The sequence below is a fragment of the Mustela nivalis genome (assembly GCF_964662115.1).
Source record: "Mustela nivalis genome assembly, contig: HAP1_SCAFFOLD_1950, whole genome shotgun sequence".
In the NCBI taxonomy this organism is placed as follows: Eukaryota; Metazoa; Chordata; class Mammalia; order Carnivora; family Mustelidae; genus Mustela; species Mustela nivalis.
The window spans coordinates 25,850-87,312 of record NW_028134714.1 but is presented as its reverse complement, the minus strand read 5'-3'; the positions used below and the strand labels follow the sequence as shown (position 1 = coordinate 87,312).

The 61,463-nt window shown below is 44.8% G+C and overlaps 4 protein-coding genes and 2 long non-coding RNA genes across 9 annotated transcripts; 2 read left to right on the top strand and 4 right to left on the bottom strand.

Annotated features, from left to right (window-relative positions):
* Window positions 1-5,538: 5,538 nt before the first annotated feature.
* LOC309858160 (interferon-induced protein with tetratricopeptide repeats 1B-like) lies at window positions 5,539-25,672 on the bottom strand. The gene is made up of 2 exons (XM_082750850.1): window positions 25,458-25,672; window positions 5,539-8,181 (listed from the first exon to the last, which is right to left on the bottom strand). The coding sequence occupies exons 1-2, from the start codon at window positions 25,484-25,486 to the stop codon at window positions 6,762-6,764; spliced, it is 1,449 nt and encodes a 482-aa protein (XP_082606976.1). The 5' UTR covers window positions 25,487-25,672; the 3' UTR covers window positions 5,539-6,761.
* On the bottom strand, window positions 13,209-25,660 carry IFIT3 (interferon induced protein with tetratricopeptide repeats 3). The gene is made up of 2 exons (XM_082750849.1): window positions 25,458-25,660; window positions 13,209-15,134 (listed from the first exon to the last, which is right to left on the bottom strand). Exons 1-2 carry the CDS (start codon window positions 25,484-25,486, stop codon window positions 13,685-13,687), a joined length of 1,479 nt encoding a protein of 492 aa, XP_082606975.1. The 5' UTR covers window positions 25,487-25,660; the 3' UTR covers window positions 13,209-13,684.
* Window positions 25,673-25,775: 103 nt separating the features above from the next.
* LOC309858162 lies at window positions 25,776-36,112 on the top strand. The gene is made up of 2 exons (XR_014308072.1): window positions 25,776-25,878; window positions 33,346-36,112. It is a non-coding gene; the product is annotated as an uncharacterized lncRNA (long non-coding RNA).
* LOC309858161 (interferon-induced protein with tetratricopeptide repeats 2-like) lies at window positions 35,615-43,432 on the bottom strand. 3 transcript variants are annotated; one of them, XM_082750851.1, is made up of 2 exons: window positions 43,170-43,432; window positions 35,615-38,393 (listed from the first exon to the last, which is right to left on the bottom strand). In XM_082750851.1, the coding sequence occupies exons 1-2, from the start codon at window positions 43,172-43,174 to the stop codon at window positions 36,989-36,991; spliced, it is 1,410 nt and encodes a 469-aa protein (XP_082606977.1). In that variant the 5' UTR covers window positions 43,175-43,432; the 3' UTR covers window positions 35,615-36,988. The 3 variants fall into 3 exon arrangements, with proteins under 3 accessions (XP_082606977.1, XP_082606979.1, XP_082606978.1); XM_082750853.1 differs by having other exon boundaries at window positions 35,615-38,749; window positions 43,170-43,367; XM_082750852.1 differs by having other exon boundaries at window positions 35,615-38,509; window positions 43,170-43,367.
* LOC309858163 lies at window positions 39,275-39,767 on the top strand. Its single transcript, XR_014308073.1, has 2 exons — window positions 39,275-39,335; window positions 39,552-39,767. It is a non-coding gene; the product is annotated as an uncharacterized lncRNA (long non-coding RNA).
* A 3,616-nt stretch (window positions 43,433-47,048) lies between the features above and the next one.
* On the bottom strand, window positions 47,049-56,910 carry LOC309858157 (interferon-induced protein with tetratricopeptide repeats 2-like). Of its 2 annotated transcripts, XM_082750848.1 has the most exons (3): window positions 56,768-56,910; window positions 48,798-50,215; window positions 47,049-48,569 (listed from the first exon to the last, which is right to left on the bottom strand). In XM_082750848.1, the coding sequence occupies exons 1-3, from the start codon at window positions 56,770-56,772 to the stop codon at window positions 48,499-48,501; spliced, it is 1,494 nt and encodes a 497-aa protein (XP_082606974.1). In that variant the 5' UTR covers window positions 56,773-56,910; the 3' UTR covers window positions 47,049-48,498. The 2 variants fall into 2 exon arrangements, with proteins under 2 accessions (XP_082606974.1, XP_082606973.1); XM_082750847.1 differs by having other exon boundaries at window positions 48,482-50,215.
* Window positions 56,911-61,463: the final 4,553 nt, after the last annotated feature.

The window sequence follows — 61,463 nt, the reverse complement described above, 5'->3', positions numbered from 1 at the left end:
TTCTTCCCAAAATATTCTGATGGTAACTCAGAGACCAGAAATGTTTGGCCAAGCCTTCCCTCCTGAACATCTTTCCTCAGCTGACCGGCTGATACATCTGGCTAAGGACAAAGCCCAAGATCCACTTCCCTGAGTCTCCCTGTTGCTCAAATGTGGCCACTATCCTTAGGACAACAACTCCTGCATACACCTCTTTTTCTCGTCTGTGGGCCATGCCATACCAGAAATGAGCCTTCCTATGATGGATAAATACCTCTCTTCTCCCATCAGCTTGGAATTTGTTAAGAGGAAGGGCACCTGGGTGGCTCAGTCTATTAAGCGTTTGCTTTTGGCTCAGGTCATGATCCTGGGGTCCTCAGATTGAGCCCTGCATCAAGCTCCCTGCTTAGCTGGGAGTTTGCTTATCCCTCTGCCTTTTCCCCTGACTCAGGCTCATTCACTCTCTCTTTCTCTCATAAATAAATAAAACCTTAAGAAATTATTTTTTGTTAAGAGGACACAGACTTGCTTCCCTGGAAAGCTAAATCTGGGGATGTCGGACCTGTACCATAGCCATTTGGGTAGCAGTGTCAGCCATGTTTTTTCATGTGGCCTGAAAATAATAAAAACAGAAGAAGCTTATTGAGAGAGAAGAACAGGAAGTGGTTGAGATGATAGAATAGAGAACTGAGGTAAGATATGGAAGGTTCTGATGCCTTTCGTCCACAGCTTCGCCATTCAGAGTCAAGGGATAGGGACTGTGTGCAGTATCTTGTGGGGTCTTCATGTGAGTACAGAGTTAAATGAAACAGTCCACAGTGGCTGTGGACCTGGCACTGTACTGAGGGATGTTCCGAGTGGTGTGAAAACGCAGTAACTGCCAGATCTGCCTCACATCCTACAGGAGAGCTTCAGCCCACTGTTGCCCGTCATGGAGATTGGTGACTGGATTCTAGATGGCTGCGTGTGGAAGGAAGGATTAAAGGAGGCAGCCCCATTGTCACTTAGCATCCTAACTATAGAAGGAATCAACTGTAATATATAAAACCCCACTTTTACTGAAATGGTAAGGATTCTGGTGGTTACGTTTGGTTTTAATCTGACAGAAATAAACAAGCCACCGGGTTCAGGAATGAAGGAAATGAGCCAAATATCAAGAGCACTTGGGCAGAAATTAAGATCAAAGTGTTGTGGTTTGACGTAAGAGTGCCCAGCTCACCGCCCATCTAAGCTTCCTCAGAGGCATCCTGAACTAGCCAAAAAGTTCTGCGTAAATAAATACTTCTCAATACCTGAGATGGGTTTATCCACGTGTTCAGACAAATGCTCAGGCCATAAGCAAATGCCAAAAGGAATTAGAAAAGCTCTCCTGTTTTGGGAAACAAGTGTCTTTGGAATTCTTGCAAAGAAAAGCAACTGGGTTTGTAATTTTCATATGCACCGGATAGCATGCAGAGAAGCACACAGAATGTCTGTCATTATTGTGAGTTTGGTAGCTGTCCCAGTTCTAAGAGGCTTTGGCTCAGAATGAACAGATTTTCAGACTCTTGCCCATGAGTGACATTAGAGAGAGTGGAGAGGAAACAGCCAACAAAGGACACACGCATACACGCCTGTGAGTGTGTGTGTGTGTGTGTGTGTGTGTGTCTGTGTGTGTTTACAGCTGAGAAAGAAAACAAGAGCTGGAGAAAACAAAACTTTCAGAAAACGAAATTTCATCACTAGGTGAAGAGTCCATTACCAGGAGTCTCGGACTAGCTCCCTGAGTCCTGAGTGACTGACCAGTTGGGATGAGTCATTTCACCTCCATGAGCCTCAGGCTCCTCTGCTGGTAAACAGGGATTTGGAATAGATGATTGGATCTCAGCCCTCCCTGCACGCTAGAAGCATCTACGGAGTTTTAAGAAGAATGCTAACCAGGGGGGCGCCTGTGTGGCTCAGTGGGTTAAAGCCCCTGCCTTTGCCTCAGGTCATGACCCAAGGGTCCTGGGATCGAGCCACGCATCGGGCTCTCTGCTCCATGGGGAGCCTCCTTCTCTCTCTCTCTCTCTCTCTGCCTGCCCCGCTGCCCACTTGTGATCTCTGCCAAATAAATAAATAAAATCTTAAAAAAAAAAAAAAAAAGAATGCTAACTAGGGTGCCTGGATGGCTCAGTGGCTTAAGTGTCTGTCTTCAGCTCAGGTCATGATCCCAGGGTCCTAGGATCGATTCCTGCATTGGGCTCTCTGATCAATAGGGAACCTGTTTCTCCCTCTGCCCCTCCCCCTCCTTGTGCACTCTCTCTCTCTCTCTCTCTCGCTCACTCTTGCAAAAATAAATTTAAAAATCTTTGGTGGGGGGGGGGGTGGTAAGGAATAATGCTAACTAGGCCCTGTTCCAGGCTAGTTGAGTACATGTCTGAGAATGGGCCCCCACCCCAGTGTCTGTGTTAAATAGAAATCCAGGGGAGATTTTGATGAATATTTGGGCAGGAAGCAGGGCCTAGATGACCCCTGCAATCTACTGTATAACTGGGATTCTCTGAGGGACCTGGGACTCCATCCCAGACCTGCCTCCTGTTCTGTGTGGCCCAGATTCAGTGTCTTCATCACTCTGCCTTATTTCCCCACCTGCACAGTGGACAATTAACTCCACAGTCTTCCTGGTCCACAGGACGGCATGGAAGAAGAATGGAATTTTGAGTGTCTGGACCACTGCATGAAAAGCATGTTCTTGGCTTTTGGGATTATTCCCATGTACTTGCAATCACATATGTGGAGAAGAACTCAAAGACACAGAAATCCTTTGCTGTGAATGGTTTGATGGATTTCACATCTTTGGCTCTTCATGTGTCCTTTCAGTTCACCTTGACCCCCAGTCTGGCCTATTCCAACATTTTCAAGTACTAACTGAATTGTTATCATTGCCTTTTTGACATTTCAGGCTTATTTTGAAATTGTTACAGGCTCACAGGAAGTTGTAGGAAGAGACTTGTATGCCTTTTCCTCCACTCCCCCCACCCCGCCACAATGGCTAATTCCAAATGATTATAGTACAGGGTCAAAACCGGGGAAGTGACATTGGCACTGTGTGTATATATGGTGTATATATACACCATATATATATAATAAATAAATATATATATAATAAATAAATAAAATCGTTTTATATACATATACATATATAACGATTTTATTTATTTATTTATTTATTTATTTATTTGGCACAGAGAGAGATCACAAGTAGGCAGAGAGGAAGGCAGAGAGAGAGGGGGAAGCAGGCTCCCCGCTGAGCAGAGAGCCCAATTTGGGGCTCAATCCTAGGATCCTGAGATCATGACCCGAACCAAAGGCAGAGGCTTAACCCACTGAGCCACCCAGATGCCCCCAACATTGTGTGTATATTTTAAAGATAAAATAGGTCATGAGTTCATCTTACAAATTCAAGTTTTTAAGATTTTTACTTAATCTAATTATGAATTTTTTCTCCTGATCTGGAATGTCTAAGTGATGCTGATGTTCATACAATCTATTCCACAATGCACTACAACAGCCTCAGAGTAAGGAAATCAACAAAACAACCTTCAAAACCACGGCTGGGTAAAGTTTAAGATTTTGTTCTTTTTTTTTTTTTTGCTTTTCTTTTTGTCCATAAGATAGATCCTTCTAAAAATTGTGTCCAATTGCCGAGTACTGAAAACTCACTGGGGGTGGGGGGGATGTGATACTGACCTTTAGTGTGTTGGTTCCAACACCGTGGTGCCCTCAGAAAGTTCTTCGTGGTGGGGAGAACTGTAAGAAGAGTCTGGGGAAACACATCACCTCCCTGAATGCCGCCAACCTGGGGCAGACACCTAGGAAGTTTGTGTGTCCCCCACCGTCACATGGAGTTGGCCTGGCAGAAGCAAGACCCCAGCACTGCGGTGGCTGGGAGAACTGGTGCCCAGTGACAAACAGGGCCTTCCCCGGGGGATCACCCCTGGCCGTCCTGGGGTGCTTGGAAGATAGGCCTGTCTCTGGGAATTCAGATGAGCAGAAAGGGGCCCACACCCTTGCCAAGGGACATAATCGCCTGCACTGGGGAGAAGCTGCATGAGAGGGAATCTGGCATCACTGAGTAGGACACTTTTGAGCAAACCAAGGCCACCATAGCTAATGCAAAGAACTGGAGCAAGGTTGTCCAGGCCTATGAGCCCATGTGGGCTACGGGTACTGGCCAGACTGCCATAGGAAGTACACGGAACGCTCCAGGGCTGGCTTACGTCTCACGTGGCCAATGCCATGGCTCGGAGTGTCGCATTTATCTGTGGAGGTCCCGGGACAGGAGCAAGCTACAAGGAGCTGGCAAGCCAGCCGGCTGTGGGCGGCTTCCTCAAGCCCAAACGGGGGGACAGCATGCATGACAAACTGCACCCCATCTGCTTCCCCACTCTTCCTGCTCGGCCAGAGACAGCGTAGCTCAGAGACCCTCTTACTGTGCACCCCACTGCCCCCCAAAACTGCACATGCTTCTGGATGGTTCACCTGCCCCCTCTCGTGGCCTAATCCAAACCGTACCCCCCTTCTTTATCTTTACCCCTTGCCCTGTAATAGTTGGGACCGGCCTCTCCTTTCTCCGCATGCTGTCATGGTTAGCATGACACAGGGGACCAAGGTGGTTTCTCCTTGGTTGAAAGGGGAGAGGTGGGTCCTCTCAGTCCTCAATCAGAGCAGGAGAGAGAAGCCATCCTCTTCTCCCATCTGGCGCCATGAGGCCGAGGCTGAGAGCCAGGGGTGCGGCTCTGTCCCGGGGTGCCGACGCCTGTGAGTGGTGTGTATCTGCGAAGTTCCACGCGTGGGGAAGAGAAACACCCGGCGTTTCAAACAAATCACTTGGGTTCTTTTCTCTCCATGCACTTTTATCCTCTAGCCTGTGTATGCTTCGGTTCCCGTGCCTCATTTTGGTGTCCCTTTTAGAGAGGGCCTTTTTAAACCTTTCTATCCTAATGGTTTTGTTTTGAGCATCAGCAGACAGAGAAAAGCTGAGAGAACTTTACAGCAAACACCAATACACTCAGCACCTAGATTCTATGGTAATATTTGACTGTATGTGCTCGATTCCATATGTTTTCACCCATCAGGTCTTTGTCTATTAGTTTATCTTTCTTTTTGTTGTGTGGGAAAGCAGTCAGTACCATTAGCTGATAAAACACGTCAGTGTGCATACCGTGATGACTTCAGTCCCATCTTGTTTACAAGAAAAAGAAAGTATTTCTGCTCTAGTAGTTTTTGGCAGGTTAAATATAATAAAACAAAGTTGAAAAGGATGATAATGACGTGTTGTCTGTTCCGTGGATGTCCCCTAAGTGACCACCCCCAACACCAGTCAGTTCCCGCTCTCAGGAAAAAAAACCAACCTTACAGTTCCGTGGCCTGTAGATTATTTAAAAAAGATTCTCGGTAGTGTTTGTATTCCCAAGGCTTCTCCCACGTCTGACCTTCTACTGCTCTAGAGGTTGCTTCTGTGTTTTTCAACTTCCACCCACATAGAGGATATACGTCTTTTTTAAAAAATCTCATCCATAAAATGCACTCAAAGACTTTCTTAGCTTATCAACAGGTTTATTTTACTGAATGTTTTGGGAGAGAATGTTCTGGTTAAGAAACAGGAGATTATATCCTGCCCCACACAGCAGTTAAAACCTTCATGTATTTGTCACGTTTAGCTGGTGACTCGGAAATAGGCTTTTCCCTAATTTGTCTTTCCTGCAGTACACTTTAGTTTTTCGTAGATGTGAGGTCATGTCCAGCTGCATGTCTGGAGCACAGAGATCCTCTGTGACTGCTGGTGCCTGGACAACCGTATACAGCAGGGTTTGAGTTTCTTCTGAGGTTAGAGACTTGGCCTCCTGAGCACGGGGTCTTGGCTGCAGGAGGGCCCTGGGAAAAGGGCCCTATGGGCCGGAACATGGCAGTGACCCCCCTGCAGTCCCTTCTCCTTTTTTCTTTTTCATCTTTGCTCTTTCGCTTTGCCTTCAGATCTGGTAGGTCAGCACCCCTGGCCACGATGAAAAAGAAATCCTTTCTGTTTTTGTTTTCTGTTTTCTATGCTTTTTAACTTCTGAGTGGATGGTCGAATATCTTCCAGATACAGAATGCATACATGCACCAATATGCAAGAGTGTGCCTGTGTGAGCTCTGGAGTCAGCGTGTGTGGAGAGAGATGCGTGAGGCATGTGCACAGGAGCAGCCTCTGCCCTTGGTTCAGGATCACAGTCTCTGGGAATTCACGCCTTGAGTGTGTGAACCAAGCCACGGGAGGGTCTTTGGACGGATGCATGGGTGTCCTGTGTGTGCATGTCTGCAGATACACGGGAGTGCGCACGCAGGTACACCGGCATGTGACCGGTGTGCAGGCCGAGGAGGGACTGAAATCTTCCCTGTTTAAGACTCCTCTGTGCAGGAGACCAGGCAGACTGAGGATGGAAGCCGCTCGTTCCAAATGCAAAGCCAGAAGGAAAAGGGCTCTTGTTGGTCTAGCAGGTCACAGGTGCCCCAAGCAGCATTCATCAGCCTTGGCCAATGAGTACAGGGGTGGGTTACAGAAGAACGGATGCTCCTTTCAAAGGCACATGGACGGAAGGGGAAAGAAGGGGGAGAGGGGGTTAGGGAGGAAGAAAGAGGGGAGTCAGCAGGCAGCTGAGTCTGTGTTCTATCAACTGTTCTGTATTTCAGGATGTTCTAGGTTTCTGAAAGAGGCGATCGGCAAAAATGTTTGTTCTATTTCCTATGAACACATTAAACGGGTAACGGTGACCTCCAGTTCAACTGGCAGCGTTGAGGTCAGCGGCCAGCCTGAGAGCCTTCTCGTAACATTGCAGGGCTTCGCTCACTTCCCCTTTCAATTTGTGGATGAATCCAAGGATGCTCAAACTTTCCACCACACGGACATCCTGACGAACACATCTCTTTGCCAGCTTCTCTAAGGCAGTGAGAATCTTTTCGCTGGTGTAGGAAGCTGTTTTGATTTTGAGACCTTTTAAATAATGGGTGATTGCGTTATCTATAGATCTCTTGTGAAACTCTTGGAACTGGCCGTAGTGGTAATGAATCACTTGCTGAAATTGATCGTTGGTGTTCGCCCTGCACAGCACTTTCTGAAAAGCGTCCTCCGCATCTGCGTATAGGCCTATTTCTGCATACAGATCAGCCAGGTCGATGTAAGCCAACTCAAATGTGGGCTTTATCGCCAAAGCCTTTTGAATTTCACCTACAGCCAAGTGAACCAACCTGCGGACATTTTCTCTGTCCTGTCCTCTGGGCTGCCAGTTGGCAGCTCTCTTGATTGCGATCACCTGTGCTTTGTAGCAAAGCCCTACCTGGTGATGCAGGAAGGCAGAGGACGGGGTGGCCCGCAGAGCCATTTTTAGGAGCCAAAGAGCTTTATCCAGACAGCCTTTTCTTCGGTAAAACTTGGCTGCGTACCGCGAGACGTAGGTCTGTGAGGATGTGTTGCCAAGTGCTTCTTCTATGTACTTTTCTCCTTCGGCTTCTTGGCCTACGTCCTGGAGCTTCAGGGCAAGGAGAGCCTTAACATACGCATCTTCTGGGTTTAGCCTGATGGCCTTTCTTAGGGCCTGCAGACAAAATGCCTCGCTAACCTGTGTTGCTTTGTTAAAGCTGTCTAGGCGGTAGGTGGAGATCGCATACCCAGTGCTGAATTCAGGGTTCTCTGGGTCCACTGCCAGAGCCTTCTCAAAGCAGGCATTGGCCCGTTCATAGTTCTTCCCTCCGCATTTCAGCAAGGCCCACCCCTCCTCGCAGTCCATCTGGGGACACTGCACTCTGTAGCGGGAGGAAGCCCCGAGCTTCTTGCAGACGTCCTCCACCTTGTCCAGGTAAGCCTGGGCTTCCTGCGGCCTGCCCATGCGGTGATGCAGCCAGGCGTAGTTGCCCCACGTGACCAGGCTTCTCACCTCTGACTGGGCAGCCTGTTCCTGCCGGATCAAGGCTTCGGCTTCCTGCAGGCTCCCCAGGGCTTCCTGGTTCTGGCCCTTGAGGTGTTTCACGTAGGCCAGCAGGTTGTGGATCCCCACGTTGTATCTGGTGTCCAGGAAATCAATCTCATCCAAGATCCTGTTTTCTAAATCGGGCAGCTCGGTGGCTTCCACTAGCAACTCCCACGTGAAGTGACATCTCAGCTGAACCAGGCTCTCTTCAAGGAGATTCCCTTCGGATTTGTCACTGAAAACATAGAGGACAATTATTTGCAACTTTAGGAGCGCTCAGTGTAATGGAAACGAAGCCATCACTTTGACTGGTCAAATACCACCCCCACTGTTCTTTCCTTCCCAGTATCTGTTGCCTCTCTGGCTTCTGTATTCATTGACATGAAAACCTGAGGAAATGCTAATTCCTTCATGGTGCCAGCAGGTAGGGTATGTGTTCTCTAGAAGCAACTTAAAAGAGGTTAACTCTGCTAATATCAACATCATTTTAGCCCCACCCTCAACACTACAAAACCCTCTGTCCCTCTACCCCCTCTCAACATTGCGATACATCCCTAAGGCTATCTGAAGAGAAGTGGAGACAGCGTCCCCTTGTGTTGCGCCATTTTTGGACCCTGCTGGAGGGCCTTCATATTTTTGTCTGCATTCAGACATGTTTGTGGAGTGGCCTGGTCGTCGTGATCTGTCCTGGCGTCAGGGTTCCCAGTCTAGTGTTGAGGTCATGCGAAGGTCCTGTGGAAAGACTCGGATTCCTGCTGTGGGTCGCTGTCCAGCAGCACCAGGGCCTGGCTAATGGTGTGGGGTGGCTCCCAGAGGTGGGGGCTCTCTCTTCTTTCTCTTCAAGGAACTTCTACATTGTGGCTTCAGCACACAGAGGGGTGTCCTGACATTTCTTAAGTTGAAGGTTATATAGACAAGAAGGATTACCCAGAAAAAGAATATCGAACAGGAAATGTGTCTATTTCATGCATTCCAGTATAAAGGGTTTTTTTTGTTGTTGTTGTTTTTTGTTTGTTTGTTTTTTTGTTTTTTAGGAAAAGTGTATGCTTCAGAAGGAACATAGTATAAGATCTCTCTCTGGATGAGTTTAAGACATCTTTCTATCTCTCATCCAGGGAGGGACTTGGGCAATTTGCAGTAGACCACATCTGCCCATTCCTAGTTCCTGGAACAATGTAGGCCCTCTTAACATCTTATAAGCACAGGAAATCGTTTCGATCTATGTGTTCCTTCCAAACTCAGCACGTCTCAAGACTGCCCATATATAGAGAATCCCAGTCCCACTCCCTAAGTATGCTCTGATGATAGAAGTAGCAGTAAAGCTCTTTTAGCAAAATGGGAGCATGGAAATGGAGAATGGGAGTACCCAGGGGGCAGAAGGAAGGGAACCAGAGCCAAGAAGGCCCACAGTGGAAGCAGACGTTCACTTAAAGGGAAGAGTGGCTTTCAGCCAAACAATGCTTTATGTGGAGGGGGATATCTGAGTTTGCTCAGGTATGATCTCAGGACCCCATGTCATGTCCGGCTCCGTGCTCAGCAGGGAGTCTGCTTGTCCCTCTGCCCCCACCCCAGGCTTGTGCACACTCTCTCTCAAATAAACAAACCCTTAAGAAAAATGAAGAGAGAGGAAAAATCCATTGACATATATAATTCAAACTATTATTTCTCTTGTTCACCTGGCTCTGATCGGTTGGATTCATGGGCCCAGCCACTGAAAGTGGGTTCGAAGGAGAAAGACATTTGCTCGCCTGCACTATATAAGCTCACTTCCAGCCACCCCTTTGAGTGACATATCCCTGAGCTCCCCCAGGTGTACTGGCGGATGTCCCAGTTAATAAACAGCTGTTTTTCTCTTGCCAGTCTTTCTCTTGTCAGCCTAATTGATAGGGATGATAGGCCAGGAGTGTAGGGGAAAAAGATTTCCTCTCCTCCCTTACACTGTCATAAAACTCAATTCCAACACCATGCTGAGCACGAGAGTCTTTTTAGCATATTGGCAAACCTGAGGGGGGTCGTGGGTCCCCTCACTCCATGCTTGAAGGACCCTCACTCACCAGAACATGGTGAGACTACTGTTTGGGAAAAGGAAGGACGAAGGGGTAGGTACCCGTGGTACCTGGTGGCTGTGCAGTCATTGGAGGCAGACACCAAGGGGAGGGGCTGCAGGAAAGAGCTGACACATCAGGCCTAGACTACGATCCTTAGAAAGGCCCTCCTGCGAGGTTTGCCCTTGGGTGGCATCTGGCAACTTGGATTTTTGGAATGTTCCCACCATTCCCTAACTGGTTAGTTTGGCTTACCATGCCCAAATTGTTCATGCGCAAAATGTGGTTAATGCTGACACCTACTTTCCACCTGGGAGCTGGAATTTTGATATGTGCTAATAAGCAGAGGGTGCTCGTGTGATGGGTCCCCAGTAAAACCCTTAGGCACTGAGGCTCCAACTAGCTTGAGAGGTGTGGTCACATTCAATGCTGGAGGGATTAAGCACATCCTATAGGATTCTACTGGGACAGAACTCTGGGGAATTTGTGCCTGAGTTTCTCTTGCCTTCACTGCCATGTTCTCTTTCCCTGTGCTGAGTTTGTTTTTGTTGTAATAAGTCTAATGCACGAGCAGGATTGTATGTTGAGTCCTGTGAGTCCTTCTACTGAATCACCAGACCCAGAGGTGTGTCTTGGGGACTCCTGATGCCAACTTCCTAGTATTCTCATTGGAAAACACAATGTAGCAGCCTATTAGAGAATGGTAATTCCATCCAGCGGAGCAAACGACAGGGAAGACAGGCCAAGAATTGCTGAGTGTGAGTCTCTCTCCACCTTTCCCAATTTCCTATGAGAATGAACCAAAAATGAACCACAGAGGAAAATCCTAGAGGCCAAGGCTAGTATTTCCTGAGAGCTGAAGAGATCTTTGGAGTCCAGGCCTGACTTTGACAAAATGGGGCTCCCCATGTCAGCTGCTGGTGTTCTGGAGGGGCTGTTCCAGCCCGGCACGGACATAATTCTAAATTTCTCTGCATGTAGCTTGAGGAGCATTACCACTGTCGGGTCCTGTGAATTGGCCGGATCAGGATGAATTTAAAAACCCGAGACTAGATTGCAAAACACGGTGAGAAGGAGGAGGAAGATGGAGAGCCAGAACACTCAGGAATCACACACGGGAGTCAATGTAAGGATGGGGAGTTTGGATTAAGCAGAGAACATGACAGGCAAAGAGTCTAGTAGAAATCTACAAATCGGGGCTCTGAGCTTCCCTTGTAGCAGAGCCTGAAACCTCTCAGCTTGTGCCAGCAGAATCAGGACATAGCATCTCAGAATGCACAGAAATACACGGGAGCAGAGTGCTTTGGTTTCATACAGTTACAGGCTCAAGTGCCAGTCAGACCTCTCCCTAGCTGTGCGGCCTCGGGCAAGTTAGCCAACCTTTCTGAGCCTCCTACCTTCCACACCAGATTTAGATGGTAGCAACGGGCTGAGCACAGATCCTGGAAAGTAGTTCAGAGGCCAGCACGTCAACCCGCACTTGTTTCATTGTTACTATTTTATAGCTTAGGACACTTACTATTTTCTCTTCCCAGCACCCTCCTCTAGGATTCAGGGAAGTGTTGTGGAAGATGTGATCCCTGAGCTGATGATAATGGCAGTGTCATAGTTCTCAGTGGAGACAACGTGTTCCTATATTCTTAAAAATTTTTTTGAGAGCCTTGTTCATTCCAGGCACTATGGGGCTGGGGACCGGCATACAGTTGTGAGCAGAGGACTTAGAGTCTCTGCCTCCCCGGAGCTGGTAAGCTTGAGGGGAGGAGCCCATGGTTTCCCCTGGGGAGACTGACACGCCCCACCCCCACGCTCCTCCAATTGTCTCTTTCGTGGACAGCCCGGGAATCTGCTGGGACATGCTGTGTGGTCACCAGTCGAGCCTGCCCCACAGCCTCGGTGGCAAAATGGTTTGGGTCTCGGAGCTCAAAATCCCCACTGGGTTCCTAGCTGGGTGAGGTTGGGTATGGCCCCAGGTAGTAAGGAAGAGAGGGTGTCAGTGGAAACCAACAGTTTATGTTACTCCCTCTGGGTCTCCAGGGGTAGAGTTGTGCGGGGTCAGGCTCACACACCAGAAAGAGTGGACTGGGGGTGTTCCCTCAGACAATGGAGAGGCATCTTTTCAATAAAGTTGTCCAGCAGCAAAATACATCACAGTTTACATGTGTAGGTCGGGACCAATCAATAGAAATTCCGGGAGCCTCAACACTGTCTAGAAGATGGATGGGACTCAGAGCATAGAAGGACAGCCTGGGTGGAAACCCCTGCTGGGGAAACCACGTTGAGCATGTGTGTTTGCATATGGCGGGCCACTCCACACCACACTGCCCCCCAGTGGTAGCGGTAGCCAGTCCCCACCTTGTCCCTGACCCCATGCTCTTCCACACTCTCAATGTTGGTTTCCATGGCAATAGTCTGTATTTGGGCCCAGCCACTCCTCTGGAACTGGACACAAGAGGCAGTGCTACTCCAGGCCAAGGCTGGCCAGGAGTCAACAGTTCAGTGCTGGGCACCCAGCTGCACCCCCAGCTTTGCGGGAACCAGCAGACAATTCAGGGCTGAGGAGGGGGGGGCACCTCACTGAAGTCTGCTGCTCTTATAGCCAATGTAGCTTATGAAACGCCTTCCCAGAATTCCCCTTCTGCATGAGGAAAGAGTCAAGTTTCTGACCCTCCACTCACAAAGAAGATGGGAATGCCAGGCCCTCTGTCTTGTCTGGGTACTGGCATAGCCAACAGTCTTCCTCTGCACACAGGTAATCAGATGAGACCACGAGGACAGCGTACGAATGCGGGCCTTGGAGTGGTTGAGAAGAGCCCGATGGTTGCTGCATGGAAGATGACACTATGGGCTTCCCAGCTGGGATGTGACTATTTGAATATTTTCATTCACTCAGGAGGGTGAAGATCTTTGGCCTCCTCCAGCCTCGTACTAGTGCCTCTTACACACAGTCAGGGAGGCCACTGCCCACGTATTTCTGGGTGAAGAACCACCCTGTTCAGTAGCAGCAGCTGCTGACTGGGCCCTGGGCTCAGCACCTGGCCTGGAACAGGCTCAAGGGCAGGCCAGCTCCTCCTCAGACCTACCCCGGGCATGATGAAAATAGTACGGTACGACTGTATCATTCATCCACTGTTCCTAGATACTGTCCTGAAGAGAAACTTGGGAAAGGAGTATCACCCTTAGTCACACATGCAAACCACACACTTACTTCAATCCTGAGTTGAAATTAAAAAAAAAAATTTATTATAAAATCACTATCAAGAACACATATTTACTGGAGTATTGTGATCGAGAATGTATATAAACACAGGGCTAAAGCCAAGAGGAAGACAAGGAATATTCTAGGGTTAGTCCAAAGGTGGTCTTTCAGGGGCTCCGGAAGGCGAGATGGCAGTGGGCCAGAGGCCAGGAGAGCCATTGGCAGGCAGCAGCCCGCCGTGAGCCTCGGTGAGGAGGTCAGAGCAGGGAGAGCTGATGAGCAGAGCACGAACTGAGAAATAGCCAGCCCCACGCAGGCCCGAAGCCCTGTGTCCATAGGTCATTTCACTGTTAGGCCCACAGGCTAGAGGAGTGTGTGTGGCTGAGATGGAAATGGGAAGCAGATACGAGGAAGCAACCCTACAAATATACCCTAAAGCCATCCCGGGGCGTCCCGGGTTCCCTGTCTGTGCTCCTGGCCCTCCGCTGCGTTTCAGCTCAGGCTTTCAGGAGCTCTGGGAGTGGGGTTGTGCCCGAGGCCTCACCGCCTTCTTCAAGCTCAGCCAGCGGCAGGAAAAAGCTGCTTATACCTGTGGGGCTGCTCCTTAACAGGTAGCCCAGCTCCTTCTCATAACATTCGGCTGCCTGCAGCAGCTCTCCATTCAGCTTGTGGATTAATCCTTGGAGATACCAAGAATTCGGTGCATTTTGCGGAGGCTGATTTCCAGCCAAGTTCTGTGGTGAGTATTTTGTCTTTCCTTCCTCCGATGATTTTGCACTTGTGGGCAAACCCTCAAAATCATGTTGGGTAGCAGTGTCTTCAGACTTCGCATGATTCCCCTGAAAGTTGTGATAGTGCTGGGGGGGTTGTTGCCTCCAGGTGCCGGGGAGCTCCTTACTGCAGGCTAGCTGATGGTAGTCTTCTGTTTCCAGGAGCTCATCAGAATATGCATACAGCGGATCTACTCCCTTCTCAATAGCTTTAATCACATAGTCAATAGCACACTTCTTTAGTTCTCCAATCTTCTCTCCATTCCTACTAGCTTCGGATTCTCCTGTATTCTGAATTTGTTTGACCTTTGCCCTATAGCAGCACGCAATCTGGTGACAGAGGTAACCATTGTTTGGAATGGATTTCGATGCCTTTAGAAACAGTTCGATAGCTTTGTCTAGATCACCTTTTTTTTGATAAAACGTGGCTGCACTGCGAAGGACATCTGCTTGGCAAGGCATGTCCTCCAGGGTCAGGGCCTCCAGGACCAACCGCTCGCCCTCAGCTTCTTCATTCATCTTCTGCAACTTCAAAGCCAAGAGCACCTTGATATACTGATTGTTGGGATTCAGCTCCAGGGCCTGCTTCAGAGCGTCCACGGAGCACGGCTTCTGTGGTTTATTATCCAGACAGTACGTGGCGATGGCCAGCCCTGAAGAGAATTCCGGGTTGTTGGGCTTCTCCTCCAGAGCTTTCTCAAAACACACCTTGGCCCTCTCGCTGTGCTGTGCTCCACACTTCAGCCATGTCCACCCTTCTTCGCAGTCAAGCTCAGGACACTCCACACTATATGGGTTTGAAAACTTCTCGCAGACTCGTCTCACCTTGTCCACATACATCTGCGCGTCTGCGTGTCTGCCCAGGCGGTAGGAGACCCAGGCGAAGTTGCCCCAGGTGACCAGACTTCGGGTGTCCGCTTGCTCCCGGTGCTCGCGCCGGATCAGCTCCTCCGCCCGCCGCAGGCTCTCCAGCGCCGCCTCGTGGTGACCACGCAGGTGTTTTATGTAGGCCAAGAAGTTGTACATGGTAGCTTTGCACTCAGCGTTTACCGATTCGATCTGGTGACACACTCTATCTTCTAGATCGCCTAACACACCATCTTCCTTAGGTAAGTTCCACGTGAAATGGCATTTCAGCTGTGCAAGGTTTTTCTCCAGAGAATCCTTATTGACCTCACTGTGGAGAAAATAAACACGGTCACTGGGACACGCACCTGCGAGGCAGGGCACCTGGGACGCAGTGACAGCTTGTGTGAGCTCGCCAGGCTGTGAGGTGCCCGAGCTCTCGTTAAACGATAAGTCTGGGTGTGTGACGGTGTCCCCAGGAGAAATGACGGTGTCCCCAGGAGAGATGAGCCGCTGACTGAGTGGGCAGGGAAAGCAGACCGCCCTCCCCCGGTGTGGACGGGCCTCCCGCGTCTGCTGAGGGCCCCAGTTGAACCCAGAGGCAGAGGAAGTGTGAATTCTGTCTGTCTGTCTGTCTGTGTGTGTGAGCTGGACACTGGCCTTCTCCTCTCCCTGGACTGGAGCTTATGTCGTCGGCATTCCTGGTTCTCAGGTGTTCAGACTCGGACTGGAGCCTCTGGCTTTATCCCTCCAGGTCTCAGGCCTTTGGACTCTGACTGGAATCATGCTCCTGCTCTCTCCTGGGTCTGTAGCTTGTGGCCCGTGGACCGTAGTTATGAGCCTCAGCTTCCATATCATGTGAGTCAATTTCTGATCATAAATCTGTCTCTTTTCCATTTTGTGTGTGTGTATATATATTATATATTATATAGTATATATACATTTTATATATAGTATACAATGTATATGTACTATATACACACATATTTTTTAAAGCAGCAGTAGGTGAGGATCTTTATCTTAAGCTTGATTTTACTGGAGAGTAAGAAAAAAAGTAGGTAAAAATAAGTATGCTTAGAAGTTATTGTAGAATGCTAAAAAAGAGGGTTAAAATTCTCAGTGAGGGAAACAAAAAACTATGTCCAATTGTATAAAGGCTTCTCCCTTGCAAGAAATGGGAATAAAGCCGTGAAGATGCAGTTTGGTTCTGCTGTTGACAAATATACAAGGTGACAGAAAAACCAGTTGAGGTCAAATGCTGTGAGTTCACTATTTGTACCTGCCTACTTTCAATCTGATCAAAGTTGACGGCTCCGGGGCAAGGCTGAGCTGGTGGCAGGACAGCCAAGTGTTCTCCATCCCGGAGTCCATCCTGTCTTAACCTTCAAGTAGAACCTGAACTAAAAGCCCTTAGTGAAGCCTGAGCTCTGGAGTGGGCTGACTGAATTTCCTCTATTATGGTGCTCAGAGTTGTCTACTTCTCGGTGAGCGAACACAGGGAAGAACCTGGAACAACTCCCTTTAGCAAATGCCTGCTACATGTCCGCAGCCTTGGTGGGTGGGGCCTGGCATCACCCAGCAACTTCTATGTATGTATATGTATCTCCTACCAGTTCTGTTTCTCTGGTGAGCCCTGTGTACTCCACACCCTACATTTTTCTAGACAGAAGAGGAGGTACCCTCCCTCTTGCTTCCTGGCTTCATCTCCTCTAGCTGTGGTCTATACAAGAATCCATGGAGCAGGTGCCTCCACCCTGTGGGCAGACATGGATGAGAGGACAGGAGCTGGGATCTCTTGTTCTGCTCCACTAGAAGTCAGGCTGAGTCCTCGCATTCTGGGCAAGGTTGATTCAGCCATCCTATGACCCTTTACAGGGCTATGCCTTTGCATCACTTGGTTAGTTTAAAAGGATGCTAAGAGCAATCAAGGTTAGATATCCTGGCCCTCTTTGGCCTACGATCTCCCACATTGGTTTGAAGGAGCCACGTAAAGAATCGAAAGCCCAGGGGTGTTTGCTACCATGCTGTGCGACCAAATCTTTCCCTTCAGCTGCTCCAACTTCTCCCTGTATCACACACACAGATCCCCCGGAGGCTCGGGGTCAGTCTCACTGAGACAAAATCCCTGACACAGGCCAGATCCCCAGACAGAACCAATGTATTTTGAGAAACAAACAAAACTGTTTGTTTGGAAGATACCAAGGGAGATCATTTGCCTTATTCAGTTCAATAAGTTATGGAGTTCTCAAAGCGTGTTCTCATGTCGATATTTGCCTGGGGGCTTAGGTGGGTGTTTTACTGAGTTTGTGTTCCTTCTTTCTACCAGTAGATTCCATGAGCTCAGAAAGAACTTCCAGAAATCATGAAACCCAGTTATTGTCCATAGTTTCAGATTCCACGGAGTAGCACAGTATCAGAAAAAGGTTATGAGCCAAATAGAGTTGCCAACTCACTGGGGGGGAAACGTAACCCCAAAGACACCAACCACCTATGCTTACCAATACTGTATTAAAACAAAGAGGAAGAAAAGAAGCATTTTTATCTTTACTGAAGAAGGAAGAAAGATAAAATCAGAATCAAGGGAAGTCCTTTAGTCAAAATACAATTTTATTCAGTGAGGAGTTGCTGACTTTATTTGCAGTTTCCCATGTGGACCAGCACCAGCCCACACGCATGGCTGCGAGTGCTCTGTTCTAGCTGCTTCTGTCTCTCCAGTAAGTCCTAGCTGAGCCATTGCTGACCCGATGTGGTTGCAGCCAAAATGCTTTATAGTGAGAGACGCAGAGGTGAGGGAATCGAGCCAAGCCCAGGGAAGAGGGGGAGGCTGCTGTCTCTCTAGACAGCCTTTCAGGTGTGGGCCTCTGTTCTTGGCAATCTTTTCCATTCCTTGGGTCCCTGGCTAGAGCCCCGCAATGCCAATGTCTTTTTGTCTCCATTCTAGGGTTTTCCAATCTGGCTTCATCTGGTGATTCTAGCTGCCCTGTGTGAAGGACTACAGATCATAACTCAGGGTAGCAATTATTAGAAAATAAATATTAAGGGCAAGTTACAAAGATGCTCACTGAGCACATATATTTATAACTGTTATGCGATCAAGGAATTGATAAAGTGATAAAGGTATTTCCGTGTTTGGACATTGGTTACCTGTGCTGATTGCCCAGTTAGGACATTTAGAGAGAGGAGGGCAGGCAGCAATTTCAGATCAGTACAATGTATCCATAGATATAGGTGCCCGGAAATAATAGGTTGAACATTCTAAGGATTGGTAGAGAGTGTTCATCCAACTTCTCAGTGAGCCTAGAGAAGGGCAGGAGACTTTGGAGGTCTTTGCCGCAACAAAACCAGGAGCCACTTTGCCAGTTGGATCACACTCTTTCCTTCTTTCTTTCTTTCTTTTTTTTTTTCCCCTGTGGAGGTGATGCAGGCTGACATATCAGTAAACCAGAGAGAGCTTATCAGACTACCTTCTTAAAAAAAGATTTTATTTATTCATTTGAGAAAGGAGATAGAGTGAGCACCAACAGGGGGAGTGGCAGAGGCAGTGGAAGACGCAGGCTCCCCGCTGAGCAGAGAGCCCCATGCGGGGCTTGATCCCAGGACCCTGAGATCATGACCTGAGCTGAAGGCAGATGCTTAACCATCTGAGCCCCCCAGGTGCCCCAACAGACTACATTTTTAAGCACTTATTAATAAAGATTCTCTCTCCAAGATGAAACATATTCCAACTCTGTCATATATAAGCTCTGGGAGATGTCATGAAGTGTAGGACAGGCAGAAAAACTCACTCTACATTCCTGACCCCAGCAGAGGACTGAGAGGATAGAAGGTGTTGGGTTATCCCATCACACCACTCCTTCACAGTGCTTGAGCTGGCCATGCTAGGACATTTATGGTAACAAAGGGCAGTTTATTCAGGAAGATAGCCAACTATGTAAGTGGCTTCATAATTATAAGGTCTGTTGAAAACTGGAACTAAGGTCTGTTGGTTTTTCATAAACCTTCCTCTGTAGGTTTCCAAGTTGATTAGATATTTGATACCTGATAGCCCCCTGAAGTAAGATTTGGAGCAAAGTATATGGGACTGGGAGTCCTGGTATCTTGACAAGAAGAAACATAAAACTTAGAGCTGGCATCCAGGAGATCTGCCTTAAAACACTAATGCCTTGGTAGGTAAATTGCTTCCAAATGTAGTATAATGATTAAAATACAAAGGTTTTAGAAAATAACTATAACTATCATAATTTGTTAATGTAAAGACAAGGTAAAAAAAGATATAAACTGGGACATCGGAAACATAAAATGTGGGGGGAGGGCGGAGTAGAAAGGACTCCTTCAAACTTAAGTTACATCCTTAAAATAATCTGTTGAAAATATAAGATGTTTTATTTAAGCCTCATGGTTACATCAAAGAAAAAACCTGTAGTAAATACACCATGAGGTAGAGAGAAAAGGACACAAGGCTACCACTACTACAGGGAAGCATTAAATCATAGAGGGAGAGAGCAAGGGACTAAAAAGGGAGCAAAGAGATTATAAAACAGGCAGAAGACCATGAACAAAGTGGCCATAGGAAGCCTATAGCCGTCCAAAACTGCTTCACATACAAACGAACTAAATTCTCCAATAGAAAGACATAGAAGGGCTGAATGGATGTAAGAACACGTGCTGCCTGCAGCTTCAAGGACACACATGGACTGAAGTGGGCGGACGCACAAATGCTCCAGGCAAGCCAACAGGAACAGGGGTGGCTCTACTCACACCAGACTAAAGAGACTTCGAGTCAAAGAGGGAAACAAAGTCACGATGTAATGACAAAAAAGTCGATCAGAGAATGGGATGGAATAGTTAAATGTTTATGCACCCAACACATGAGCCCCGAACTATGTGAAGCAAATACTGGTAGACCTGAAGGGGACAGACAGCAGTACGGCAGCAGGGAGGGACTTCTGTGCCCTTTGTCAACAGTGGAGAGATCGTCCAGAAAGAAAATGAAGGAGGAGACATCGGACTTAAACAACACTTTAGATCAGATGAACTCAGATGTTTACAGAACATTCTGGCCAACAGCAGCCAAATACACCGTCCTCTGAAGTGCACATGGGACATTCTCTAGGATAGATCATATGTTAGTCCACAAAGCAAATCTTAAAACTTAAGAAGACTGAAGTCATATCAGGCATCTTATCTTTTTTTTTCCTAAGATTTATTTATTTATTTTAGAGAAAGAGAGAGCATGTATGGGGAAGGGCAGAGGGAGAGGGAGAGAGAGAATCTCGAGCAGACTTCCCACTGAGCACAGAGCCCAATGCAGGGCTCGATCCCACAACCCTGAGATCATGAGCTGAGCCAAAACCAAGAGTCAGATGCTCAAACGACTGAGCCACTCATATGCCCCTACTTATTGCTTTTTTAAAAACCAATACCCAGGGGCACTTGGGTTATTCAGTGGGTTAAGCCTTCGGCTCAGGTCATGATCTCAGGGTCCTGGGATCGAGCCCTACATCCAGCTCTCTGCTCTGCAGGGAGCCTGCTTCCCCCTCCATCCTCTGCCTGCCTCTGCCTACTTGTGATTTGTCTCTGTCTGCAAATAAATAAAATCTTAAAAACAAAACAAAACAAAAACCAATACCCATTTGTCAGCCTTTCTCACTTAGCAGTTTAGCTCATATGTGTTTTAGAAAGTTGCTCTAAATGTTCCTTATATGTTTATGTGTGCAATTTAAATCTGGATATTTAAAGGGGAAAACAAAGCAATTGGGTAGGATGACTGCTGCAGAAACTTGATAAAGAAAACGTCTAAGTTCACGTGAAACAAGGGTAGTTGAATGCCCTCCCTCCCACCCTTCATATACTAGAAACTGTGGGGAGGGGGCAGGCCCTGTGGCCCAGGAAGAGACTCCTCACAGCCTCCAGCTGCAGCCGTGAGGTTTTGCGGAGGAAAGCAGGTGAAACCGGCAGTACTAGTCCTTAGGAAATACCCAGATTTAACCCACTGACACCCCTTGCTTCTCTTTCCCATCTTCCTGCATGGTGACCATCTTTGGCGGGACACACAGACCCCAGTGTAGACGCCACTTCTCTTTCCAAGGCCTAGTCAAAGCCATCACTAGAGTAGAACCTTGAAATGTTCAGAAAGAGACTCTTAACCTCATAATGATAAGAGCAGGAGTTTCCAGGGCATTTCTGAGGCAGCTTGTCACTTGGGAGGCTCTGGTTATAGTCTCGCTGACCACGGGCAGGGACAGGCAGGTATCATGCCCAATTAGTTGGTCAGAACAGGTACCACTTGGGGAGCCCATCACTTTGCAAAGTGAGCCAAGGAGCTCTCCAGAGCCGTTCTGCTCCCCCTCTGATGTGCACAGGGACCAAATCACCCGAGGACCTTGTACAAATGCAGATCTGAAATCGGCAGGGGTGGAGTGCTGCCTTTCTAACAACCTCCAGGGATGTCGGACTCAGACCACACTGTGAGCAGGAGTAGTGAGGCTCCAGGAAGATTTCCCTTTTTGGCAGAGATTTCCAATCACCAGGTTCTTACCCTCAAACACCCCTTCAGTGGGCAAGCCATGCTTTGTATCAACGTCCTTCCTGGGCCACCCACTCCCCACCCACTCTGGGTGTCTTGCACTTGCACATAAGTATGGTGCAAGGAGCATTTCTTGTGTAGGTGAAATAACCGTGGTCCTCTTTAAATACTTTTTTTCCCTGGGCCTGTCTATCTGTCAGGCGGTTAAGGGAGAGGCCAAAGTTTTTCTGGAGCCTGCTGGGTCTTGATTGCCTTTGGCTCGAAGTAACCTCCAGTCCAAAGGGGCGCATTTTGGGCCGGCATTTCTCCCTCCCCTTCGACATATTTACTCAGTTCTTAAAGAGTAGATTTCCAGGGAAGGGCAACCTCGTTATGAGCCAGTGCTATGTCATGCTCAGACTTGGGCCTCAGCACCTTTGCACAGAAGGAAGCACACTTTAGAAATAACCACAACCACCAAGACAAAACTCACGGACTCAGTCTTTTCATACAAGAGACAAAACAGGGGTCAGGACCTCCTGTAACAGATGCAGGGAGGCCCCAGCCCTTTTGACAGACAGGATTTTGCCCGAAGGATCTCCCTCAGGGCTCTCGCAACAACTCCTCCCCCTGCCCACCTGCCCGGTCCAGCTCCCCTGGGAGCACTTTCCCCAGTGTCTTTAAATCAGAACCGGCCACAGACATAAGAATGCTGGAACTGTTAAGGTAGATTTATGACGGAATGGGATCAATGTGAATTTAATCCATAAGCAAACGCCAAATCGGCATCATTCAGGGAAGCTGCTCGCAGGAACAAGATTTGTGAGAAATTCCCAACTTCCTCTCAGAAAAGTTGGGCAGATTTACCTCATGATGGCTATTTCTCTCAGTTCTGAAAAGCTGGGGTCTGGGCTGATTTTATTTTCTGCCCGTGGATGGTGGATCGGAAGCAAATGCTGAAGAGGCTACCTCCCTACCCCCGCATCTCCACCCCTGGGGTAGCTAGCCTTGAGGTCTGTGCTTTTGTCAAATGGGAAAGGACAATGAGCCTGATGTCATACTATTGAGGAGGTCCTCTCCAAGGAGAAGCTGAAATTGAATGTGTCAGAGCTGAGGTCACCTTCTGCTGGGAGCAGGGTTCCACACAAACTGTTTGGGGGGTTGGAAAAGGGCATTCTAGAAACAGGCCCTAGTCCCAGAGCACCTGTTGCAATCTGGGGGTGGGGGTGGGCTTGGGCTCAGGGATCTGCATCTGTACAAGCCTCCTGGGAATTCTGTACCTGCAGAAGCCCCTCCCTGTTCCCCATTTTGAGAAGCACTGTTCCAGAGGGATTTTGGAAAGCAGTTTCCCATGTACTTGTCAGAGAGAATGTATCAACCAACGAGTCAGGCAATCTAGAACAGAGGGAAATGACCGCAAGACACCCAGATTTCTATTCTCTCTCTGATCTGCTCTGGAATATTTCTTAAAATCATGTTACTAAGCCTCATTTCCTTACATTCAAATTATTCCTGAATGAATTTCCTTTTTCCTTCCATCCAAATTATAGGAAACCGTGCCCTGGGGAGGTCCACCTTTCCTTCTCCTAAGGTGTGGCTCCGTGTGGCTTTGAGAGCTGAGTCCTTCTGGCCCTGCCCCTTCTCTCCAACAGGAGCATAATTAATAGCCTGAAGACATTCCACCCTTCCAGCCAGACGCTCAGCACTAATGACCCAGCTCTGACACCTACTCTCTTGGACAAGTAATTCACCCTCTGAGCCTCATTTTGCTCATCTCGAAAATGGGGCTAATAAAAAAATCACAGTTCTTCCTTCCTCGGGGTACTGGGAACATGATATGAACAAGAAAAGGACTTAACAGAGTAGCACTACCGACTGCTGACCGCCATGATCGCCGGCATATGAGTGTCCTAGTTCTAAGTGAATTTTTCATGGGGCAGAGGAGGGCGCCCATCAGCCAGCCCCCAGAAACTAGGGGTTCCCCCCCTTCCCAGCTGCTTTGGCAATTTTAAGCCCTGCCGGTGAGGAGCAGCCCCACCCGGCCCTGTCCATACAGCTTCTGGGAACTAGGTAGCTTGATGTGGGCATCAGTCCAGCAGAGTCCACAGAGCCCCCGGGCCCCCAGGCTTCCTCCGGTCAGGGGCTCTGGACACACCCAAGCACAGGCCTCTGTAAAGCCTCTTGAGCAAACTGGATAACAAGGCACTGGCCAGGGTCATGTTTTCTGATCAGCCCCACTCATAGAGACAGAAAAGCATAACCAAAGGCACTCGGCAGTGACTTTCCTTTACGCAGCCCATCCCCAAGTACAAGCATGCAGAGCCTTTTGGGGGTGGGGTGTTGCTCTTTCTTTCCTCACTCCCTGAGTGGTCACTGGGATCCTCCCTCCCCATGAGTATTTGATGGGAACAGCTTCTTCTCTCAGCTCTTTCTGATGACAGAATTTAAGCATGTCTACATGCATTTAAAAAAAAAAAAGTTTGGGATGCCTGGGTGGCTCAGTTGGTTGGACGACTGCCTTCGGCTCAGGTCATGATCCCGGAATCGCAGGATCGAATCCCACATCGGGCTCCCAGCTCCATGGGGAGTCTGCTTCTCCCTCTGACCTTCTCCTCGCTCATGCTCTCTCTCACTGTCTCTCTCTCTCAAATAAATAAATAAAATCTTAAAAAAAAAAAAAGTTTGCTAAGACTATACTTTACATTCAATAAAATTTGAAGTGTATAGTTTAATGAATTTGGACCAATATATACACCCAAGCAGTCACCACACTTGCTCCTTAGAGACTCAATCCCATCCCCAAAGTTTCCCCAGTGTGCCCTCCTGACCAGGGCCACTGGCCTCCACCACCCTGGGAAGCCACTGACCTGCTTTCCATCACTAGAGATGACATCAGTACTAAAAAAGAGATTAGGTCATTATATTTTGAAGGGAGATTGCTTGCTGCTCCCCAGCTCTCACCACAGAAATGAAAACAAATCCTAAGCTTCTTGTTTTGTTTTTATATAAGATTTCTGGAAAAATGCCCTTCTGTAAGAATTGTTTCTTCCACTTCCCACCTTAGACTGATCATACGTTTCAGGACAAAAGGAGTTGAGTTTGCACTACCAATTCCAGCTATACTAATATCTGCTGAAAAGAAATGCTTCCTTTTAAACGGCAAGAAGGTTTTAACCTCTTAGTCCTTTCAAAGTAAACAATCATCTGCTAAAAACATTGGAGTAGAGATGGCCCTTCTTTTCACTACATCTGTATCTTTGGGGTAAATACCCAGTAGTGCAATTGCAGGGTCATAAGGAATATTTTAGCAGCAATGGCCACGGTTGCCAAACTGTGGAAAGAACCAAAATGCCCTTCAACAGACGAATAGATAAGGAAGATTTGGTACATATCTTCTGATATGATATGATATCTGAAAGATATCTTCTGATATCTTTCTGATGGAGGCATATTATGCCTCCATCAGAAAGGACGAATACCCAACTTTTGTATCAACATGGACGGGACTGGAAGAGATTATGCTGAGTGAAATAAGTCAAGCAGAGAGAGTCAAGTATCATATGGTTTCACTTATTTGTGGAGCATAACAAATAGTATGGTGGACATGGGGAGTTAGAGAGGAGAAGGGAGTTGGGGGAAATTGGAAGGGGAGGTGAACCATGAGAGACTATGGACTCTGAAAAACAATCTGAGGGTTTTGAAGGGGCGGGGGTGGGAGGTTGGGGAAGCCAGGTGGTGGGTATTATAGAGGGAACGGATTGCATGGAGCACTGGGTGTGGTGCAAAAACAATGAATACTGTTATGCTGAAAATAAATAAAAAATTAAAAAATAAAAAATAAAAGTAAACAATCATCAAAAGCTCATAATGAGTAATTCCCTCGAGGTCACACTTTGACTCTTCAGACTGTGCTGCAGTGGGTCTAACAGTCCTGCCAAACCTTTCTGCTGGTCTGGGCTCCCAGCTAGCTAGGGGAGCATTTCGAGAAGTTCCGAGAGCCTGAGTATGTCCACCAGAAAAAAACACAGAAAGAGAAAGTGCATGTTTCATCTGTGAGCAGCCCGACCACACAGACCCTGCCTGCACCGAGAAGCTTGGTTTACAAGCTGGATGCAAGATCAAGGGTGCTGACGCGTTCCTGTCACTGACCTCTTGTCTGCAACCTGCTCCTCTTCCATTCTGAAAAGCAGAGCTCCCAGCTGATTCGTTCTTCCGAAAATTTCAGCGTCTGCCTGAAGTCAATGCTGAAGGAGCTATATAAGGGCTTTGGGGGTGGTGAGGGGTGGTGGCGGTAGTGAGGGGTGGTGGGGGTGGGAGGAACCTCAGCTGATGTTTTCTCCCGGCTTCTGAGCAATGACCTCAGTGACAGGGAGGGGAAATGGAAAGTGAAACTGACTGAGTGCAAGAGGAGGAAAAGAAAACTTAATGTGGAAATCTGGGCTGATTCAGTCAAAGCATGTCGTTTCGAAACATGACCCTGAAACTTACAGTTGGAGAGAATGTGAAAGCACTCCCAGGAGTCTGAGCGTAAATCTAGGGCAAGTCCCAGGAAACGGCTTTTTTCTTGCAGGTGAACACTTTGTTTTATTTACCTTGTTTGAAAACAAACAAACAAAACATTAAATACAATAAAATCATACAGGTACAAGACACAAGAAAAATGTTTTTTAAATAACTTGTTTTTCTATTGAAAATGAAAAGAAAAATTTAGTGAAAAACCTAGAATGAGGAAACACAAAATATAAATCTTACGGTGTTTGTGTGTCACCTTGACTATCCGTAGTATTGAATCCCTAGTATTGAATCATATGCCAACCAAGGTATTACTTTCAAGGCATTTTGTAAACATGACATATTCAATTGACTTTTCTCTCAAAATCAAAAACTTTTTTTTTTTTTTTCCTAGAGAGAGAGATTGAGCACTGGGGTCCACGCCCAGTGCAGAGCCTCACGTGGGGCTCGATCTCACGGCCCCGAGATCATGACCTGAGCCGAAGTCAGGAGTCGACCACTCAGCCGACTGAGCCACCCAGGGACCCCCAAAACTTTTTTTTAGTGTAGTTGACACACAATATTCGTTAGTTTCAGATGTACAACTCTGATTTGACAAATGCACACATTCCGCTATGCTTACAAGTGTGGCTTCCATGTGTCCCATTAACTTGCATGACTGAGTCACTGACCATATTCCTTATGCTCTGCTTTTTATTCGCATGACTTAGGCATTCCGTATGTGGAGGCTGTGTCTCCCTCTCCCCGCCACCTGTTTGGCCCAACCTCCTACCTCCTTCCTTTCTGACAATCTCATCAATTGTTCTCTGTGTTGATAGTCCCGATTCTACTTCTCATTGGTTCATTTTTTAAAGTTTCCACTTATGAGTGAAATCATATGGTATTTGTCTAAGTCTGATGATTTCACTTCACATAATACCTTCTAGGTCCATCCATGTTGTCTCGGGTGGCACGATCTCATCCTTTTTTGTGGCTATGTGATATTCTTCTGTGTGTGTGTGCGTGTGTGTGCGGGTACACATCTTCCTTATCCATTCCTCTAATGATGGACACTCAGGTTGCTTCCATATCTTGGCTATTGTAAATAATGATGCAGTGAACGGGGATGCATTTGTCTTTTTGAATCAGTGTTTTCATTTTCTTTGGGTAAATATCCAGTAGTGGAATTATTAGATCACATACTATCTTACTTTTAATTTTTTGAGGAAATGTCATACTGTTTTCCACAGTGATTGTACCAGTTTACATTCCCACCGGCGGTGCACAAGGGTTCCTTTGTTTCTACATCCTTACCAACACTTGTTATTTCTTGTCATTTTGATTTTAGCCATTCTAACCGGTATTAGGTGATTTCCCATTGTGGTTTTGATTTGCATTTCCCTGACTAGTGGTGTTGAGCATCTTTTCATGTATCTGTCAGCCATCTGTATGTGTTCTTTGGGAAAATGCCTGTTCAGGTCTTCTGACCATTTTTTAATTGGATTGTGTGGTGTTTCAGTATTGAGTTGTGTAAGTTCTTTATATATTTTGGATATGAACCCATTATTAGATATAGCATTTGCAAATATCTTCTCTCATTCAGTAGGTCATCTTTCTGTTTTGTTGATGGTTTCCTTTGCTATGTTAAAAACTCTTAATTTTGATGTAGTCCCAAGAGTTTATTTTTGCTTTTGTCTCCCTTGTATTAGGAGACATATCAAGGAGATGTTGCTGTGGCTGATGTCAGATAAACTACTGCCTTTGCTCTGTTCTAGGGTTTTTATGTTTTCAGATCTCACCTTTAGATCTTTAATCCAATTTCAGTTCATTTTTGTATATAGTAGGTGGTCCAGCTTCACTTTTTTGTAAGTAGCCGTCCAGTTTTCCCAGCACCATTTGTTGAAGAAACTGTCTTTTCCCCATTGTATAATATTCTTGCTTCCTTTGTTATGATTAATTGACCATATAATTGTGGATTTATTTCTGAGGTCTCATTTCTCTTCCATTGGCCTATGTGTCTATTTTTGTGACAGTACCACACTCTTTGGATTACTATAGATTTATAGTAGATCTTGAAATCTGGTATTGTGGTACCTCCAACTTTGTTCTTTCTCAGGATTGTTTTGGGTCTTTGGAGTCTCTTGTGGTTCCCAACAAATTTTAGTAATATTTATTTTAGTTTTGCAAAAGCTGCTGTTTGGTGGGGGGATGCACCTGTGTGGTTCAGTTAGTTAAATGTCTGCCTTCGGCTCTGGTGATCATCCCAGGGGCCTGGGATAGAGCCCAGTGTCAGGCTCCTTGTTTAGTGAGGAGTCTGCTTCTGCGTCTGCCCCTCCCCTGCTCATGTTCTCTCTCCCTCCCTCCCTCCTTCTTTCTCAAATAAATAAATAAAATATATTTTTAAAAGATTTTACTTATTCCTTTAACAGATAGGGATCACAAGTAGGCAGAGAGGCAGGCAGAGAGAGAGAAGGAAGCAGGCTCCCTGCTGAGCAGAGAGCCCAATGCGAGGCTCAATCCGAGAACCCTGAGATCATGACCTGAGCCGAAGGCAGAGGCTTTAACCCACTGAGCCACCCAGGCGCCCCAATAAATAAAATCTTTAAAAAAAAAAAAAAGAAAGAAAAAATGCTGTTGATATTTTGATAGGGCTTGCATTGAATTTGTAGATTGCTTTGGGTAATGTGGACATTTTAACCATGTCAATTTTTCCAATCCAGGAACATGTAATGTCTTTCCATTTGTTGGTGTCATCTTCAATTTCTTTCATCAGTGTTTTATAGTTTTCAGAGTACTGGTCTTTCATATCTTTGGTTAAGTTTATTCCTAGGTATTTTATTCTTTTTGATGCAATTTTAGGTTTTTTTTAAATTTCCCTTTCTGCTACTTTGTTATTTGGGTGTGGAAGCTCCATCCATTTCTGTATTAATTTCATATCCTGCCACTTTACTGAATTTGTAGATTACTTCTAGTAGTTTTTCTGCAGAGTCTTTAGAATTTTCTATGTATTGTATCATGTCATTTGCAAACAATGACAGTTTAACTTCTTCTTAACAACGTGGATGCCTCATTTCTTTTACTTGTCTGATTGCTGTGGCTAGGACTTCCAGTATTATGTTAAGTAAAAGAGGTGAGAGTAGACATCCTTGTCTTGTTCCTGACCTTGGAGGGAAAGCTCTCAGTTTTTCACCATTAAGTATGATGTAAGCAAACTATGGATTTTTCATATATGGCCTTTACTATGTTAAGGTATATTCCTTCCAAACCCACTCTGTTGAGAGTTTTTATCATGAATGGATGTTGAATCTTGCAAATGCTTTTTCTGCATCTGTTGAGATAGTCAGATATTTCTATTCTTCATTTTGTTGATATGGTGTGTGGTGTTAATTGACTTCTGAGTATGAGCCATCCTTGCCTCTCTGGAAAAACTTCCACTGGCTCATGGAAAGTGATCTTTTTAAGGTATTGTTGTAGGCTCTTTGCTAATATTTTGATGAGGATTCTCGCTGCTATGTTCATAAGGTATATTAGCCTACAGTGTTCTTTTTTTTTGTGGTGTCTTTCTCTGGCTTTGGTGTCAGGATAATGCTGGGCTCATAGAATATATTTGGAAGCATTACTTCCTCTTCTATTTTTTTGGAATAGTTTGAGGAGAGTAAGTATTAATTCTTCATTAAATATCTGGTAAATTTCCTTCTGAATCCATCCTGTCCTGGACTTTTACTTATTGGTAGTTTTCTGATTACCAATTCAATTTTGTTACTTATAATTGATCTGTTTAGATTTTCTATTCTTGGTTCAGTTTTGGAAGATTGTATGTTTCTAGGAATTTATCCATTTCTAATAGGTTGTCCAGTTTGTTAGCATATAATTTTTCATAGTGTTCTCTTATAATCTTTTATACTTCTGTGATGTGAGTCATGATGTCCCTCTCATTTTTTATTTTATTTATTTGGGTACTTTCTCTTTTTGATAGGTCTGGCTGAGGGTTTGTCAATTTTGTTTACGTTCTTGAAAAACCAGCTCTTAATTTTATCGATTTTCTCTATTGTCATTTTAGTCTTTGTGTCATTTATTTCCACTCTGATTTTTATTATTTCCTTTCTTCTACTTACTTTGGGTTTTGTTCTTATTTTTCTAGTTCCTTTAGGTGTAAGGTTATATTCTTAATTTGAGTTTTTTCTTGTTTCTTGAGGTAGGCCTATATCTCTACATACTTCCCTCTTGAACTGCTTTTACTATCCCCCAAAGATTATGGACGACTGTGTTTTCATTATCATTTGTCTCCATGTATTTCTTTTATTTCTTCTTTGATTTCTTCGTTGACTCATTTGTTGTTTGGTGTCATATTGTTTAATCTCCATGTGTTTGTGGTTTTCCCAGCTTTTTTCTTGTGATTGATTTCTAGTCTCATACCATTGTGGTTGGAAAAAATGTATGGTATGATTTCAGTCCTCTTAAATTGATCAAGTCTTGTTTAATGCCTTACATATGATTTATTCTGGAGAATGTTCCATGTACACTTGAAAAGAATGTGTCTTCTGTTTTTGGATGGAATATTCTGTATGTATATACCTGGTATGTCCATGTGACATAATATGTCTATCATCCAAAGACATTGTTTCCTTATTGATTTTCTGTCTGGACAATTTATCCTTTGATGTGAGTGGAGTGTTAAAGTCCCCTGATATTATTATATCACCATCAGTTCTCTCTTTATGTCCATTCATATTTGCTTTATGTATTTAGGTGCTCCAATGGGTGTGTAGATATTTACAATTGTTATATCCTTTTGTTGACTTGATCCTTTTATCATTAGGTAATGCCCTTCTTTTTCTTGTTAGGGTCTTTTTTTGTTTGCTTTTGCAGTCATTATTTTGTTTTTTAAAAGATTTTATTTATTTATTTGACAGATAGAGATCATAAGTAGGCAGAGAGGCAGGCAGAGAGAGAAGAGGAAGCAAGCTCCCTGCTGAGCAGAGAGCCTGATGTGGGGCTCGATCCCAGGACCCTGAGATCATGACCTGAGCCAAAGGCAGAGACTTTAACCCACTGAGCCACCCAGGCACCCCTACAGTCTTTATTTTAAAGTTTGTTTTATCTGATATAAGTATTGCTACTTTGCCTTTTTTTTTTTCCCTCCTCCTTCTTCTATTTGCATGGTGAATGTTTTTCCATCCCTTCCCTTTCAGTCTGTGTATGTTTTTAGGTCTGAGGTGAGTCTCTTATAGGTGATATAGGTGAGTCTTATTTTTTTATCCACTCTACCTCCTATGTCTTTGGACAGCATTTAGGCCATTTATATGTAAGTAGTTTCTACACCTAACATAGGGCTTACCCTCATGATCCCAAGGTTAAGAGTCACCCACTGTACTGACTTAGCTAACCAGGTGCCCCTAGGCCATTTACATTTAAGTAATTATTGATAGGTCTGTACTTACTGCCATTTTAAAATTTGTCTTCTGGGTGTTTTTATAAGTTTTCTTTGTTCCTTCTTCTCTTGCTCTTTCTTTGTGGATGATGAGTTTCTATAGTGTAATGATTGGCTCTATTTTTCTTTTTTGTTTGTGTATCTATCATAAGTTTTGTGTTTGTGCTGCAATAAAGTTCACATATAACATCCTAAGTAAATAGCTGTCTATATTAATTTGATGTTCATTTAAGTTCAAATACATTCTGGGAAAAAAAAGAAGAAAAAAGCCTTTTTATCTTTTTCTTCATCACTTTTTCTTCCCTTTTCTATGTTTTATGTATACATCGTCATATTTTACATCTTTTTTTTTTAAGATTTTATTTACTTATTTAACAGAGATCACAAGTAGTCAGAGAGGCAGGCAGAGAGAGAGAGGAGGAAGCAGGCTCCCTGCTGAGCAGAAAGCCCAATGTGGGGCTCAATCCCAGGACCCTGAGATCATGGCCTGAGCTGAAAGCAGAGGATTTAACCCACTGAGCCACCCATGTGCCCCATATTTTACATCTTTTAATCATAATTTTCTTATGTCTAATCACAGTCATTTCCTTTCCACTTAAAGAAGTCTCTTTAACATTTCCTGTTAGGCTGGTTTCCTGCTGATAAATTCCTTTATCTTTTTGTCCAGGGAAACTCTTTATCTCACTTTCAAATCTGAATGATAACCTTGCCGGGTAGAGTATTCTTGGTTATAGGTGCTTCCCTTCAGCACTTTGAATATATCATGCCACTCCCTTCTGACCTGCAAAACTGCTGCTGAAATATCAGCTTATCGCCTTATAGGTTATCCCCTGTAGGTAACTTTTTGTTTCTCTCCAGCTGCTTTTAAGATTCTCTTCTTATCTTTATCCTTTGACATTTTAGGTATTATGGACCTTCTTGGGTTCATCTTGTTTGGAAATCTCTGTGCTTCCTGGACTTGGCTATCTGTTTCCTTCTCTAGGTTAGGAAAGTTTTCTGCTATTATTTCTTCCAAGTGGGTCTTCACACCTCTCTCTCTTATTTCTTCTGGGATCACCATATTGTGAATATTTGTTTACTTGATATTGTCTGAGAGATCTCTTCATTTTTCCTCATTTTTTTAAAATTATTCTTTTGTTTTGCCATGCAGCCTGTGTGCTCTCCATTACCCTGTGTTCTAGATGGCAGATACCTTGTCCTGCATACTCTCATCTATGGCTGATGCTCTGTGGTGTGTTTTATATTTCAGTTCTTGTATTCTTCAGCTCTGACTAGTTCTTTTTAAGATTTTCTATCTTTCTATTGAAGGTCTCACTGAGGTCTTCCATTCTTTTCTCCAACCCAGTGAGCATCTTCACAATAATTAATCTAAATTCTTTATCAGGTGGGATACCTACCTGGCTCAGTCAGTAGACCCTCAATTTCAGGGTCATGAGTTCAAGCCCTATGTTAGAGCTACTGAAAAAAATTTATAAAAAATTCTTTATCAAGCATGTTTCTTATCCCTGTTTTACCTAGTTCTTAACCTGAGTTTTTTTCTTATTGTTGTTGTTGTTCTTTTTTTTTCTTTTTTGGAGCATATTCCTCAGTCTCCCCATTTTGCAGATTAGGAGGAATGGCTACTCCTCCTAAACTTGAAGGCATAGTCTTGTCAATAATGTCCCCTTTGTAGATTGTGTGCTTGGTGGCTTTTGCTGGCTGGCTGGAACTGTGGCTGTATATGCTAGTCATTGTCTTAAAACAACGGCTTTTTAGAAATGTCAGTCAGAGAAAGGCAGATACGATATGATTTCATTCATGTGTGGGATTTAAGATAAACATAGGGGAAGAAAAATAAAAATAAAATAAGATAAAACAGAAAGAGAGGCAAACCACAAGAGACTCTTAACTATGGAGAACAAACTGAGGGTTGCTGGAGGGGAGGAGGATGGGAGTATACTAAAAGGGTGATGGGTATTAAGGAGAGCATGTGTTGGGATGAGTACTGGGTGTTGTTATGTAAGTAATGAATCACTAAATTCCACTCCTGAAACCAATACTACCCTGTATATTAATGAATTTCACACTGAATTTAAATAAAATCTTGGAAGAAAAAAAATAGTGGTTTTTCTACAGAAAGAAAATAATGATAATGATAAGAATAAGAATAAGAGCAGAAGAAGAAAAGAAGAATTGAAAAAAGAAAAAAGCAGAAAAGGGAAAAGAAAAACAATAAATGAGAACAAAACCAAACCAAAAAGAACACAAATTAAAATAAGACAAGACAAATTTTTAAAAAATGAAAAAGTAAGATAAAATACAAATTAAGAAAAAATTTTAATTAAAAACAAAACAAAACAAATATGCCATGGCTTATTTTCTGTCTCCCAGCAATACAGAGGTTGGTAAGGTTACAAGCTCTCTGTGGAAACTGGACCCACCACTTACAGCATCGAGACCCTGTTCCACTTTGGGCTTTTAAGATGGAGGAGGAGAGAGCAACCCCACAGTTCTTTGGCTTTTATAAACTTTGGCATTTTTTCTGTGTCTCAGTGAGACCAGAGCTGGGGTGGGCTTGTGGACCCTGGGCTTGTTGAGGTTAGGAACTCCCTGTGACAGCTGGACCTGCCTGTGATGGTGTCCAGACTCTGCCTTAAGGTGGAGTGAGAGGGTAAACCGTAAACTGTATAACAGTTGCCCCTCTACCCCAGAGTGTTCTCCCACCTCCTCTGCTCCTGGGCCATCTCGCCTTGTCTCTTCCATATGTTAGCTTCTCTTTTAAACCATAGCCTTTTTCTGTGCCCCAGGACAGAGGGATGTGTTCTCTGTCCCTCAGTCCCTCTTTCCCCGTGGCCGCTGACAGCATGGGGGTGGGGGTCTGGGGTTCCCTTCCTTCCAATGTCTCTTGCTCTTCTCTTGTCATTCTCTCTGCCTTTGGTTGTTCAGTAGCTCTTCAGTCAGCCCTCAGTACTTCAGGGGAACTTGTTCTATTGGTAGGTGTAATTTGATATATATTCTGGGGGAGAAAGTGAGTTCAGGGTCTTCCTGCTTTGCGTCTTGGGCCTGACTCCCAAGAGCTCCTAAGAACTGCATTTTTAATACAGTCTGCAGGAGATTCTGATACAGGGGTTTCTGGGACCACGTGATGTGAAAGAATATCCAGAAATATTTGGTAAAAAGTAGTCTCTTGCAATAAATTTTCTTGTGGAAGACAATTTGCAACACGAGACCTGGATTAATTTTGCCTGTTCAGTCTACTACCTGTGGGATGATGCAGGAGTCTAATCACTGAGTCTGAATTTCCTTTCTTTGCCCCACACCAAATATGGAATGCCAGGCCCTGCAGTGCAGTTTAGATCTGTGAGGTCTAAGGCGATCCTTTAGTTTTCCCAGCTGTAAAATGGGAATAGTAACCCATGTAATATTGTTTAATGGCTATCTCAGAAATTCATGTGTTTATGCTTCAGTCTCTGAAGGAGTGATATTATCCTGAGAGGTTTTTTTTTAATTTTTATAAAACTTCTACCCATGATGTATATAATCATAAAAACCTAGGGAGTATAGTTCTCATAGTTGATTTGGTGAAAGAATGGTCAAGTAGATAGATAGGAGAAAGGCTCCCTCCATTCTTGAAACTATAGAAAGCAGAGACTCTTGGGAAACAAAACTGACGGATGATTTTCCCAACAGGAGTATCATGAGGTATTGTGAGTCCAGAGATGATATCTAGTGAGAGAAACCTGCAACTTGGATAATTCTGTAATTCTGATTGGTTCTCTTCACAATTTGTTATCCTGTTGTCATAAAGGGACATACATTTATAAATGGTATAAATTCTTGTGGTACTATAGACGGTATCAATACTACCCTTAGACTGAGGGAAGAGGGGCCCCTGACTTTGTCCTTATGCTTTACAAAGTCCCACATTTCATAGATACCCACAAAAAATGTAAATTTTTAAAAGAAGACATGGCATCTCTGCTGCTCAGAATCTGGTTCTTAATCCCGGCAGAGCAGGAGTTGCACAACCTCGACATCCAGCCCAGGGGAAATTCATCTCTGTGTCTCACCTTCTTCGCTCAGAGAGGAAAGAAGTTGTGTTGTGCAAGTTTCCGTGTTGGGAGGGTGCTGATGTGAGAGACACACACCGGGTTTGGAGTGGAGGGAGGAGCTGCGCAACAGAAGTGGTTAGATTAGAGAAAAGGCAAATTTACCCATCTGCTCAAAGCTTTCCTCTTAGCCCAAACGAAGAATTATTTTCCAGTGCATTAGTACTGGCTGCCTCTCTCCTGGCTTCTCTTCTTATTCTAATTCCTGGCTCAAGAAGTACTCATGAATCCATATAGTATTCACAACAGTTGCATATGGTGGTCAAATAACATTCTGCAAATTAAGAAATGCACAGTTCTTTTTAAAAAATATTTTATTTATTTATTTGAGAGTGAGAGCGAGAGAGAGAGAGAGAGAGAATGAGAGGAGAGATGTCAGCGGGAGAAGCAGACTCCCCGCTGAGCAGGGAGCCCGATGTGGGACTCGATCCCAGGACTCCAGGATCATGACCTGAGCCGAAGGCAGTCGCTTAACCAACCAAGCTACCCAGGCGCCCCTGCACAGTCCTCTTAAATCTGTAAGCACGTAGATTTAGATTTCTACACTAAGCCAAACTTCCTTTTGCATTTGGACTCTTTTTTGGAGCCAACTTGCCCATGAATGGTTGTTCGGTACCAGTGTTTAAAGATAAAATGATATAGGACTAGATTTTCATACCCATACATACCCAGACAATAGGGTACGGGAGTTGTCCAACCTGTCTTTTGAATATAAAGGCAGTAACAGCATTTTAAATGCTAGTAATAAGAAGGGTGCGATACAATGAAAACAAACCTAGAGGTTAAAAATAGAAGGCAACAGAAGAGCTGGCTTTCTTTATGTTCATTTGGAACAAGAGTCCATTCATCAGTTGAATCTGCTTTTTGGCTATTATGATTTTTTAATAGTTACATTGAAATATAATCTATATGCTGTGCAGTTCACCCACTTAAAGGGTCCAATTCAGTAGCTTTCAGCGTTTCACAGAGCTGTGCAACCATCACCACAGTAAGTTTTAGAAGATTCCCATCACTCCCAAAACACAATTCCACATCACTTTCCTGACACCTGTGATCCTGCCACTGACCCCAGCCCCAGGCGACCCCTGCCTCCCCAGACAGTCCTCAGTCTAGACTGTCCATACAACCTGAGTTCAAATAGACTGAGGACTGTCTGGGGAAGAAGCAGAAGTGAGGGAGAGAAGATACCCAGCCCTATGGAGGCTTTGGTCCCCCCGCCTTTGAATGGACACATTAGTGTCTCAAACTGCACAAGATCTAAAATGATTCCAAGGGTGGAAAGACATTGCAAAAACGGACCACACTGTTAACAGATGTGAGGGATCTGGCTGCTTTATCTAAACCTAGAGACAAACCCAAGACATCACCACAGGGAGGATGACTAAGAAAATATCATAATGCAAACTACTCCCAAGAGGTCAGTTGGGAAGTAGCCTTCTAACCAAACCCTGTGACCCCCCCCCCCATCTAGTCCCTGTCCCAGAACTCCCTGAGCAATTCATGTGTGATACCCAACAGGTATCCTCCCCAAACCCGGTGCAGACCCATGGCCAGCAGCTCAGTCCACACCTATGCTGCTGTAAAGTTGCCCCATATCATGAATACCCACTTGGTGGAGGGGTTTCTGCTCCCTTCCCTGCATCATTCCATCAGCACCATATGTTGATTCCTTATTCCTCAGTGAAAGATACTGAATGGAGGAAGCTTCCAGAGTCCAAACACCTCTCGGAGTTTTCCTCTGCTGGCCGCATGTCTCCGTTCAGCTCCTGAAGAAATGCCAAGAGGTGCAAAGCTACGGAATCAGTTCCGTTTTTAGAAAGCCTGGTACAGGCAATTTTCTGCAGCTTATTTTTCATCTTTTCTTTCTCCTTTGATTCCTGGTTGATTTTCATGCCCTGTATGAAATGGTGGATGGCCTTGTCTTCGCACTTCAGCTGGTACAGCTGGAAGTTGCCGTAGCGCAGGTGGAGCACTTGCCTGGCTCCTGGAGAAAGCTCTTTGCTGAATTCTTTCTGGAAGTAATGCTCCGCGGCATCATACTTGCCTGCCTGCGCGTAGAGGCAGGCCAGATAGGAGCAGACACAGGGGAACTCTGCATTGGCCTCATCCACTCTCTTTAAATGATACACAGCTTGTTCTATGGTTTCCTGTAACTTCGCCCTTTGGACGCTCATCTCATTCCTTCCTGGGTCCTGGAGCATCTCGAGGACTTTGGTCCTGTAGAGGCAGCCGATTCGCCAGTGCAGGATGGTGCTGTCCGGAGAACCTTCCAGGGCCTTTCTTAGCAGCTCTGCAGCTTGGTCCAGGGCCTCTTTCCTCCGATACAGCTTTGCTGCTTGGCAGAGCACATCTGTTGTCCCCGGGGCTCCCTTCAGCGCCTCCTCCACGAGCCTGTCTGCTTCCTCTTCCTCCTTCATCTTCTGAAGCTTCAGAGCCAAGAGGACTTTCGCGTACTGGTTGTCAGGATTCAGCCGGATGGCCCGCCGCAGAGGGTCCACGGGATTCTGAGGCTGCGGCCAGGTGTCCAGACGGTAGCTGGCGATGGCCAGACCCGAGGCAAAATCCGGGTTCTTGGGCTCCTTTTCCAGAGCCTTCTTAAAGCACACCTTGGCCCTCTCGTTGTGCCTCCCTCCACACTGCAGCCGGGCCCATCCCTCCTCGAAGTCCAGCTCGGGGCTTTCCATTCTGTAGGGGCTGCGAGCCTGCGCGCAGACTCGTCTCACCTTGTCTACATACATCTGCGCGTCTGCGTGTCTGCCCAGGTGGTAGGAGACCCAGGCGAAGTTGCCCCAGGTGACCAGACTCCGGAGGTCCGCTTGCTCCGGGTGCTCCCGCCGGATCAGCTCCTCCGCCCGCCGCAGGCTCTCCAGCGCCGCCTCGCCGCGGCCTCTGCGGTGCTCGATGTAGGCCTGGATGTTGAACACCGTCGCTCTGAACTCGTTGTTCTGAAACTCCGTGTCATTACACACCTCGTCTTCGAACTCATCCAGCGACTCTCCTCCCTCCACCAAGTTCCAGTTGAAATGGCATTTCAGCTGCGGTAAGCAGCTCTCCAGGGCGGTCATGGTGCTCTCGCTGGAGGGCAAAACAGAAAGATGCAGGCTGTCAGACAGGGCGTGGGTTCTCCCGGGGAGCAGAGCAAGTGCAATAAGTGCAATTCACTTCCCACTCCTCCTCCTCGACGGTGTTCACTCCAACCAGAAAAGAACAGTATTTCCTTTTCATTTCTTTCTATATTTTGGCATCTGTGTTAAGTGCACAGGGACGCAGGGGTTGGGTGATGGGGGGGTGGGGTGGGGCAGAAGGATTAGAGAGAGTGTTGGGGTGGGATTCAGAGGCCCCGGAGCTAGGTTTCCCCGAACAGGGCGGTTTGTGAGGGTCCCGCTGGCCCTCTGCTGTCTGCCGTGAGGGCCTGTGCAGGCGCAGCACATCTGGGGGGACAGATTATATTATATTTTGTTCCAAAATAAAAGCTTAAAACATTGCTAACATATATGATGATAATAAATTTAAGCGGTAGAATAATATAAAAGCAGAGGATGTAAGTAAGCTCCACAGGAGGATTGACTTTGTGTCGCTTTTGTTTAAAGATTCTCTGAGAAAGAGACATAGAGACAGCATGGGCAGGGGAGGGGCAGAGGGAGAGAGAGGGAGAAGCGGACTCCCTGCTGAATGCAGAACCCAAGGACTTGGGGCTGGGGCTCCATCCCAGGACCTGGAGATCATGACCTGAGCCACAGTCAGATGCTGAACCGACTGAGCCACCCCTGACTTGACACAGTTTTTAAGAAGAAAGCCTATTTGATTGCTTTATGTTCCTGTTCTTCATCTTACCCAGCATTTGCTTTCCTGGTTTGAAAATTTTAGCTTTAGAATTGTCTATTCTGTTCCTGTCTTGATAGCTTGATTTTAATCTCATTATCCCTCTGAAATTCAACCACATTTGTCTCCTGTATTTTCAGTTTCTTAGTTCCCCTTAATCTGTCCTTTTCATATATCCTTAACTGACTTTCTGTGGTTATCCAAACTTTTTTTTTTTTTTTTTTTTTTTTAAGATTTTTTTTTTTTTATTTGACAGAGAGAAATCACAAGTAGATGGAGAGGTAGGCAGAGAGAGAGAGAGAGGGAAGCAGGCTCCCCGCTGAGCAGAGAGCCCGATGCGGGACTCGATCCCAGGACCCTGAGATCATGACCTGAGCCGAAGGCAGCGGCTTAACCCACTGAGCCACCCAGGCGCCCAAAACTTTTTTTTTTTTAATCCAATTGGTTTTGTCTTGTCTTTTTATTAATTTGGCATTCTCTGTTCTCCTTTTATCTGAACTTTTCCATTTTGATATTTTAAATCATATTTCAACAATTCTAAATGCTTACTTATATCCTCTGCTTTTATATTATTCTACTGCTTAAGTTTATTATCATCATATATGTTAGCAAGGTTTAAACTTTTATTTTGGAACAAAATATAATCTTTTTTTTTCTCCTCTCCACCCCACTGCTATTTCTTAGACCGGTGATTTCTGTTTTTAACATTTCTCATTGTGCTGGTGTATTAAAACTTCTGCATTTTGTTGCTATAATTATCTTTTGAAATTTTATTTTTCCTCTCCTGTGGTTTGCTTTCACGCAGGGTGTTGGAATTGAAGCTATAGGAGGAGGCTCACACTAGCTTCTTTTCTTATGGGAAATGCTCTTTTTCCCTTAAGGTACTCTTCTGGGAAGATTTCCCATTCCCTTCAACGTTGGTTCTTAAAAATCAAATCAAATCAAATAACAAATAAGGAAAACTCACCACACAGAAACCTTATTTTGAATAACTTTAGAGATGAGAAGGTTAAAAATCATTAACTTCCCCAAATAATTTCTCTGCATTGCCTACATATTGGAGTCCCTGAAGTGTTGTTTTTCTCACTTCAAAACATTTTTTCATGGTGTATATTAATTAGCCCTTTTATCAGGAGCTGATATTCTAACTATTATGGATTCTGACATAGAAAAGCAGTAGATATGTGGAAAGTTATGTAATGTGGCAAAGACCGTGTTTGAAATGCTTGTCCAAATGGAAGATTATATTCCCCCACTTTCTTCCTACCCCTTAGCCTTCACTTTTTAGCACCCCCCCACCACCAATTTGATGATTAGATCAGAGCTGGGCACCTAAACTCAAGTGGAAGCTGAGTACGGGGGAAGGGGGTGGGGAGTCAGGTGTCTGGACTTAGGAGGAGCACTGTGTGTGCTGGAGGGCTCCCAGGGGCCATGGTCTGAAGTGTGGCCAGCAGAGAGTGTGACCCAGATGCACACGGAGCAGACGCAGAGTCTGGGTCCCTGACGCTCTCCATTGTCCTGTTCTGGCCTGCCTGGTGTTGCTCTAGTCCTGTGTGTGGGTCCCGTGAGCCATTCCAGGAACCTTAAATCATTTCCTGTTCATTTCTGTTACTTGAATTGGATGGAGACTTAACTCCAAGTAGAATAAACAGAAGAGAGGAAAGAAAACCAGTAGGAGTTTTTGCCAGGGGAAGGACCCTCTGTCTATTCAAAGTCCCAGACAGGTCTCAGTGAGGAGCCTGGTTGTCAGAGCCTCTTTTTAAAAAATTAATTAATTAATTAATTTTTTAATAAACATATAATGTATTTTTATCCCCAGGGGTACAGATCTGTGAATCACCATGTTTTACAAACTTCACAGCACTCACCATTTGTCTGAGCCTCTTGATGCAATATGGGGGGTGGTATGGGTGGTGGCTGTGTGTGTGTATGTGTGTGTGTGCACGCATGCACGCACCCAGGAGTGTGCCTGGCGTGATATCTGGCATTGTAATGACAGCAGCCTCCTCTTGAAAAGTTTGTGTCCAAATGGATCTATTTTCCTTCTCAGTAAGGTTGCATAAGCTTAGCAATAAGCTTTTTATCAACTTTCTCATTTAATGTTTTATAAAGATTTATTGATTTATTTGAGAGAGTGTGCAAGTGAGGGGAGTGGTAGAGGGTGAGGGAGAGAGTGAATCTCAAGCAGACTCCATGTAGAGTGTGGAGCCCAATGTGGGTCTCGATCTCATAACCCTGAGATCATGACCTGAGCCAAAATCAGGAGTTGGACACTTAACTGACTGAGCTGCCTAGGCTCCCTGCAACATCCTCATTTTATAAAAGAAGCAGAGAGAATGAATCCAGTTGAAATTATCTCCAGCATATAAAGCACATAGACAGTTGTGTATTTGTAGGATAGAGGCATTTACTAGACACACTTAGGTAGAATCCCTCTGAGCAGCCATTCGAAAGCATCCAATTTCACTGTGTGATTACGAGTTTTTGTTTCCACCAGTAATTCAGAAGCTGGTTCCAGACACTTGCTTCCTGGACTCAGACTTCTGAGACCTATACACCTGATGACTCTAGAAGTTCCAAATATTTACACACAGCAATGTGTTACCCTGCTTCTTGTCCGCAGAAAAGCCACAGTGACACCATTCCCCAGGCTCAGAGCTAATGCTGCCGCCAGTGTCTAAGGGTATTACTGGCTTCACTGAGGAGCCTGTTAGAAATGCACATCCTTGGACCTCAATTAAGAATTACCAAATCAGAATCTGAAATGGGGGGGGGGTCTTTAGCAAGCCTTCCAGGTAGATCTTATGCATGCTCAGATTTGAGAATGACTGTCTTAGAGCACAGGGCCAATGCCTGGTGACAGTGCCTATAGCTAAGCGATCAAAGAAAATTAGAAAAGAGTTGGGTGGGTCTGTGTTATTAAGGGAGAGATTCTAAGACTAAAGTTCCAAGGAATAGGAACAAGGTTTCTAAATATTCTGAGTCACCCTAGAAATAGATATCTGGAAATATATCAGATCTTTTTCTTATCAGGCAGACATGGAGAGTAGCAGAAAATGTATTGCTTCAAGAAGAGATATCAGGAAGCTTATAGAAGGAGGGCAATGTGTCCTCTAGGAAGTGAGAGCTAGGGCTGGTGTCCCCACTTGTTGGAGCTCCCAGGACTGAGGCTGAGGCGTCTAGCCTGGCCACACCCTCACACTGGAGAAAACAAAATTTCCCTTCCTACCCCATCTCCTCTCGGGGCAATCTTATGTTTCTGGGGTGTAAGAGCATTTAAGAGGTGGGGGCTGTTTTCTCCAAGCACCCCATCTCCAATTCATACTTCATAGACAAGGACTCTAGCCAATCAGTAGCATTTTGGAGTAAAATATATTTCTGTTAAAAGAATGGATTAAATATATTTCTGTTGAAAAAAGGGATACATTTTACCAGCCCTGATGCAAATGTGAGATGAAAGAACGTATTTATTTATTTTTTATAAACTTTTAAAAAAATAAATTTATTTATTTATTTTCAGAAAAACAGTATTCATTATTTTTTCACCACACCCAGTGGAAAGAACATATTTAAAGTAAAATCCACCTTAGCATGAGCTGGGGTTGCTTCCTGGAGTACATTTTAACCCTATCTGCTAAAAACAGAGCCTTTGTTAAATAAGAATCTTAGTAAAAGCCCCTTGCTTCATCCTTTCAAATAAGAAACAAAAGGGACAGTCTACAGGAGCCACCCCCTGCCCCGGATCCAAACATCTCTCCCTCTGCCATTCTTCCTCCCTCCCTCCTCTGGACACGAGAGATGCCCTAAGGAAGCTGGACAGTGTGGGGCAGAACATCACAGAAATAAACAAGCCGGCAATGGGAAGACAAAGCCACGACCTACAGAGCAGTCACGGCAAGGCTACAAACAGACACTAAATAAAGCAAAACAAGTCAGGAACTTGTGTTTTCAGAGCAGGGCCGTGTGGGATTTGCATTCCACAGCAAGACTGATTGGACATTTTCAACACAATCAGGGCAGAATATTTACCTCATGTTTGCGGAGCGCTTCTCAGCGGTTCTGGAAGGCTGTCGCTCAGGCTGCTGTGCTCTTCAGAGATCTTCCTGCTCTGCCTCCCAGAGATGCTAGGGAGATCTATATATGGGGCATTTCTTGATTCCTTTGCTGTGTTTTCCTGCGGTTTGCTTTAGGAAAGAGAAACTGAAACTGCAAAGTACAATCAGCAGGGCTCTAAGAAGAAATGAATCTTGAGTAAGATCCCTGCCTGTAGCACACCCAACCCCCACCCTGCGGTGAGTCAGAACTTCCTCTTTGTGACCATAGTGACAGACTAGATCAGCTGACATGAAGGGAGCCCAGCTTGGAGAGGGACACAGGTACCAAGCACCAAGTACCCGGCCTCTTCACCACAATGTTAACCCATCCTCGTTCTGCTGCCCTTATCACCAGCGTGGTCTGCAGACCCCAGGGAGGGATGCTCTTTTTTTTTAAGATTTTATTCATTTATTTATTTATTTGACAGAGAAAGAGAGAGGGAGGGAACATAAGCAGGGGGAGTGGGAGAGGGAGAAGTGGGCCTCCCACTGAGCCGGGAGCCCCGTGTGGGACTCAATCCCAGGACCCTGGGACCATGACCCAAGGCGAAGGCTGACGCTTAACAACTGAGCCACCGAGGCGCCCCAGCCAAACAGCTCCCCACACCTGTACACATTCTGGGCCTCCCCGAGCGCCACAACATTTAAAGTCCCGTGGCTCACCCTGGTGTCCTGCACTCCCACATCACAATTTGCAACCACGGGGGTTTGCTGTGATGGAGGAAATGTACTTCCTTTGCTTTTTCCTTATTCATACCCCTGATCTCAGAGGGATGACAGTGTGTGTGGACCCAAGAGGAAAAGAGATAACAGCACTAGGAATCTTTGGTGTCTGGAAATTACACAGAGCACGAGTGAAGCCTGTTCTCCAGGACCACTGAGTACAGCTGAGGCACGTTAGTTCAGTCTTGGAGAGAGCCTTCTGGATGTCTGTTTGTGTCTGTGAGCAGTGGGGTGGAAGGAGGAGCTATGCTTCTTGACAGTTCTCTACCTTTTGAGTGGGACACAGAGTCGAGCCTATCCCTGTTGGAAACTCTTACTTTTGGGTGTCATTCAGGAGTTACAAGTCCTAGTATATATTTATAGAAATGGATGTTAGGGGCGCCTAGGTGGCGTGGTCCGTTAAGCATCTGCATTCAGTTTGGGTCATGACCTCAGGGTCCTGGGATGGAGCCCTGTATTGGGCTCCCCATTCAGTGGGGGAATCTGTTTGTCACTCTACCCCTTCCCTTGCTCATGCTCTCTCTCTGTCTCTCTCTCTCTCAAATAAAAAAAAATAAAGTCTTTAAAAAAATGTATGTTAGTTGTACAAGAAATGCTGCAGAAGGAAACTAGGAACACGGTAGGATTTTTTGGTGTCGTATGTTTTGAATTTGCATTCAAGAAAACAACCAGATAGAAATGTTTAAGTCTCATTATAAAGGTACCAGGTGGGGAGAAGCACAGGAAAAGCACGTGCTAGCTGTGTTCTGAAATGCCTGGAGGGACTGTGGTACTCTTCAGAAATCCGTATGGCCAGTGCCTGTGTGGACTGCATTCACAGGAGGAATGTCCCAGCTGCTCTGGCAGCTGGTTAGTGTTAGAAGATGCAGTGGGAATGCAGAATAGAAACTGGAAAGGAAAACCAGCTCTTTTCCGGTAATATGTCAATGATGAGAAAAGTGAAACTAACTCCGCGAGTGTTCTGATTACTCAGGCTGTTACAACTATGTATGTGTCTACTTTGTGGTTATCATCAACTACAAAGTGGTAGAAGGCACTAGGCCCATGCTGCCATCAGCCCCAAGAAATTTCAGGTCCACCTGGGGACCTGCCACAAATGCAAATTGTCAGGTTCCATCTTCCATCAAATGCATCACAAATTCTAGGAGTGGGGCCAAGGAATCTCTGTGTTAGGAAACTTCTCAAATAATCCTAATACATGCTATCAAGTCTGAGAACCACATAATATTTTGACTGTAAGTAAAAATTTTAATTCCATAAAACAAAACCCTATAGGTTTTTCTTGAGATTTACGGGGAGAAAATGGTCCTCTCTTTTGTTCTCTGTCTCTGTAGAGAATGTCTGACGTAAGCTTTGTCTACCTAGAAGGGTTGGTGGCTAGTTCACTACTATTCACACTGGCTAGAGGACTCTTCATACCCTAAACATCCATAATGTGCCCTTCTTGCTAAACACAGAACATACTCAGGACTTTCCCAACAGAGTCCACCCAGAATCAAGGCAACCATCTTTCCCAGTGATGCTCAGGGAACTCTCAGAGATCCCCGGTTCCCTTCTATGGACAGGGTGTGACTTCCTATGGTCTGGTGAGAAAAAATTCTAAAAGACTAGATAAGATTAGATAACTCCTACAGGACCGGATGGGGCACGAGAATCAAAGGAAACATCCCAACTGAAGAAAGGAAACATGGAGGAAGTTCAAAGATCACAAGTCAGTAGAAATGACCAGTCTCTGCTGGATAGGCATTTGGGAGACCAAGATTCTGCTCTCTGATGAGAACCTTGCCATCATTCTCCATATCCCTGGCCCCATCCCCTGGGAGGCTTTTTGTGACATTAATTCTTGTGTTCCCACATCTCTGCCATGAGCTGGGGTTTGTGTTCACCTTCTGGGCCCCAGAGACTCCTGTGCTCACACAGAACCTTTTTTTTTTTTTTTTAAGATTTTATTTATTTATTTGACAGAGAGAGAGAGGTCACAAGTAGGCAGAGAGGCAGGCAGAGAGAGAAGGGGAAGCAGGCTCCCCGCTGAGCAGAGAGCCGATGCTGGGCTCCATCCCAGGATACTGGGATCATGACCTGAGCCGAAGGCAGAGGCTCAACCCACTGAGCCACCCAGTCGCCCCAGAACCTTTGGTGATAATAGCCTTCGATGGAAAGGTTATTCAATGGAGCAATGCCTTCGAAGAATGCCTCAAATATTTGTCAGTGTCTGATTCTGAGAATAAAGAGTTTTAAAAGTTGATGATCATGGAAGCATTGGTGAGTAAAAGAGAGATTAAAAAGGTCACATAAAGACACAAGGGACAGCAGAGGAAATGTGTGGAAGTGCATCTCTGCATGTGTATGGACTTCTGGTTCTCTTTGAATTAGCAACAGGAGCTTTTCCACCTCTCTCTCCGACTGTTGACCAGCTCTCTGGAAGAAAGCCATGGCTACTTCAGTTTCCAACCAGACTTTGCCTATTCCTTGGGGCTCCACTTGCACTCAGTAAAGGGCTACAGGCAGGGAGCCCCATAACATGCAAGGCCAAGAAATAATGGCTAAGATCACCCTTCAATGTCAGGGCAGGGGAGTATCATTGTGAACTTTGTGGAGTTTATGATCTGAGGGCAAGGTTAAACTTTCATCCATCTAATGACCGGGGGTGGTGGGGGAGGCCCACAACCTGGAAGCACACAGGATGATGAAGCTCTTCCCTCTTCATTGGGAAATGAGACAACTACAGGGCATGTGCCATCAGCAGAACTTAAAGAGTTGTGCTCTTCATCTTGGTGCATTCTCATTCATCAAATTCCTTGATGCCTTTGGGAGCTCAAGAGAAGTTTGTTGCACAAAAAGCAAATTCCTGAACATGGATGGTGGGACAGGTGAAGAGAGGTCAGAGCAAAGGTCTAGGACATGGTTACACTTTCAAGGATCAGTTGCGGTGGACACCATTATGGACTGGCGAAGAGAGTAGAGGACACACTGTATATGTTAGGGGTGGGGTGAATGGATGAGTAGTGGCATGTAAGTTGAAGGCATGAAGAAAGACCTGCAATCAAAAAAAAAAAAAAAAAGAAAGACCTGCAATCTAGAGACTTGTTGATTAGGTGCAGAGATCTTCAAATGTTTATTAGTGTGGGTTGGACCCAGCAAGAACCAGTTGCAGAATGGACACCAGTGGGGTGGGCACAGCACTCTTGTGTCACCATCTGTTGTTTTGAATTTGTCTTGTTGCATACTTTATTTGACAATGTGATATATGCTCTGGGTATCAAATTCAAAATTTAAAATTCTATACAGTTGAAATATCTAAGTCTTCCTTCCATATAGACTCCCAGACAACCCATTTCTTCTCTGGAGACTACCCTAGAGGAGCTACGTCCTTTTCACAAATATTCTGCAAATAATATGATAGGCTTTTTTTCCTCCTCCTACCCTTCCTTTCTTCCTTTGAACAATGTTAGCATGTCATATACACTCTTCTGCACTTAAAAAAAAATTTTAAATATATCTCAGAGATAGTGTTCTATATTTTTATAGTTAGAATGGCCTTTTTTTTTTTACATTAGCTGCATGCTGTTCTCAGCATGAAATATGAAAATTGAGTTAATGAGTCCCCTTGTGATGGACATTTGAGTTGTTGTCAGTCCTTTGTTACTATAAGCAAAACTTCATGAGTATCTTTATACATGTCTTTGCATGCATATGCAAATACAAGATAGATTAATGAGTGGAATTGCTGGGACAAAGATTCATGAATGTTTACCTGCCATCAACAAATGCCCTCCATCTACAGGATTTATAATCTCAACGGCGATGTGTGATGGAGCCTATTCACCCACATCCTTATTTAGTACCTTTTTCCAAAAGGTGTTTCTTTGGTTGACCTGAGATGACCTCTCTTAATAGTGTTGGTTTGCTTTCTCTTAATAAGAGTGACATTGAGAATCATTTCCCCTTTTTAAGCCATTTTGATTTCCTGACCTCTGCCCATTTGTCCAGAGGAACTGTTTCAGCATTAAGGAAGTTAATCCGTTATCTGGTAACATACTGAAACAGTATTTTTAAGTCTGTCATTGATCTTTTGACTTTCCAGAGGGCCCTCTTCTATGAAACGTGTTTCATAGTGTGGCTGAATTCCAGAATTCATAGTGTGGTTGAATTCATAGTGTGGTTGACTTTTCAGAGGTCCCTCTTCTATGAAACGTGTTTCATAGTGTGATTGAATTCCCTAATACTTTTGCCCTTTTATGTTTTGTTTCATACTTACAGCTTCCAGACTGTGTGACCTGAAAAACCCTCTCAAGAATTCCTCTAGAAATGTGATTTCTGTTTCTGAAACATTTAAATCTTTGGTTTGTATGGAATTCATTTGTGAGTGTCAGGAGCAAGGAAGGAGGACCAGGCCCCAGTGCTGCTGTCTTCCCTTGTTCCCATCAGTGGTGTTGAGTACCCGCTGTGTCCCAGGCCGAGAGCAAGGCGTGGGGTGAGAGCTGGGTGGTACAGAGTCCCACGGTCCCAAAGCAAGTGCTTGCCCTCAGAGGAGATTTTGCTCAAAATATCTGAAGGACAGAGGAAAAATGACTCTGCATTTCCAGGTCTGGCTGAGAGAATTTGGGGAAACCTAGAAAAAGAGACAACAACATGAGCAGCCCAGCCACCTGGCCCGGCTCCTGCCAGTTGTGGCTTCTCAGTCTCTCTGTGTCCCTGTTTCCCTCCCCTTCGTGACCACCTCGCCAGGCCTCCTACACCTCTCTCTTGCTCTCTCTCTGGCTCTTCTCTATATGAAACCCTCGGGACTGGTTACAGGCTCTCTCTAGGGCCTTCTGCTTCTCTGGGTGGTGGGTCTCACCAGCTTCCGCGGTCTTTTCCTCACTGCCCTTCTCAGCCCGCAGGGCAGGGGGGACAACCCTGCTGGCCTCTGATGGCACACTGTCCCATGGGTGCCCCTTTCTATTCAGCTCACGAATGAATCTGGAGAGTTGCCAACCCATGGCATCAGAGGCATTTTTAGAGAGTCGTTTGTGGGCAATTTTTCTTATGTTGACAATCAGCTTTTCCTTTTCGGTCACTGTCCCATTGATGTTCAAACCCTGCAGGTAGTGGTGGATGGCAGTGTCATCCCGCAGTCGCTGGTACTGCTGGAAGTTTCCATAGCGCAGGTGGAGCACTTGTCTCTCGGCAGGAGGCAGATCCTTACTGAATTCTTTCTGGAAGTAATACTCTGCCTTATCATACTGGCCAGTGATGGCATAGAGGCAGGCAAGGTCAGAGCAGGCACGGGGAAGGTTAACATTCAACTCGACAACCCTCTTAAAGTGATTCAGTGCGTGTCTTGTCATCTCTCGCAGCTCTGCTTCCTTCTCCTTTGTGGTGTACCCCCGTGACCTCTGTATCTGCCTGATTTTGGCTCTGTAGCAGCATCCGATCTGCAGATGTTGAAAGACATTGTTTGGTACTGATTCTAAAGCCTTTTTAAGTAATTCAATAGCCGTGTCTAGAGTACCTTTATTTCGGTAATACTTGGCTGCACTGCAGAGTACATCCGTGGGGCATGGCGTTTTCTTCAAGGCCTCTTCGACTAGCTTATCTCCTTCAGCTTGTTTCTGGGTCTTCTGGAGAGTCAAAGCCAGGAGAACGTGAACATACTGGTTGTCAGGATTCAGCTGGATGGCCTGCCTCAGAAGGCGAACGGTGTTCTCTGTTGGTGCTTTGTCACCCAGACGGTAGAGTGTGATGGCCAGTCCCAGGGAGAATTCCGGATTGGTGGGTTTCTTTTGCAAAGCCTTCTCAAAACACACCTTTGCCCGTTCATAATACTTTTCTCCCCATTTTAAAAGGGCCCATCCTTTTTCACAGTCAATCTCGGGACATTCAATTCTGTAGGAGCTCGCAAACTTCTTGCAAAGATGTCCTACCTTGTCAATGTAAGCCTGAGCTTCTGGAAGCCTGCCCATGTGATAATAGACCCAGGCATAGTTTCCCCAGGTGACCAGACTTCGGATTTTGCCTTGGCGGGCCTGTGTGTGCAGGATAAACTCTTCTGCTTGCTGTAAATATTCCAGAGCTGACTTGTTCTGGCCTCGGAGGTGTTTAACATAGGCAAACAGATTGTACATGATTGCTTTGAATTCTTTGTTTAGAAACTGTACCTGGTCACGCACTCTGTTCTCCAAGTCATCTAAGGAACTTTCTTCATCATATAAATTCCAGGTAAAATGGCATTTCCGTTGTAGTAAGCTATTCTCCAGGGAATGTTTGGTGATTTCACTGGGGAAGAAGAGCAGACATTTGGAGATGTGAATGAGCGGATGGACAAAGCAACAGATTTAGGGCGTGGCTACTTGACCACTTCTGAGAAGGCCCAAACAATGCTGGCGCTCTGATCCAGAATTGTGAGAAACGAATTTCTGTTGTTTATAAGCTACCCAGTCTGTGGTATCTTGTGATAGACCCCCAAAGGGATGGAAACGATGGGATAGCCCAGAAAGAAAGGGGGAGTGGAGGAAATTTATTACCCAGCGACACCCCAAGTCCACCGGTCTTAGAGAAGGACGGGCACAGGCATTCTGGAGCTCCAGCTGCAACGGAAGGAAATTTCTCTGTAGAAATTGTTGGAGAATGGTGGTAAGTGAGTAATAATATTTAGTGAGGTTGGTTTTTTGTTTCCTTTCTTGAGCATGGACACCAGGGTGTGAGCCTGGGCTTCTGATCCACCACAATATTCAGGGAAACTAAGAAGAAATGCTGGGCTTAGGACACCAAGAAATGAGAGGGGAATCATTTGGGGCTGGATGTGAACAGATATCCCTCAGGGGTCCTTTCCTAGGGATGGAGTGTGCACAGAGTGTTAATTTATTCAGGTTGACCCACGACAGGCTTTTGGCCCTTCTGACGTGGGGCCAACAAGTGTGGCCCCACCTGTGTTACCATCTCTTCCTTTGCTGAGCTGGCTCTTTGGGCAGATTCACGAACTAGAACAGCTCCAATGCCCTCCACCCTCTACCTGGGTGGATGCTCCCTGATGCTGCGGTCCACCACCCTTTCGATTTGCTCAGTGATCACAAAGACAGTAGTCTGGTTCCTTACAGAGACAAAGGGACATCTGGAGCACAAAGACACAGCACACAAAGAGCCCACATGCAAAAGCTATTCACAAAAATCAAAGGGCAAACTAGAAAACAGAAATTAAAAAATTATAAGCATGGCAATACCTAATACCTAATTTAATTATTAATTAGGTATTAATTAATTAATACCTAATTTAATACCTAAAAGGCTCTTTTAGTATTTGTATTTCAGAAGATACTTAGACGAGCAGGTAGTTCAAAATTCACCAATACACATATTAAAAAAAAGTCACTGATCAAAGAAATGCAAATTAAATCAATAACATTTCAGTGCCATTAAAACTTTGGTTACAGAAAAAGATTTTGAAAAAATCACAGCTGGGCACTTTTACTTGTACATGAAGGTTTGGAACACATTTTGACATAGAACTTGCAGGGAACTGTGGCAAAACATACAAGGAGCTCTTGACATAAAGATTTGTATGTTAAGAATGTATAGAAAACCAGACATTCAGTCAGAGGTTGTGACGGCCTATAGATGTGTCCACTTGGCTAGATTATCGTGCATGGTTATCCGCTCAAACATGAACCTAAATGTTGCTGTGAAGGTATCTTGGAGACGTGATAAAGTCCACAAGCATTTAATTTTAAATAAGAAAGATTATTTTACATAACTAGGGTGGGCCTGGCTTAACCAGTCAAAAGGCTCGGGAGATAGTGCTGAGGCTTCCTGATGCAGAAATTCGGCCAGTGATGGCAGCCCTCATCATCACCTCGGCCGATTCCTTACATCATGTCTCTTCCTGTATATCTCCTGCTGTCTGCTTCTGTGCTGCACCCTGATTGCCACACAAGTCTGTGAATGAGGGATGTTTATCACAGGATGAGTTACAACTGCTTAAAACTGTAGGTGATGGTGGAAAAACATATTTGAAGGTATCATGAGACTCCCCATGGAATACATGAGACTGTTGTAGCTCCCTCCTCAGATCCTACTAGGATGACATGGTTTATGAAGGCTTCTAACCCTGAAGGAAAGGGAACACAAAGACAGCAAGATCTTGGAAACCCTGGCACAACTAGGCGAGTGGGGATTGCTTTTATCAAACACGGGAACATGGGAGAGCTAATTCTGCCAGCAGGGGGGACCCACCCAAGAAACAACCCATTGATAATGCAGAATTCCCAAAGGCTCAGGAGTTAGCAGCACCAATGTGCTGCATAAGTGTGTGTGTGTGTGTGTGTGTGTGTGTGTGTGTGTGTGTGTGTGTGAGAGAGAGAGAGAGAGAGAGAGAGAAAACACGAACTGGGGTCCCTGGGTTCCCCCGCAATAGAAAATGACCAGAAGCCAAACTGGAAGCTCCAGGCAGGTCTTACTGGGGGCTTATGCTCGAGCACAAGGCGAACACCACACAGGAAAGGGTCCTTCATGCTGGCTCCCGGAACAAACGTCAGGGAAAGATTTTAAAGAGACTGAGGAAAGAAGTGACCTCTAAGGACTGGGGGGCTGGTGTGGGGGGTACAGGGGGTAGGGATGGAGCAGAGACCGGAAGTTCCGTGCGCAGGCGCAATAGACAGACCCTGCCTCGTGGGTCCCCTCGGCTCATTAAATCTCCATGGTGGGGCGCGATTTTTATGTTACAACGTGGGACACAGCTTGTCAAAGGGTCAGCGCTGGGGTCCACCTCGGAGCAGACTGGTTTGGTTCTGTCTTCGCCAGTCTTCGTGGTGGAGGCCCGTTTGGTAAGCTCCTTCCTCCTGAGTTCCCGCAAGGTGTGTTACTCCGCGGCATGGCTTCGCTGTCAGGGAGCCCCGGGGTTCCGGTCAGGATGGAGGGGACCCCCAGTCCAGTCCCCGCTCTGTCTCAGCAGGAAGACTGATAAAAAGTCAGCTTAAGAAGAAGCTGTCCCAGGGCGCCTGGGTGGCTCAGTGGGTTACAGCCTCTGCTTTCTGCTCGGGTCATGATCTCAGGGTCTTGGGATCGAGTCCCGCATCGGGCTCTCTGCTCAGCGGGGAGCCTGCTTCCTCCTCTCTCTCTGCCTGCCTCTCTGCCTACTTGTGATCTCTCTGTCAGATAAATAAATAAAATCTTTAAAATTTAAAGAAAAAAAAAAAAAAAAAAAAAAAAAAGCTGTTCCTACAGACTCTGGCTCCAGTCCGTGCACAGAAGGCTGAAGGAGGGCCCTGTGCAGAGGGTGAGAGGGTCGGTCCTGGGCCGCGGTTACAGGCACCGCCAACCAAAGAATTACATAAAGTTTGCGTGTGGAATGTTGAGACCACGTCTTCCCGAGTTAGTTCTAAAAATGCCGCCGCCAGGCTTACTTCTTCCGGGCAAGGGACGAGTCGCCTGTTGCGGAGGAAGCGGAGGACGTCCAGGTCACCGACATCAGGAGTTCCTTGTCCCGTGGCGTGGTGGGGTCCCCATGTAAGGACGCCCCTTGCAGGAGCTCCAGGCTCCCGACGGGCTCTTGAGCGTTTCTCTCACAGTCATGAACGGGCATCAGGGAATCCCCAGACATTTTAGGAAAGCCTCCCACCTGCAGGACAGTGGCGCGAAGAGGCAGGTGGTAAAAGTGTCCCGAAGGGAGCAGAAGACTTAAAACAACAAGAACAGAACAAATAAAGGGTCATTGATAAATAGAGATACGGGAGAAGACGCTGCATCCATGGAATAAAAGAAAATGCTTGGAAAAACTCCCAAACATTTAAAGAACATGGAAGAAGTCTTGGAAATTAAAACAATTAAATTGGGTGGAAAAACTCAAAAGCTTATGATTGAAAGGACAAATGGTAAGGAAAAAAAATTAAAGGGACAGACTTGGAGGACCAACATCTGAATAATATGAATTCTAGAGGGAACAAGGGAAAGGAAAGGGAGAAAGAACATTCTAGAAGAATGTGGCAGAGTTTCCCCTGGATGGAAGGCTGTAAATTTCCGCGTGGTAAAAAGAAACTTTAGCCCCTTTCGTCAGACATCTTAATGAGGCTACAGGGGGAGCAGTTGCTCCCCGAGCTTTGCGATGCCACCCGAGGATGAGAAGAAGAAAGATCCTGGGAAGCTGGCCAAGAAAGACAAAGATCCGGGGCACAGACCTGGGGGTGAGGCCAGAAACAAGTGGTGCAAAGGCAAAGCTCGGAACAAGCTCAATAACCCAGTGTCATTTGACAAAGTGACCTATGACAAGTCTGTGCGGAAGTTCTCATGATAAACTTAGACCTCCAGTAGCTGTCTCTGAGAGACTCAGGATTCCTCCGCCAGGACAGCCCTTCGGGAGCTCCTTGGTCAAAGACTGAGATTAAACTGGTCTCAAAGTCAGAGCTCAAGTCGTTTACACCAGAAACACCGAAAGTGGAGGTGTCCCAGGCGCTGGTGAAGATGCTTGAACATGTCCTACCAAATGTACATTTTGAGGAATAAAGCTTTATTTAAAAAAAAAAAAAAAAAAAAAACTCTTACCAAGTATGTGACGATAAGCTTTTAGAACACTACTGAGCAAATTCTATAGTTCCCCAAGGGAAAACAATTTATATAACACAACAAGAATCCAAATGCTGTTGAACATCTGAACAACGATGAGAAAAGCGAGAAGACAATGGAGAAATGCCTTCCAAAAACTGTGGAAAGAGAATTTTAAATTTAGAGTTCTTAACATAACCACATAATCATTTAAAATGCAAGGAAAGAGTGAAGACCCTTTCATACACTTAAATAAAAAATTTATGTTACAGACACTTGCTCAGGAAGCTGAGAGGAGATGCCCCCTCAAAATTAAGAGTAAGCCCAGGTAGTAAATAAAGAAGTAAGATTTAAAAAACAGATGAGCTGCAAGAGAGGCTCTTACATAAGATGCAGGGGAGAAGGAAATGTTCCATACTTCCCCCACCAACCTGGAGAACAGCCAGTGTGGACAGGAGTAGCTCAAAGGTCCTGTGAGTGATCACCACCGAAACACAACAATGGCAGCCTGCCTCAGGTTTGAAAATACGGAGAGGAGCTTTGTTCAACTAAACTAGAGGCTTGGGGCTGAGATGGTGATAAGTGCTTAGAAACAGAAGAAAAAGAAACAAATGAACAAAAGAAAAGAAAAGAAAACCACTTTTGTTTGTTGTTTCCTTTAGCTTCAGAAAAAAATGAAACAAAATACAAAAAAGAAAGTTCATGGTAGATAGAACAAGACAAGCCTCAGCTGTGAATAGGGTTTATGGGATTGTAATAATCCAAATTCTAAATATTGATCCAGCCAACGTCACAAAATGATATTGGGAGGGGAGGATGTAGGGGAGAAGGTGTGTAAGTGTGAGTGTGTGTGTGTGTTGGGGAAGGGATGCTGTGGTGGAAACAGATAATGGCTAAAATTTAAAAATCAAGAACTTCCAATACAAGCATATTATTTAAGTATATGGTTATAAATAGCACAATAGTCACTGAAAGAATTACTGGTTACCTCTGGGGAATGGGAAATATGGTTGGGGGTGATGGCTGCTGTTTCGCTAACCTTGTAGATGATGTTGACTATTTAAGTGTTGTGAATGCATAAGTTTGATTATAAAGTAAGGAATCCGGAAGGAAGGAGGGAAGGAGGGAGGAATCGAAGAGGGGAAAGAGAGAGGGAAGAAAGAACAAAGGGAAAGAAGGAAGGAAGAAATAATGATACATCCATATTTTGCAGCATTATTGAAGCCCTCGAAAATCATTGAAAGATTTTACTGATGACACTCACAATATGATGTTAAGTGAAAATATAAGATGAAACTGTATGGAATCTATATATGGAATCTATACTTTCAACTTTGAAAAGATTTCTCCCCAAATCTATTTACTGAAGTGTGTGTGTATGTATGTGTATGTGTGTGTGTGTGTGTGTGTGTATATACATACATATATATATGTGTACACACACACACACACACACATATATGTATGTATGTGTATATATATATATATATATCTCCAATGTTGAAATAGTTTATTTCTGGTTGGTTATATAAGAGACGACGGCATTTTCCCCCTTAGCTCGGATTTTTCCAAAGTTCTTTAGTGTGCTCATAGTATCTTTATCTTGAAAAAAGACCTTCATGAGCCTAGTTGGTTTTTGTTCGTTTGGGTTTTAAAGGTCATTGAAGATTAAAAACAAAACAGAAAAGGAAAGTGTGGGTACTGGGAATGATGGAGCCCAATTTCTCTGAAGGCTCTGGGGAACCTCAGGGATGTGAATTCTGGTTTAGTGCCTGACTGCAGTTCTTTGGAAAAGAATAGTTCAATCCAGCCCATCCTTTAGTCAGGCATCCAATGCTGAGCTTATAAAGAGTACGCTTCCCTTAAAAATTCTGATTAAATAGCCCCAAGCTCCTGACTTTTCCTTTCAAATGGAAAACAGGAAGACAAAAGCTTGTAAGAATATTTCTGCCAGGTTGGCATCCTGAGCTGATGAAAATTTGCCTGAAATGGAATGAAGTAAACTTGCCCCTCCCCCTTCCCCAATGCCTCCAGTGCCTTTTCTTCCCTCCTCCAGCCTCTGGCCACGTCCTGGCTAGGATTTCTTTTAAAAGCTTCTACTGGGGAGAAAGCCTGTGTGTGTCTGAAAAGTGCTGCAAAATTTAAAATACCTGCAATGATTATTATCTAGATGTAAGGTATATTAAATATTTAAGCCGGCGCTGAAATCTAGCACTTATAGAAAATTTTGTCTTGACATTTTTCAAAGACACCAGACACAATTTCAAGAGATCAATGCAAGATAAAACCTTTTACCTCATGGTGGGAGGCTTTGGGCTGCCCAGCTGTCCTGCAGTGTTCTGGAAGGGCTGATTTGCTGCTCCGAAATCTGCCTGAGCTGGAAGCTGCCTTGTCCCCCTGGGCAGCCTAGTAGTCTTTAAGCCCACGTGATTGATTAACTAAACCTTTCTTGCCATTTCCAAAGATCAGGCGTTCTGGAGAGAAGGAGCAGAGTATTTTCTGCACCTCACTGAACTCTCCTGCACCACCTACTGGGCACCAAGGAACCAGATCTCTTGCACAACTTCTGAGCACCATGATAACATCCGTAGCTGTTACAGACCACAGCACGCCCTTAATGAATTCACTGCCCTAACCCCTTTAAAAATCTCTGGGCCAGGCAGACACCTTGGAGTTGACCTTTGGACAAGAGTCCACCTACCACCTTCTCTCCAGGTGGCTAGCCAAGAGTGTAAAGCTCATATTCCTTTCCATTAAAAACTCCCACCTTAAGTACTGGCTTTTGGAGCAAGGGGCAGCCTGAGGAAGAGAAGCACAGTGTTGCTAACGAGGGGTACCTCTCTGTGCTTGCACATCTGAATGGAATGTATCCTGGCAAGTGCAACTGGCTTTCAGCCATGCTGGTTTCCTGTTGGGGGAAAAGGAGACATGACCAAGGAGAGCTTTGATCTTTCCGACTGGAAACTCAACTGGGACAAAATGTTTTTGAGAAAGCATATGTGAGGATGTTCAAGATGGAGGAAAATTTCCTGGAGGGAGGACGCGACCTGTAGCAGTCAGAGAACTAGAAATCGCACTGACCACTGCGCCCATGTGTCTTCAGGAAGCCATGGCCACGGTCAGACCACTGACTAATACTGACGGTGAAGCTCTGCTCAGCACTTTGTAGGACTCATCTGATTTACTCCGTTTGACCCCCACGTGAGAGATGGCCATTTAGCAGATGAATAAGAGAACACTCAGCCTGCTTATGGGTCATGCCCAGGGAGGCTAGTCCAGATCTGTCTGACTCAAGGACCTCACTTGTTTAATTTTGGGGCCTATGAGCAAGGAGTCTCTTGATCTAAAGATCTCAACTACATGGTTCTTGAACTAAAGATCTCAACTACATGGTTCATTTATACACTGCTGACAGGAGCACAAGTTGGTTCAGCCATTATGGAAAACAGTATGAAGCTTCCTCAAAAAATTGAAAATTGGGGGCACCTGGGTGGGTCCGTTATCTCTCTATCTGATTATTTATCTACCCATCTGTCATCTTTCTCTCTCTCTGTCAGTCTGTCTGAGAATCTTTTGCTCAGAGTCGAGAAATTCTTTCAATAGGTTACTGGCCATCTTTATCTGGGATAATCCTGAGTTAAGAGTTAGGAAACTTCAGCCTTGTGAGCCAAATCCATTCCTCTGCTTATTTATGTATAGTCCTCAAGTTAAGAATGCTTAAAAAAAAATTTTTTTTTTTTTACAATTTTAGGGTTGTAAACACACACATACATATGCACACACAGAAAAATATGACAGAGACCATTTGTGGCCCGCAAGGGCTAGAGTGAGAATTATCTACAATCTGGCCCTCTGCGGAAAAAAAATTGCTGACCCCTATTATAAGTGAACTCAGTAAGTCTAAAATGGAATTTATCTTTCTCTCCAAACTCCTCTTCTTCTAGTCCCTATATTCATGAAAGACCCCATAATTTGCCCAATTATGCTGCCTCATGGATGAGTAAAGATCCAGGGGAATGTTTTATATTTACTGCATGCCATGTCCAGATTTGCTTAGAGGAAAGTTGCTACCATTAGAACACGCTTTTCTCCGTGGGCTAACTTCTTCCGTCTTCTCCAGCCTCTTCAGTGAGCCCCAGGGCAGCTGGTTGGCCTGGTGCATAGGACATGGCCTGTCTTCAGAGTTTACTTCTTGTGGTTGGAAGCTGCTATGTTGCAGATGTACCAACTATTTTCTTGTAGGAGTTCACTCCTTTCTTAATTCTCTCTGGAAGTAGCCTCTTGCTTTTCCACACTTCACTGTCTCCATGTACCTATGAGCCAGGTGTCAGTAGGCAGCAGATATTCTCATTGGACTCAGCAGCTGCCTTTAAAGAATTTGGACCACTATCGGAAACAACATGGAGTTTCCTTAAGAATTTGAAACTACCACGTGATCTGGCAATTCCACTTCCCAGTATATATCTGAAGGAAAGGAAGCCACTCTGTTGAAGAGCATTACTTACAACAGCCAAGACATGGAAGTAACCTAAGTGTCCGTAGATGGATGAATAAGAAAAAAAAATGTCGTGTATGTATAATGGAATATTATTCAGTCATGAAAACAGAAATGTTGCCATTATGCTAAGTGAACTAAGAGAAAGACACATACTGTATGACTTCACTTATATGTGAAATATTAAAAAAAAAAAAAAAACAACCAAACTCATAGAATAAGGGATCAAATTTGTGGTTGCCAGAGAGACAGGAGTCTTGGGGAGTTGGGTGGTCATATGTGCAAGCTGCCGGTTATCAGATAAATGAGTACTGGGGATGTAATATACCACATGACCACAGATAACAACGCAGTGTGGTACATGTGAATGTTGCCAAGAGAGTAGGTGCTAAAAGTTCTCATCACAAGGAAGAAAAATGTTTTGTAACAAAAGTTTTTGTGAGGTGATGAATGTTAATGTGATAACAATTTCACAATATGTAGGAATGTCAAGTCGGTAGGCTATATAACTTAAACAGGGTTGTCAATTATATCTCAATAAAAAAGGAAGGAAAAAATAACAGTAAAATACCTTATTGGAAAAAAAAATTGATAGCACACCTTAGAGCTTGTACAGTGTATTCATTCCTATAGGCTTTTGCGTTTTGAACTTGTTTGGCTTTTTCCCTAGAGTAGTTTTAGGTCTGGAAAACCAGGTAGGCTGTTTTTGGTAAAAATTCATAAACCTTCTATAAGTAATTCAGAGCTTTTTCCAGATTTTCTGTTCTGTGTCAAGCTTTGCCTGCACTAGAAAGTATGGAGTTTGCATCAAGGCCTCTATTAATGACCTCTGTACTCTTTCTTCATGCTTCTTCTGAAGTTTCAAGGCCAAAATAATTTAAGGTATTATTGGTTAAGATTCAGCTCCAAGATATTTCTCAGGAAATGGAGGGATTTCTCTGTTGGTCGTCTCTCTCGTTCTTTGTGGTTTGGCTAGAATTTCTGGTCTCCAACCCAGGGTCATGGCAGGACTTTGGTTTTTGCCATCTGGAAATGGCATCTGAAAATCTGCATCTGGAAATCTGAAATCCTTCTTGAAGATGCGAGCCTCCTTCGCTGTCATTTTGCCCTGGGTTCCACCACCTGCCACTCAGAAAGTTAATTCCCAGATGTTTTCCAGAACTGTCCCCCAACCTCATGGCTGCCTAGGGCCTCCCCATACCCTACATCCATCCTCTTCTATGGAATAGGCTCTTTCGACTATTCACCGATGAGCAGACTCTCACCAAACTAAGCAGAAGGGAGAAGGTGGGACAGCCAGGTTTCTGTTCATCCCTAAAATCTGGAGTTTCAGATGAACACATCATACCAAACAGACTCTCATGACCTGCGAGGTTTGAACAATTCTCATCTCCCCTCCTTTTTTTTAACTGCTCTACTTCTGGTAATGCAGCCAAAATGTCAGGACATTTTTCTGGGACCTATCATCTTCATACCAGCTGATCCTTCACACAAGCCATGTTCTTAAGTGTATCTGCATATGAGCTGCAGTAAAGCAATTGTCGATAAAAATCTTTTCCATTCTGTTTCCATTATATATTCTTTAAGAATATATTTTATTGGGGCGCCTGGGTGGCTCAGTGGGTTAAAGCCTCTGCCTTCAGCTCAGGTCATGATCCCAGAGTCCTGGGATCGAGCCCCACATCGGGCTCTCTACTCAGCAGGGAGCCTGCTTCTTCCTCTCTCTCTCTGCCTGCCTCTCTGCCTACTTGTAATCTCTGCCTGTCAAATAAATAAATAAAATCTTTTAAAAATTTTTTAAATTAAATTTTAAAAAAAGAATATATTTTATTTATTATACTTCTATTTAGGGCATATTTATATATTCTTTTAAATGATATTATATATGAAATGTAAAATTAATATTTTATATTATGCAATATAATACATATGTGTAAATACACTAATATTATAGCAATATTTAAATATAACATAAATATAATACAATAAAACTATATCAATATATTGTTAGTATTTATATTATCATAATATATTTTCTGCATAGTAGTAAAAGTGATATATTCTATCACATGTCATATTCTACATCTATATAATTTGTGTGTCTGTAACAGTAATATATATTCTATGTGCTTCTAGTATTACTTTTTTTAAACTATCTTAAGACTTTATATTTTTCACAACTCAATTATATTTTGTGAGATGTCTTTCTTTTTCAGAGCATCAAGACCTATTTGGAGCCTGTCTATACTTTTATTTTTGGAGCTAATATTCCAACCTAACATAATGCATTTGTCTAGTTCTCTAGCCCTGAAGTAAAATAGGGCAACACTCTAGCTGTGTGTCTTTGGGAAAGTTACTCAACCTTTCTTTGCCTCTGATTCTTCAAGTATTCATTTGTATAAGGCTTAAATGAAATAAACCCCAAAAAACCCCAAGGATGGTGCCTGGCAAATTGTCAGCTGCTGATAAATGGGAATTGCATTTTATTAATGCATG

What these genes read in the sequence shown, in the direction of transcription:
- IFIT3 (XM_082750849.1), bottom strand. Translation starts at nt 25,486, where the DNA reads ATGGAAGAGGAGCAGGTTGCAGACAAGAG. An exon ending in GAGCAGGTTGCAGACAAGAG is followed by an intron (nt 15,135 to 25,457) that starts GTCAGTGACAGG and finishes TTTTCTCCACAG; the next exon opens with TGAGGTCAATAAGGATTCTC.
- LOC309858160 (XM_082750850.1), bottom strand. Translation starts at nt 25,486, where the DNA reads ATGGAAGAGGAGCAGGTTGCAGACAAGAG. An exon ending in GAGCAGGTTGCAGACAAGAG is followed by an intron (nt 8,182 to 25,457) that starts GTCAGTGACAGG and finishes CTATGTTTTCAG; the next exon opens with TGACAAATCCGAAGGGAATC.